Consider the following 72,089-nt stretch of genomic DNA (forward strand, 5'->3'; position numbering starts at 1 on the left):
AGGATTCAACATGCTTTCTAAGTTCTTTTGGTGATTGTTGTGCTGCTGTCAAAATAAATAATATTATTCGGCAATGTAATAAGTTAGAACCATTTTTGGTGGTGCCCTAACTGTGGGCCATAGTATTGTAATTTTAATGCCGCGAGGCGATTATGAATGTCGATTTCACGTTAGACAGATCTGAAAGTATTTTTTCATGCTTCTACTTATATATAAATTTTTATAACTTGTTTATTTGAAAGAATTTTTACATACAGGATATATGTAAGGCCTGAGGTAATTCCAAAATCACTGGTCAGTTACGATCCTACCATTTAGTTTTGGGTCGTGACAATGAAGCTTACACAACATCATCAATTAGATGAAAAAGTCAGTGATAGGTTGAGAAACTAAAGAAATTTTTATAAACTTTTGGAAGGAAAGTAATTTTTTAATTTCCAATTAACGCAAGTAATGGTGCACTTTAATATACAAAATCACCATGGGTCATGTTGAAGTTTCTAAACAAATAAGGAAAATTTTGTACCAAGTGCAAAAATCACAGGGGGTCAAGTGTAATTTGCACAATTGGTTCTGTTTTTTTTAAGGGCAAATTTTTTTTTTTATTAATCTCTGAATATGTTACAAAGATTAATAGGAACAAGGAATGAAGAAATCAAATCCTTAGCCCGAGACCCAAGGGATCTACAACACTAAGAAAGATCCTATGCTCATCTGAGACCCAATCCCTAAGTTTGGCAAAAAACCAAACACAAGAAACCCTTTGGGATAAAGCCCACACCCGTTGGCCTATAATCCCAGATAGAACAATAAGCACAATTACAATTGGAACACAACCCCAAACACCCTTAAGGCCTAAAGCCCAAATAAAACATTAAAGCCTAAACAAAACCTTAACCCCACCAAACGCCCTGGCAGCCACCGACCTCCAACCTGCCGCAAATCAGCAGCGGCAGCCAAGCAACCAGCCAAAGGACTCACCATCGCCATCTCGCTTTGCCGTTAGGCCAAGAGAACCAAACTAAACCCATAAGAGAAGTAGGTGGAGACGAATTAGCAACGTCAAGCCCCGAGAGCCAGACCTCGCTGTTAAGCATAAACCGGCACCCATGAACAAGCAGCCAACGGCCGACCACTGAGGCGAGGAGGACGAAGCCCAGAAATAGCGCTGACAAATGAAGAGAAGGAAAGCATTGTTAAGGAGATCGGAGGGGGATAGGAGGCATCGATCGGAATCATACGCCAGAGCCAATGCCGCCGCAAGCATCTAAATCGCCGTGAACCCACCGTGTGTCGCGAGTCCTAAAAACTGTTGGAGGAAGCGTCGGCAATGGGGAGCACTGCACTAGACATCATCCACGCACCTGCAAAAAAGAAAGAAAAATGAAGCACGGGGGGAGGAGGGTGGAGGCCGCCTTCACCCCAGGCGGTGGACCAAATATGGAAGATAAAAGGTTGGGGTGCAAGAGCGAGAGCAAATTCTTAGTCTCACATTTTCTGCAAGAGAGAGTGCAAAGGTTGGGCGGCCGACCACCGAGGTGAGGAGGACGAAGCCCAAAAAAGCATAGTCTTGGTCAATCTATTCTAGTTTTTATTTTTCCTGTGAAAATAAATTTTTAATTGGTTCTGTTAGTAGGAGGAAACATAAGTTATTTATTGTACTTAATTACCACAAAATTAAAAACGCATGATTAAAATCGAGCCAATTAAAATAAAAGAACTAAAGTGACACAAAAATCAAACTACATGGACCATTTGAGTAATTTATCCAAAAGATAAATGGCTTCTAGTAGGGCTGTCCACGGTTCGGATTGGATCGGATTCCTATGAATCCAATCCTAATCTGTATCTCCCGATTTTTAGAAAATGCAATCCAATCCTAATCCAAAAGTCTCACAGTTAGATTCCAATCCTAATCATGAGTCATGGTTCGGTCCTAGTTTTATCCACTGATTTCTTTCCATAAAAATAAAATAACGCTATTGCCAACTAAAATGCAAAGTGCAAACACTTATTAGTTACATGCCATAACATTACACTATTATAGCAAGTTAGTTTAAGTCCAAATACCAGCGTAGCAAGGCAGCACCCATGCCAAAAAAAGTTATAGGGCTTGTTCGGTTAGGGATTGAGATTTTGGCCAGGACTCAAAATTATTAGGGGGAATTGGCGTTCAGTGAGAAGAAGGGCATTTTATCCCCAAGTCATGGAATAGTTTATGTGGAATTCATCTAGACATGAAAGGGGGGAAAACAAATTCCAAATACATGGAAAGCAAAATCCACTTGACTATTACGCCCTCTCTTTTTCTCTCTAACTTTACTCTTTCTTCTCAACCCCAATCCAAAAAACCAACAAACAAAACCCTCAAACCCCCGACCCCCCCCCCCCCCCCCCCCCCCCTCTCTCTCATACACACACACGCGCGGTTAGAGGAGAGGAAAAAGAATAAGTTTGATTCAAAGCCACCGCCAACACCAATCAAGCAGCAGTAGTACCACCGTCCGACCTCGATTCTGTCATCTTAATTCTTATTCCTTAAAGTTTACTGTTGACTTATAAGAAATGCAAACACATGCAAATATAGAAGATCGAACTGGTCATTCTTCTCCACTTTTCTTTTTGTTTGTTTTCTTTCAAGTTTTCATTCAGGGATCTATTTTAGGGTTTTCAATTTGGGTTCTCGATTTGGGGGTTTTGTTTTGTTTTGGGATTTTGTTTTTGCTCTTTCAATGGAATTAATGTTGCACCTCCTATGAAATTCTATTGCACTTTATATGAAATGTATTGCCCCCAAATAGAACAAGTTGATTGCCATTTTTGTCAAGTGGATTTTGCTCTTTCATTGGAATAATGTTGCACCTCCTGTGAAATTCTATTGCACTTTATGTGAAACATATTGCTCCCATTAGAATAAGTTGAGTGGCAGTGGTGGGAGATGGGTTTTTTGAAAAACGTAAGTATTGCTCCATCAGTAACATAATGTTGCACCTTGTGAGAATTAGTTTGGCACCTTGAGTGAATTATTATGGATTGGATTGCCCTCATTCAAGGGAGGGGAGAGGAGTATGAAAATGAAAAGATTTTAGGATAGGGGTATTTTTGTTTTCAAAATCATATCTTAGCAATTAATTGTTTCCTTCCCATTACTTTTTTTTTTGACAAAAGGGAGAAGATTTTATTAATCTGAGAGGCGGAAAAACGCCTAAACATTAGAGAGAGAGGAATTCCATGGGGGCAAGGTAGTTGTCCACAGACTGGACAAACTACAAGAAAGGGCTTTCTTTGCACAAGCATGTGCAGCCCTATTACAATCACGTTTGACAAAAATAAATTCACACAACTGAAACGAATCTTTCAAAGCTAAACAATCTTGTACCAAAACTGCGATATCAGAGGGTGGATCTTTTGACATGGAATAGCTTCGGACAATCGACTCCGCATCCGATTCAATAAGAACACGTCCTACATTCAAAGCAACACCCAAATTCATACCATTTCTAATTGCCATAGCCTCCGCAAGCCGTGGAAAGGTGAGGCCTTCGTATGACTTAATAAAGATTCCCAAAATGGAGCCGTTCGCATCCCGAGCAATTCTCCTATTCCAATAGTGCTTGTTGCCTTTGATACCGCTGCATCAACATTAATTTTTATCATGCCTTCATTAGGTCTCCTCCAAACCAAAGTCTTGGGATTTGAAGAAGTCACTTGAGTAGGGGAAGGCTTGACATTAGCCTCAAGAAACTCAAAAAAAATCTGCTTGTGCCTTTCCATTAACTGCCTTCGCAGGCCAACTTGTACCATTAAACACCAAATTATTTCGAATTTTCCAGATCCACTAGCAATATGAAAGGCCAATACCCAATGTTGAACAGGGAGATGAGCTAATTCCCCCAACAGCCACTGTCTGCTAATTCCCTCAATGGCCATTGTCTGCTAATTCCCCCAATGTTTAAGAAGGGAGATGAGCCTTCCCATTACTTTATGATTTCCAAAAACGTGTCCATGACTTGATAATAAAAAGCTCCAATGGCCACTGTCTGCTAATTTCCCCAAATTATTACCCTACTTCAACATCCACTCATTACCCCTATCTCCAACCACTATTTTTATTTTTATCTCTATCTCTCTCCAATCATTACCCTATCTCTCTACCCTAATCATTACAAATTCAAATCCAAATCCAAAAATCTTCAATCGAACAAGCCCAGGTTTTTGGCTTCGGACTTCGGAGTACTGTGTGTGTATATATCTATGCCGTTTAAAATTTACGTTTTCTTTTTTACAAAATGCTAACATTTTACCTCTTAAGTTTTAGATATTGTCACATTAATGTAAAATTGTTAAAAAAAAATCATAACAATTAGTAAAGTTATAATTATTTATAAATATTACACACATTATATTTTTTATTTTTTAAAATTTTTCATTGTCCGGTTCGGTTAGTCCACGGTTTTGAAATGAAAAATCCAATCCTAATCTGTATCTCACAGTTTTTTTAATTTTCGAATCCGTGTCCGGACCATTATTAATCCACGGACAAAATCCAAAAGGCACGGATCAGTTCAGTCCGGACCGGTTTTACGGTTCTCGATTTTTCTAGGACAGCCCTAGCTTCTAGGGTGAGTTTGGCTTAAAAAGTCAAGTGACCTTTTTGTTTGTCTTTATTAAAAAAATTCGTGTTTCTTATTTTTGCATCAAAATTTTGTAACTTATGAAGAATCGAAAAAATACAAAATTATGATCGAAACTCATATTTTTTTAAATAAAGACAAAATAAATCAAAAAGATAGTTTTTTTTTACTTATTTTTGTCTTTTTTAAAAAATTTATGAGTTTTGATTATAATTTTTTACTTTTTTGATTTTTCTTGTCGAAACAAATTAATAAGTCACAAAAATTTGAAGCAAAACTAAAAAATACAAAAAAATTGAATAAAGTAAAAGAAAAGAAAAGAAGTAATATTGGCCTTGTTCGTTTTGATACTTTACTTTATTTTTCAATCATTACCCTATATCTTTCTTCAATCATTACCCTATTTCTCTAATTATTAATTTCATTTCTCTATTTATCTCTCTCCACTCATTACCCCACTCTCTAATCATTATCCTATTTCTCTCTGCTTCACCCACCCCACTCTCTAATCATTATCCTATTTCTCTCTGCTTCACCCACTACCAAAGGGATACCTAAAATTACCAAACGAACAAGGTCATTCATTTATTTTTTAAGCTTAGCCCAACCAGGACTTCAAATAGACTATTATACTAATAATATACTTCCTTCGTCTTAAATTGAAGGTCAATTTTGATATCCATGCCAATGTAAATTTCTTATAATTTTTAATATAGATCTCAGAAAATATATAATATAAATCTCGTTCTCGATTAATTCCATTATATAAAGTTTACAAATTTACAAAGTTTTCGAGTAGGATTCCACAACGTAACGTCACGGCTTTCCCTATTCCGCCACGAACCTTCCCCTTCTTCAACCCAATCTTCTGCGCCAAAATTAGGGCTCCAAACCCTAATTAAATCCACCTGAATTTAATTTACCCCCAAAATCCGGCGAAGAATTCACTCACCACACACATCCCGCATTTTAAATTGCAAATATTTAGGGAGAGAGAGAGGGGTTGGAATTGGATTGTTGAATTGGGTGGTGGTGGGGTTGGAGATGGTGATGTTATTGGAGGACATCGTTGAATCGGTGGAGCTATGGTTGAAACTCATCAGGAAGAAGCCACAGCCCTACGTGGACCCAGACCTCGACCCTGTCCTCTTGGTGCCCGGTATCGCCGGTTCCATTCTCAAAGCAGTCGACGACAAGGGAAGAGAAGAGCGCGTATGGGTTCGAATTCTCAGCGCCGATTACAAGTGCCGGACCAAGCTCTGGTCCCTCTTTGATCCTTCCACTGGTAGACATATCCTTTTAAAAAATCTGACTTCCTTATGCTCATCCTCTTTATAATTACTCTTTTAAAAACGTGGAATTTTTAGATTTTGGGTTGAATTTATGTGGCATTGCCATTACGTTTTCGTATTCTCTCAATTTCTTTGGTACTGAATCCACTGATACTATGATTTATATGAATTAACTTGTTATGACCTTAGTTACATGGTGGATGTGCTGGAGTGCGAGTGCGAGTGCGAAAGCATCTTTTGAAAACATCCTAAAATATTAAAATTCACGAGAGCGAGGATTGAGAGTATGAGTGAAGAGTCATAACGAAAGGAATATGTGACTAAGGTTATGCCCGATATGAAAGTCTGAGCAAGCGTATAGTTAGTTTAATTTGTTAGTCTTTTGTTTTGCTGAGTTTTCTCTGCTATGATACTACATGGTGCAGCTTTAATTCATAAATGCAAGGTAATTTCACTAGTTAGTGTGCATTCTTGTTATAATATGTCAGTTATTGTGTTTGTTGGATTCATTTTTGAAGCATGGAAACTTTTATTTCTCTATCAGGTTCACATATATTATCCCATACGCCACTGCATGGTTTCCCTGGTGGATATAGAGAAAAACTAAATCAGGAACTGCTTGATGATTTTGTTTTGTGGAAGATGAATGTGTGCTAATATATGCAGCAATTTAGCAGAACTTATTTTCTTTTTTGGAAAACATTTTGCAGATGTATACTGTACATTTTCTCCTATAAATCTTTTCATTAAAGTTGTTCACCAAATCTGGACACTTTAAATTGATGTGGCTGTTTTTGTGTGTGTGTGTGTGTGTGTGTGTGTGTGTGTAATGCGCTTGGATGTTCATGTTTTTCTTCCTATTTTGTTTATTTAGGTTGAAAAGACAAATGCTTTTGGTATATGCTGAAGCTCTTTTTTTCTGTGAGACAGGTAAAACGGTGTCTCTGGATCCAAAGTCAAACCTTTCGGTACCTGAAGACAGAGATGGGCTGTATGCAATTGATATCTTGGATCCTGACTTGGTATTTGTTGTCTCCTATATCTGTTTCAGTCATGTTGGGTGCTTTTACTTAAGAAGCTAGGGTTTTCATTTATGATGTCATTTGATTTGGTGAAAAGGCCTGCATATGCATATTCCAGTTTGGAACATTTAACTTCAATGGAAGTGCTGAAGACCATTCGATCGAGACTAAGTTATGCTGGTTCCTCATGTGCCTAAGAAGCCGAGCCGATGTCTATTAGTATTATAGGCATCTTAAGTTTTCGATGATTAAGTTGCCTTAACATACTACATTTGCAATGTGCACCCAAATTCCACATCTGGAGTGGTGAAGATAAATAATTGGGAAATTACCATTTCACTGCTATAGATATTAGTATTTCACTTTAGCCAATGTCTCCAATCCTCCCCCGCCCATACCCCCAATGATTGGGGACTACATGGGTTCTGTTGTTGTTATTGTAGAGAAAGAGCAATTCTGACCATAAAATGGGATTTCCCATGCGCGAGGCTCCTTTTCCATTTATCCTGTGTCAGAATGTATTTATGATTTTGTGTCTTGGAATTGTCGTTAACCATCAGACTGTGTCCTCTTTGCAGCTGATTCTTTGATTATTTTTGTGCATGTTAGCAGTTAGTCGGTTACCTTCTCTAAATTGCTTGAGGTGGTCATAGTGGATAGGTTTATTCTGATTTTAGATTATTCTCCTTTCCATTTGACTTGGCATTCTTGTTTGATGAACTCCGATTGCAATTTTTTCCCCAGGTCATTGGGCGTGACTGTGTATATTATTTCCATGACATGATAGTTGAAATGATCAAATGGGGCTTCCAAGAGGGGAAAACACTGTTTGGTTTCGGATATGATTTCCGTCAGAGTAACAGGTATCTGCTGGTCTGAGTTCAGTTGACCATATATTAGGAACTTGATTTATGTCTAATCTATTTTGTCTGCTGGTAGTTACAGCGTTGTTCATGTTGGGAACTGAGAATAAATTATCGTCCAGTGTCCAGGGAGGTGTTTTGTTACTGTGTGCTATAACTAATAGACAGGAGTTGTTTGATCAAATATACACCAAGTAGTTGGTCGTTCTGTTTTCTTTCTGATCCCATATCAGATCTGTTGTATTTGGCTTCCTTTGAAATCCAGTCTATCTGAACTGTCGTGCTGATTATACTGAATCTAGGTGCCAGGAAACATTGGAGCTCCTGGCTGCAAAAATGGAGACCGTATTTACTGCTTCAGGAGGGAAAAAGTTGACTATAATAACTCATTCTATGGGGGGCCTTCTTGTGAAATGTTTCATGTGCTTGCACAGTGATGTAAATTTCCACATTTTCCCCTTTTCGAGTTCCACTTTGACGTTCCTTCTTTCTTCCATTTCCAATCTAATTGTGTGATATTACTAGTCCTTTTAGATTTGTTAGTGGATGCCGAATAATCTCCTGATTGTAACATTGTTCTTCAGATCTTTGAGAAGTATGTGAAGAGTTGGATAGCAATTGCCGCACCATTCCAGGGTAAGCGATTTTATATAGAGACCAAAGGGGAAGATACGAATTTTAAGTTTGTACTCAAAGGTCCCGAGGCAGAATCAAATACATGGAGAAAGCCATAAAATAAGCTTCTATCATTATTAAGGATTAAAAGTCCTAATTACCAAAAAACGTGCTCAGAATGTGTTACTCTTGAATGCTCTCTTCTGCCGAAAATATTGCTAATTTGATGAGATTCCATGATTCATTGAATTTATGCTACTAGCTAGCAATGAGTAGAATACCTAATTTTAGATGGGGTAAGTTGCATCTCAATGGGTTCCAAGTTTTCTGACAGAGTTATTGTGCTTTGACAGGTGCGCCGGGATATGTTACCTCTACCTTTGTTAATGGTATGTCATTTGTGGAAGGATGGGAGCAAAACTTCTTCATATCAAAATGGAGCATGCATCAACTGGTATGACTCCCACCATTTTTTTTCCCATTGTTAAATCTTATGTTTATTGTATACATTCGAAATTAATTAAGTTGTCTGAATTCTCATCAACATGATAGGAAATATTAATCCTCCCTCTTGTTGGTATGCTATGCCTTTGCTATAAAGGAAGCAAGGAAATGCTTAGTCACCGTTTGCTAATTTATGAATCATCCGTAATAAGTTTTCGTTCCTATGTATGGATATATATCGGAATGGTTCAAGGGACAACCTAAAAAAACACCCATAATCTCAATCTCATAGTTCTCGATCAAATTTTTATAATCCGAACCGTTCAATGTGTGCAGAATGTGATTTTAAGGATGCTTGCGAGAAATTAGCAAAAAAAATGACCGGGAAAGGTTTGATTTGAGCAGTTTTTATTTGAATCGTTCAATAAAAAACTGTTCGAAACTGTTCGGATCAAGCTCTTCCTGGTCTTTTTTTTGGCTGATTTCTCGTGGGTACCCTTAAAATCACGTTCTGATCACATTGAGCGGCTCGGATCATCAAAATTTGATCGGGAACTATGAGGTATTTTTTTGGGTGTCCCCGGAACCGCCCCGTATATATATATATATATATACACACACTTAGGATCCAATAAGGGATCCCGCACGGCCTTACCGTGCGGGACTCCCCTTTCCCGATCAAATTGCGACGATCCGAGCCGCTCAAAGTGTGCATAACGTGATTTTAAGGGTACCCGTGAGAAATCAGCAAAAAAAATGATCGGGAAGGGCTTGATCCGAGCAGTTTTTTACTGAACCGTTCAATAAAAAACTGTTTGGATCAAGCCCTTCCCAATCATTTTTTTTGCTGATTTCTCGCGGGTACCCTTAAAATCACATTCTGATCATTTTGAGCGGCTCGGATCGTCGCAATTCGATCGGGGAAGGGGAGTCCCGCACGGTAAGGCCGTGCGGGATCCCTTAGGAGATCCGGACCATATATATATATATACAGGGCGGTTCCGGGGACACCTAAAAAAACCTCATAGTTCCCGATCAAATTTTGATGATCCGAGCCGCTCAATGTGATCAGAACGTGATTTTAAGGGTACCCACGAGAAATCAGCAAAAAAAAATGACCGGGAAGGGCTTGATCCGAACAGTTTCAAACAGTTTTTTATTGAACGGTTCAAATAAAACTGCTCAAATCAAGCTTTTCCCGATCATTTTTTTTGTTAATTTCTCGCGGGCACCCTTAAAATCACATTCTGCAAACATTGAACGGTTCGGATCATAAAAATTTGATCGGGAACTATGAGTTTGAGATTTGGGGTGTTTTTTTGGGTGTCCCTTGAACCGTCCCTATATATATATATATATATATATATATATATATTATTATATATATATATATATAATAATATATTTATATATATATATATATATATATATATATATATATATATATTTAAAGACATACAAAACTTAAGTTGTGGCAAAACTTAGAAGTGGCATTCGGATTTAACCCAAGCAGAGAATGACAATCGTAAGATATTTCCAGCTTTCTGATCAATCATGCTGACAATCACTGTCACATAGTTTTTCCTTTCTCCCTTCTCTTTCCAATATGGGATAGAGGGAGGACGAAATGCCAAATGAGCATGAGAGAAATAACTGCAAAACCAATCATTGATGAACTGCTATATGTCAAATCTCGAGATGCACGCAATCAAAGTGTATTTGAATAGATATCCTCCACTAACTCTTTTTCAGCTGTGTGCTACATTGCTTTTGTTGAAGGTTCCGGCTTAAAATTAATTGGCAATGAGGGGAGAGGCCACCTAGGTTCATACTAGTTTTGGATATTATAATTAACTAATATGGGACAAGCTCTAACAGTACCCCGCATGTAGAGAGGTAAAAAAGGATCTCCAACATTGGGATCATAATGAACAAGGTGCGTATGACAAACAATGGGGCAATCATTCAAGAGAATCTTGTCCAAAAGCCTCCGAAACTCTAGCTCGGACATGTTAAAGCTTCCAACTCAAAACCAATTAGCAACTAGTGGAGAGGATGTTCAAGCTCATATACTAATTTTTGGAGGTTATAATTAGTGAATGTGGGACAAGCTCTAATAGCTTTGACTGTACAAAACCAACTTTCGGTTGTGTTCGATATTTATCTTGATTTAATCTCATTTTCCAGGAGGATGGTAATGTGAAATGGGGAAAATTGATCAAATTAAAGGGTGCTTGCTTCAATGAAATAAAGCTTTCTTGTGTATTTCACTTTACAATATTCGATTTCACAATTCCAGTACTAGCAGGTTATGGTGTATCTGCCTAAAAGTTTATGCAATCAATTTGCCCTGTCTTGGTAGTTTGTCACTTCTCTTATTTTAAGTGTTTCCAAGCACTAGGTCATCATTGACCGGCAGAGTGTAATGTTTATCCTAGCTTGTACATTGACAGCTTACAATGACTATGTGCCATGTTATTTGTTTAATATATGCCTCTGGCGTGTGTGAAATAACAAATGGGTAAAGTGCAATTACCTCCCTTGAGATTTCTGACGATCGGGGCGCATACCTGGTTTGTTCTTCTTTGTGGCATTTTCAATATGTGTGGGGTCAAATGCATAAAATACCAAGAAAAATAATGGCTATTCTAAGATGTTTTTCCAATTCAGTGGGGTTGCTTGGCCCCGCATTCTACCATGTCCTTCTGCCCTTGCTGACAATAGCAGGGGCCTTCTCTCAGCTTGGTTGACACCATAATGGCATAATCCCTTCTACTTTGGTTGTCTGTTGTCCATGTACTGCTTATGGTGTCCAATTTTCTTTTTTTGAACGGCAAAACAAAATTTTTTCATTAATCTTTGAAATTGTTACGAAGACTAATAGGATAAGGAGAACGACATCAAATTCCTGAAGCTAAGAACAATCCTATGCCTAGTCCGAAACCCAATCCCTCGATTGGCAAGGAACCAACCAAAGACAACTGTTAAAACATTCAACTCAAACCAATTGGTAATGAGTGGAGAGACCGCCCAAGCTCATATACTAGTATTGGAGGAGATAATTAACCGATGTGGTACAATTTCCAACACTTCCCCTCACGTACTACTCCTGACTCACACTTGAAGAGATCAACAAAGGATCCGGATCACGCAGATCACAACGAAACAAAGTTCTACTATGGCATAAACAAAGAGGAAAAGCCTCCGAAAACCTAGCTCTGATACCATGCTAAAACATCCAACTCAAAACCAATGGGCAATGAGTGGAGAGGCCGCCCAGGCTCATATACTAGTTTTGGTGGAAATAATTAACCAATGTGGGGCAATTTCCAACACCACCCAATGGGACAAAGCCCACACCTAAAAGGCCGAAGCCCAAACACACCTAATGGGACAAGCCCAACCCAAAAAATAGAAACGAAAAACATAAAAAAGAAACCCTAGCGGCCTAGCCCTATCACAGCCGCTGCCGCCTCTACGAGCTCTACCGCCGCCCAAAAACCGCCGACACCAAACCGCCGTTAAGCATGGAGCAATTGTTCCCAAGAGAAACAACCTGTCTGGAATTAGGCTTGCAAATGAGCCAAGCTGCTCGTGAGCAGTGAGCAGCTCGGCTCGATAGTGGCTCGTTCAAGCTCGACTCTTAACATAAACAAACGAGCTCGAGCCTAATTTAGTGGCTCGTTTCCTTAACAAGCCGAGCACGAGCCAATTGATGCTCGGCTCGAGCCGGCTCGCGAGCCAAAATATATTTTATTATGTTAATTATTATTATTTTCTAAGCATATATATATAGCAAAACTCTATCATTTTCCTAGACTTTTGATATTAGCCAAGGAATTAGCCAAGGAAAATTGGCCAGCTGTGGAACTCAGTCACTGTGATCAATTTATATGGAGGGGGACGCCTCTTGAACTACAAAATTTCCGATGTGGGACGGAAGAAAATTTCCAGAAGGAAACACTAGCAAAACCCTCACTCTTCTCCTTAGTCCCACATCGCCTACTCAAACAAATGACCAAGCAAGTTCCATTATAAAAGGGGAGACTACCCCTTTCACTTACTTAGCTCTTTGAGCAGTTAACTTTTCGAGCTCAAGCGAGCCGAACAAAATGTTTTTGAGCCGAGCTCAAGCTGAAGGTTGGCAGCTCGTGACGAGCTCGAGCCAACGTAAATACTTGTGAGCCGAGCTTGAACATGGCGAAGCTCAACTCGGCTCGTTTGCAGCCCTATCTGGAATCCCACCATCACCTGCTGACGGGGCTCCGCGACACCATTAGACCAAACCGATAGTGCTCAACCGAAAGTAGAACCGCCACTGCATGAAACCACCCGAGATCCAACCCCTCATCTGAACCCATACAGCTCCCACGCCCACTCCAATCACCACCTCACCTCCCGCGAAAAGCACAGAGAGAGAGAGAGAGAGAGAGAGAGAGAGAGAGAGAGAGAGAGAGAGAGAGAGAGAGAGAGAGAGAGAGAGAGAGTGTTCTATACTGTATTGTGGTGGTTAATAAATAAAAGAGAAGAATTTACTTTTACGATGTTCGAGATTATTGTTAACTTTTTCTTGTTATCTCTTTTAGACTAATATCTACGAGCTGTGATATTCCAGCTGCTAGAGTGCCCGTCATTTTATGAATTGATGGCTTGTCCTGATTTCTGTTGGGAAAACAGTCCCCTTCTTCAAATTTGGAAACAAAACTGTGATAGTGATGGAAACTCAAATATTTTGCTGGAGTCTTATTCCCCGGAAGAAAGTATCTCAATTTTCACGGAAGCTCTTTCAACTAACACGGTACGCTATGATTTTCTTGTGTTAAAGGAGCCCGATAAAGTTATACCACTATTACTATTTTGTGCTTTTTTCCGATGTCATTCTTTTAGCATCCAGCTTCTCCCTGCACTGAATGACATTGTCCAGCCGCGGGGTCCACCATGGGTCCTGCTTCGACTATCCGAGTTGTTCGTTTTGTGACCCCCAATGTGTGGATTCTTCACACTAAAGATCAGCTTTAATCGGGCATTTGTATCCATCTTATGGAATCATGTTTGTCTTGAAAGAAAATGGACGGTTGTTCTGAAGCCCATTTTTTCCGAACGTGATTCCATCCAGCACTTAACAATATTTGACCAACTTGATTTTTGCATGGATGATCTACACATCGGGAGTTCAAAAGGTCACTGAGAATGTTGGAACATAGTGCTAGTTGGCTTTGTTGAAGTTTCAGTTTTAGCAAGACAGCATGGTTGGCCTAGTGGTTACTGGATAAGCAACCCCTTATCAAGTGTGAGGCCCTGGTTCAAGTGTTACTTCTACCAAATGTAGTTTCTTTATTTCCTTTTTCCTGTTGTATATATTTTCAAGAAAAAGTCAGTTTTAAATTCAGCCTGATAGGTATATTGAACCGAATGAAGATGTCTGATTTATTTTTTTACACAATCTCTGGGAATCAACATTATTGCATGTAAGTTTCCCACATTCTGGAATTTGAACCAGAATGTAGAACCATTTGTTGGATACCATACATGACGTAAAATTCTTAGTTGTTTTTTGTATGAATTTTCATGACCAGTATTTTGCTGGCTCTTGTTACGGATTGAGTTTTGGGATCAGTACTTGGAGTGTTCAATACCTGTATTGGTCTGATCTTGTCTTTTTTCCATCCAGGTGAAGTATGATGGGGTGGATATCCCATTACCATTCAACTTAGAGATCTTGAAATGGGCTAATGAGACACGAAAGGTCTTATCCTCTGCCAAGCTTCCACCTCAAGTCAAATTCTACAATGTATATGGGACAAATCTTGAGACACCTCATAGCGTGTGGTAATATTGTCTTGGAAGCATTTTGAAATAAGTTTTCTCTTAACCGTGCAACTTAGTGGTAAAATTATGATGGCTTCTGTACTTAGGAGAACAAGAAAAAAAGAAGAAGGGTTGATGCTTAAGATACTGAGTGCTAATACCGCCTAAACAGAAAGATCTGAATCAAATGATTAGTTTCTGATATCGGTTTATTGCCCTGCAGTTATGGAAGTGAGGGGGCACCTGTGACAGATTTACAACAATTACCATCTTTAATGGTAAATTATGTTTCATTCTGTATTGAGATAATATAATATCATCACTGCTCTAAATGCATTATGCACGTGCGTGAGATGCATGTCTGCATTTGAATGAATTCTAGTATTATATGAAACACAGTGATGTATGTGTTATATCCATGTTTTGATTGATCAGTTAATACAATTGCTTTTTGCAATGCAGGCTAACTACGTATGCGTCGATGGTGATGGGACAGTTCCTGTAGAATCTGCAAAGGTACGGTGATCTAGTTATGCTCTCAGCGTATTGTCTTTTCTTGTGTATTTAAGTAACTTATGTAGTTTTAAAAGCTACTTTGGTTTGTGGCTTTAACAATCCAACAATCTCTCTGAAATTGCTCTTCGAAATTGGTTAACATCAATTATCAACTTGTCATAGAATGATATTCAGATATCAGTTTACTTCTATCCCTATGATTCTTCGGGTTGTAAAATAACTTGAGATATCCTGTGAATCTGCTGAAAGTGCTGAACTTTGCAATGGATGAAGTTGTTTGGACATCAGTGCTATCTAAGAGCAAAAATTCAGATGCCTAAGTACATGTCTTCTACCTTTATAAAAGAGACTAGGACTGTATAAATATGTGAGTTAACCATTGTCAAATATTAAGGGAATTCAAGATGAGCTACGAGTTAATTGTGCTTCTTAGTTGCGATACATAAAAATTTGTAACCCTTGTGTCAAATGCAGCAGTTAACATGGATTACAGTAAATGCTTGGAAAATTTTGTTCCGTTTCCTGCAGAACAGCCAAAGCATTTCGGTTTCGTTGGAGACAAAAAGGAACACATTAGTGGAATTATGAAATTCCAATGTTTCCACCAACATGTATCGATACGCACTAAAGCATGTTGAAGTTCTAGGATATATACCGAAACGTTGAGTAGTTTAGACGAAGGGCGGCCTAGTGCAACAGTAAGGTTGCCCCAATTTGAGCTGGTGGTTGTGCGTTCAAGTCATGGAAACAACCTTTCCACTTGCAGGCGTAGGCGTAAGGCATCCAACTCTATGCCAGACCCTGCAGGAGCGGGAATCTCGTGCTCTGGGCATCCAACTCTACACAAAATCTTGCAGGAGTGGGAATCTCGTGCACTGGCCACTGGGTAGCCCTTTTATTGAGTTGTTTAGACACCTATTAAAAAAATCCAACAATGATGTTTTCATATTCTCATCTTCTCATCTTCTCATTGTTTCCGGCTACATTTTTTATGTGTTTCTGAAATGTTTCTTTTCCTAGGTAATCAAAACAACATACCTGAATAGAGATTACGACCTCTCTCTCTCTCTCTCTCTCTCTCTCTCAAAAAGGGAACACAAATGCTCTTCAACCTAGTTCAAACTTGATGCTTCTTTTTCTGGTACAATTGAACTTTGAAATAGCATGCATCTTGTCTACTTTAATCTTCCACTCTAGTTTCACAAGCCACCTGTAGCTAAACTTCTTAGATTTTTGTAAAACTTGAACATAGAATCCCCTCATTTGAAATCCATATCCTTCCAAACGGAGCCTTAGTTGCTATTCCATGTCTTTCCTACAGGTTGATGGGCTTAATGCAGAAGCAAGGGTTGGAATCCCTGGTGAGCACAGAGGAATCCTGTGCGATCGTCACCTCTTTCGGATCCTTAAACACTGGCTGGATGCAGGGGACCCAGATCCTTTTTACAACCCTCTGAACGATTATGTGATCCTACCCACTTTATTCGAGATTGAAAGGCACCAAGAGAAAGGCTTTCAGGTGACTTCACTAAAGGAGGAATGGGAAATCATAGGGAAAGATCAAGATGACCAAGTAACTGGGGCTGCTGACCGGAAGCCTTTGGTCAGTTCAATCTCTGTTTCTAACGTTGGAGATGAGAAGTCTATGCGGGAAGAGGCGCGGGCCACCGTTATAGTTCACCCTCGGGGTGAGGGTAGGCAGCATGTTGAATTGAATGCTGTGAGTGTGACCGCGAATGTGTAAAAGTCTATATAGGGTTAAAATTGTTGTACAATAATGTGGAAGAGGGGAATACATGCTTGTGTGTGTGTGTTTATTAGTGTACTTGTTTGTATATAGCTGTGTATGAGCCTTCTTGACATATCTTCTTTCCTGTGAGTGTGATGTGAACATATAATTGTACAGAGCATTGTCTATAAAAAGAAGCTACTGAAGTAAACAGTATGTTTGGTCTTTCAGCATTTTATACTTGCAATGGGATTACCGACAAAGATAATCCAGCCTTGGAGGTGAAAACTGTTCCTGATTCTTTATGTAAATCACCAGGTGCGGCCAGGATCTCCAAACAATTCTTTTGTGGTTGCCAAGCAAAAAACATGATTCTTTTGTGGTTGAAGCCGCTCACATTGAAGTTAAAATACAGGTTTGCAGATATCCATGTTATTTGGCCAAAGAAATAGTGTAAAAAAAAATTTAAAAAGCTTTTATTCTGGTGCCTTCCTTAAGTATAACTTTTGGGTAATCCAGCTTCCTGTTACTGGTTACATCGAACCTACCCTGACATGGTAAACATAGGACTTGTGAATCAGGTGACATAAGACAGTGAAACGTCTAAATTTACTATTTGATGATACTTACAACGACCTTAGTTCGTTGGGGTATAAATGGCTGACCCAGGAGAGACGACTACATTCATATGATACTCAATAGACGCTACCAAAATCAAAAGCAGTGAACCAAGGTTTGCACCCATATTGCTAAATGATAAAAGATTCATTGATTTAGAAACACCATCATTGTTGCAAACATAAAAAGCAGCCCAATGCACGATGCTTTCCCACACTGGGGAGTATGGGACAAGATAAACAGGTTATTACAAAAGTCATTTTATTCAACAACAATTTGCTCAAGTAACATTTGAACAAAGAGGGTAATAGTATTACTTTGGCAACACTTTCACCAAGCAATTTCCAGTAATAGTAGCCAGCCGAAAATAATATTTTTGTTCCCTAAATTCCGAAAGTTGCGGTACCACCCACACTTGAGGACCGTTTATGTTAACAAAACTCTTACGAAATGATACAAATCAAAAATGATAATATACAGTTACTTCTCTACAACGATTTGTCCCTCAAAGACTGTAGCACACATATATCATCTATAACCGTAGCCTTGACCATAATATACTGAAAATATAAGGGAGAAATCCAATAATTTTATATAGCTGGAGGCATGTCCTGGGTTCCTTTCTGCAATCTGAAATTTCAGATACAATTTAAAATTTTGGACCTCAGGGAACTCAAACTCCAAAAGAATTACGGACCTTTCACTTCATTTTGAGTTATCAATACGTAGTGGAAAATCCGATTGTTTTCTTCTCTTTGGTTCTGGCTCACCCAATTGCAAGGACATGGAAATCTCTACTTCATCAGACCCATTTCTGAACACTGCAAGATTTTTCAATTCTGCGTTTCCTTCTTGTTTTTTCTCATGTACTGGAGATCTCCCAATAAAGCATGGAATAAACTGGTGTTCCACATTTGGAACTGCTTCAGTACCACCTTCAATTTGAAACTCATCATGGATGAACAGTGGGGTCAACCGATTGTGGGGCTCAGTGTCTATGGGAACTTTCATGATGTTTAGCCCAAGAGGCTCGTGATTATTCTCCTCGATTTTATCTTTCAGCACTTGATCAGGTAGAGAAGACTCTCCCACTGTAGAATCCATGCCTGCTACAGAAGCATTTCTTTGCTCTTGCAGTGCAGCTAAGTCAAACAAGAAGACAGAGAAAGCAGTACTTGTCAAACATAATATATAAACGGATAATTAGTAGCAAGGACAAGTAATACAAGATTTATTTGCCAATAAGAGTCCCAACTATGCTGCCTCAAAGTCTACTTCCCTACATCCTTTCTTTACTTGGGTTACTTTTTTGGAGGAAAAAAAATTACAATTGGCCTCTATTGACAAAAGAGGGAGGAGAAAGAACAAAAAGATATATATAGAAAAAAAATAAAAAAGAGGAAGGAAAAGCACGTAATGCAGAGTGATACACAATAGGTATTCTGGCGCTCAACATCCACCATTGCAGCAATATTAATTTGTCAATTTCGTAGAAGAAACAACTTTGGTTGAAAAAGATAACATAGCAGGTGGAACCATTCATGTTTCAATTACCCTTCAATTGTGCTTTTATGCTATTTTTAGTTGGATTTATTTAAGTCAGTAGCAGTACATCACCATCTTGCCAGCTTCTGAATGCACCTTTATATATACTAAAAACATGCTCTAAATGAATTACGTACAATGCTGCATTGAAATAGCTAAAATAAACTCAATATCAAAGGTAATAAAAACTATCGCCTCAACACAAAATAACTAGAATTTTCTGAAGGACAAACCTTGAAGCTCTTCCTTAGTTGTAATCAGATCAAGTTCAAGGAGGTCAAGAAGGCGCCCTAGATCAACTCCACTAGTCCAATTCTCCGGAGGTTGCCCCACTTTGAGTTTCAGCCGGCCTCGATTAGCGGTCCCACCCCAAATAATCCCAACAGGTCGTGGTTTCTCCCCATTCTGATGACCTGTTAGGAGAATGAGGCTTCCACTGTCACCTTCAAGGTCAAAAGTCTGCTGATTCTCACCGACAACAAGAAAATCGGTAAAGAAACAAATGCCTTTCTCATCGTTGTACTCTAGGGCGTAAGCCATTATGGTCCCAGTAGTTAATCCAGAGCTTCTTCCTACTTTTATCACTTGTCTTCCAATTAGACTGTTGATTGGAGACTGCAAATCGAGGATATTGACATTACCTATCTCTCCTATTCCTTTAACGGAGGTCGATACATAGGAGATGTCTAAATCATCAGCAAAAGGAACAAAGGCCCCATCAGCTCGAACGAATGTTTCTGCCAGAATGTGTGGGGTTCAAGACACAATGAGAAGCAAATTAGCACAAATGTAATATCAGAGCAATTCCAGCATCTTACTAAATTTCCAAATGTAACTCAATCCAAGTGGTAGGCAACGCAGCAACAACTACAACTATGGTTACAACCACAGTACTAAAGAAGAAGAAAATCTGGAATCAAGATGACAGGTGATAAAGGATTGGAAGAACCCAAAGACCCTTGTCAAAAAAGATGTCACCTGTAGCTAAATGTTCACTTTCGGCTGATTGAAAAGGCTTCAAACAAATTCTAGAATGCAGATTTAGCTCAATATGATTGTTTGACCTGGTTCTTTTGACACCGGCTCCGTTCAAAAATACCAAATTTCAAACAAATTCAATTTCTTAATCATGAGTCCAAAAGGCTACCATTAGAAACCAATCAGCCTGATTGTTGATGTCAGGAATTTATGATCCTTATATGCTTGGTGAACAACACAACAACAACAACAACAACAGAACCCATGCAGTCCCCAATCACCTTGTATGCTTGGTGAACAACACAACAACAACAACAGAACCCATGTAGTCCCCAATCATTGGGTGGGGGGGGGGGGGGGGGGGGGGGGGGGGGGTTGGGTGGTGGTGTGGGTAGGGAGCTGCTCTCAAAATACCACTGAAACAGTGGCCCCCAAATCAAAGCCGAATGGCATCAGGGCAGGCCTAGAGACCCAATTCAGCACTGTTTGCTTGGTGAACCAAAAAAAACAAAAAAAAAGACTTTTTGCTAGCTAGGGATCCCTCCAGATTTTGATTTGTGTAATCGAGTGGAATCTTGGTTAAAACCCCAAACATATATATCAAGCACTGTTTTGATGGCCTGTAACTTGTTCTTAACTCGCTCACAATACATCAGGGGCAAACTGATTAAATCTTGACCAAAAGATTCCATAACTACAACCCAATACAAAAATGTCTAAATTGAAGGTGCAACTAGCGTCTTTTGCTATGTTTCATGATCTCTTACAAAAATATGAACAAAGCACTAATGTTAGAGGCCGAGCATGTCTCGAAGAAGTCTCGGGGAATTCGCTAAATAATACCTTACTTTTATGACAAGGTTGTTCAGAGTAAGCAAAGTGTGACCTTCGTAATGTACGATGCACTTTAAACACCATGTACCATAAGAATAACAAAAAAAATATGACAAATTGACCATGTCCTGCTTGGACTTGTACAAAGGTACATATTTTAAGATCATTCTGGAGAATGCCTTTTTCTCTTTACTTCTCTTTTCCAAACCTGGAAGAATGCCAAGGCATCTCAGGCAACCTGTAAGTCATTTATGTGAGTTTCAGAATAAAAAGTACTATTCAGTACATAAACTAAATGAACGGTTTAAATTCTACTTTGTTGTTGTGTGCACACTTGTAAGTTCTAATGCATCTGATCTTAGTTGCACGAAGCGGGGGAGGGTGCGGGAGCGGAAGCGGGGGCGGGAGGGAATATAGAAGCTCCCAAGGTTGGGAGCGTGTACATATATTATGAAAATAATGTAGCATAGAGTATTCCACTGTAAAAGTACAATAATTTAGGAAGTAAAAATATGGGTCAAGTCTTCCATAAGTGTAAGAAATGGGCTAGTGGAACAACATATGATTTTCTTTTCAAGATATCATGACTTAGGCTAGATATATGAGTTCATCAAAGACCAATTAATAAAGCCAAGTGATAAATCCCTGGTTTTCTATAGGGTTAAATATCTACTTCCCCCTCAAACTATTCCGATTTTAGTTACTCCCCCCTCCAACTACCAATTGAAGTTACTTCCCCCTCCAACTTCCAAAAGGTTAGCCACTACATCCAATCCCCCATTTCCATCCAAGAATTGGACGGAAAACTCAACACCTAACATGAAATGTGGTTTTGGCACCAATAAAAGGGTAATCTGAACATTCCAGCTCAAACCCTAAAACGTGTATTCACAAAACCCATTGAAACCCCTTATAATCTCAAAACCTACTACCTGGATCATCAAATACAGAGGGGAGAGAGAGAGAGAGAGAGATCTACAATGGCTTGGATCGTGAGAGATCCAAATGGAAGAACACCAAAATGTAAGGCTTTTTTAAACAAGCTAATGAGTTTTGCATGTTGTTATATTGCAAAGTATTCTTTTTTATATTATAATCCTACCTCTTTAGAACTTTTTGAATTAGTATATGGGTATGAACTGATAATGCTAGTTTTTTATATGTTTGTTGTGGAATTTGTGCATCTATGGTCTCACAACCGAAACGTATCGGAATACCAAAATCAACTTGTTGGTCACTAATATTGACTGTCAAGCTGTTAAATTGGGAGCTGTTGCTGCTTCTATTGAAAAAAAATCTGCCATTTGGTCTCATGGTCTGTTATTGCTGTCAAATTCCTAGATCAATCAGTCTTTAGACATTCAATATGGCTTTGCAACTCTGCTGATCTACTTGGGGGAATTCCAGTCATGTTTCCTCTCTAATTCAACTCCAAACTGAGGATAGGTGTTGCTTCTTGGTTCTGTGTGGACAATTTGTTGTGCGAAGAGGATAGGCAAACCAAACGCACACGCGAATTGAATCAAACACAGAGAAAGAGAGACACATTTTACGTGGTTTCCCAAAATGGGGTCCATCCACGGGGGCAGCGGCGGATTCACTATATGTAGGAGGATTACAATCACTCATTCACATACACTCAAACAAATTGCTCTCTCAACCTCATTGTTTGCTACCACGCCACTACAAGAGATGAGTACATCATATTATATAGCCCAAATAGGAGAATATTTGCAATGGCTGAATAGGGGATAAGGCACAACAAATAAGGCCTTTCAATGCTCTGCTCCTGTTGTTGCAGCTGAACCTCTGAAAGTTGCAGCTAGACCACCGAACTTCTAGAAGCCATATTTGAGAGCCAGCTGAACTGCTCATTGTCTCGTAGGGGAGAGAGAGAGAGAGAGAGAGAGACGAACAGAGTTGAGAGTGAGAGACGATCTAGACTGTGAGTTACAGGGAAAGCAGAAGAAAGGGTATACATACAAATACATATATTGGTAGGTCAAAGACATAAATAGCCTTCAATGATACCAGTTGAGGTTAGGTGTTGAGTTTTCCGTCCAATTCTTGGATGGAAATGGGAGATTGGATGCAGTTGCTAATGCTTCGGAAGTTGGAGGGGGAAGCAACTTCAATTGGTAGTTGGAGGGGGAAATAACTAAAATCGGAATAGTTTGAGGGGTAAGTACATATTTAACCCTTTTCTATACAAATATCAACAAAAGATCCCACCTTTGTAAGGAGAGAGCTCCCATCTCGATGGGAGTGGGCTCCCGTCAAGCTCCTTAGTTAGGAGCGCAAAAGCAGGCTCCCAAGGTGGGAGCGGCACCATTTTAGGAGCTCCCTGCAACTTAGCATCTGATACACATCTTTACTTCTGGATATTTTGTTGGATAACACTTATTAGGTCTGTAACTTTGAATTTCCAATATCCAAAGCATTTTCTAAACATTTTTTATTTTTTTAACTACTTGTGAACATCTTGATCGGATGTCAAAGGAGATAAACATGCTGGTCAATTTACAGAAATAATCATTCACGAGAACTCATAAAAACACACGCAAATATAGAACCAATCATATGGTTGAAACTGCTGAAGTGTTTTCTTAACTAAAGAAAATCCAAACAACATATAAAACTTAAAGAGGATTTCAAAATCCTTTAAAAAATTCACAAATTCATCACACGTGAAACTGTAGATTACTAAATATTCAACAGAGAAACCTTTATAGATGGAGACTTCACATATTCCCAACTCAAAACGCAGAGAAAGTAAATGAACCAGATTCTTAGGTGCGTATCGACACCCAACAACTGTTCCCAAGACCCAACGTCACCATAACATACACGTCTTGAATGTCACAAGACTTGACTTACAAGAATAATATGAAATCCATGGCACCTAGTTTTTCTCAACATGAGCATTATGTTATCAATACTGACATAATATCACCATGACACCAGAGATGATTAGAACAAACCCCTCATGGAAATGTGTGATGATAAATGCGTGATGTGATCAAATTTGGAGTTATATTACCTGGGTTTGTTCCTGCAAAGATGCCATACCAAAGATCATCTGTTATGAAAGATGTTGCTCTTTCCACAGCACCCAGATACACCCCAGGTCCAAGGCTAGGGGGCAGCGGATGAAACATTTTCTGGTTTGGGTAATCCAAATCAACAGCCACATGGCGATTTGTGAGGAAACCGACCTGGCAATTACCTGTTCGACTCTTGACAATAGCCCCCAAGGTTCCGTATGTTTCTTGGCTTGCAACCTAAACAACAATAAGCAAAGAGCAATAACAGTGAATGTGTAAAGTTACTACCCTTAACATTAACAAATCAAGCTTGCAATGAATCTCTAAAGATTCTGGACCAGTCAAACCAGTTTATACATTGTGAGGTCCAGGCTCTGAATGATGATCAAGTTTTTCTAGCCACTTTTGTTTATGCCCCATACCTTGGGTTGTCCTTGAGGATTTTAATGCTATTAGAACTCCTAATGAAAAGGCTGGGGGGGGGGGGTGTCAGGCATTGGCCTCCTTACATGGATGATTTCAATAATTGCTTATACACTACTAAGCTTGATGATCTTAGCTATTGAGGCTGCTACTACAAGAGTTTAAGAGTCTCAACACTAAGGAGCATAGTGCAATATCTAATAGAGTTCAAAGTTCCAAACTCCTGTTGGAAGTTCTTCAAAAGGAGTTAGGAGTCAAAGGAGAAGGAGGTGTACAAGCAGTTCATTGGATTGGCAAGAGCTGAAGAAAGCTTAGCTAGACAAAAGTCCCGTATTCAATGGCTCAAACTTGGAGACCAGTGCACATCTTTCTTCTTTAAATCTGTTAGTAATAACAGAAATAGAAGTAAAATGACTAGTCTAGTATTGAGTGATGGCTCCACTACCCAGGATGTGGCTGTGTCATCAAGGACACCTTTTTCAATTTCTACACCAACCTACTTGGTACAACTCACTCCACTCCTTATCAGGGCTCATCCAGAGTGGAGCAGATTATTAATAAGAAACTAACAGGTGATCAAAGTCTAGCTATGATCCATGAGGTCACTGGTCTTGAAATTAAAGAAACCATTTTGTCACATAACCCAACCAAAGCTCCTGGCCCTGATGGGTATAATGTTGGGTTCTTTCAAAAGGCCCGGTCTGTAGTTGGTCATGAAATAACTGCAGGTATTAAAACCTTCTTTAAGTCTGGCCAACTTCTAAAGAAAGCAAATTCCACACTGGTAGCTCTTTTCCCAAAAATTCCCAACCCTTCTAAAGCTGGGGCTTTCAGACCAATTTCCTGTTGTAACACCATCTACAAATGCACAGCTAGGATATTGGCTAAAAGAATCCAAGCAGCCCTTCCTAGTCTCATAAAATCCTATTCAGTCAGGATTTGTTAAGGGTAGAAGAATAGCTGATAATATCTTCCTCACACCGGAACTGATGAAAGGGTACCACAAGTCTTCACCCTCCCTAAAATGTGCTATGAAGGTTGATATCATGAAAGCCTGTCTGGTGGGATTTCTCTGGGATGTACTTGCATCCATGAATTTCCACCCCAAAATGATTAGGTGGCTTCAAGCTTGTGTTACCTCACCCAACTTCTCTTTGAGCATAAATGGTGAGGTAGGGTAAGAAAGGCCTGAGGCAGGGCGATCCTCTATCATCCTACCTCTTTGTGATAATCATGGAAGTCCTTACCTGTCTCCTCACGGAGAAGTCATTGCTCCCTAATTTCTACTTCCATTGGAAATGTGGACAAACTAAGTTAATCAATCTCTGCTTTGCTGAAGATCTCGTGATCTTCTGCAAAGGAGAAATTGATTCCATCAAGCACATACAGTCCTCTCTTTGGGAATTTGAAGCCTTATCTGATTTGTCACCAACTCCGGCAAGAGTAACATTTTCTTCTCTGGTGTGCACCCAGGTGCTAAAGAAGCTATACTTGAGTTGCTTGGATTCCAAGAAGGTACCTTACCAATGAGGTACCATGGTGTTCCTCTTTTTTCCACCAAACTAAAGCATTCGGACTGTAAACCCATGGTCGATAAAATTACGGCTAGAACCAAGTCTTGGGCAAATAGAGATCTCACATACGCAGGTAGAGTTCAACTTATCAAGTCTGTCCTCTTTTCCATGCAATCATATTGGTCCTCTCTGTTTATACTGCCCAAGAAAGTGATCAAAGAAGTGGAAGCTCTACTTAGAGCTTTTCTTTGGTCTGGACCTGATCTTAGAAAATCAGGTGCTAAAGTCTCGTGGGAGCATTTATGCTCACCCAAACATGAAGGTGGCCTTGGATTCAAATCCATGCACATTTGGAACAAGGCCGCCATTGAAAAACACATTTGGTTTCTTATATCTGGTGGGGAACAATCTATTCGGTGCCACTTACTCAAAGGCAGGAGTTTTTGGGATTGGAAAGTACCCAGCAGTCCCTCCTGGGTCTGGAGGAAATTACTAAATCTTAGGCCTCTTGTCCATCCTCACATCATATCCATTGTTGGAGATGGTCACCACATTTCTTTATGGTATGATAACTAGCATCCCCTGAGCCCATTGGTTGAGGATTTGGTCCAAGAATCATGTATGATTCAGAACTTCCACAAAACTCTACTGTCTCTCAAGTGATCAAGGACTCTCAATGGGCTTTTCCCATCACTCAAACTTGGGAGCTCAATGAAATAAGGAGCAAATTGCCTCCTCTTCTTACTCCTAATACAGTCCTTGATGATCATGTTAAATGGTCTCTTACCCCGTCTGGTCAGTTCTCTATGTCCTCATTGTGGGATAACCTTAGGACTCACTATCCCAAGATTCCATGGAGCCATATTGTTTGGTTCTCCGCTCAAATTCCCAAGTGTAGTATTATTTCTTGGCTTGCAATCCTTAATAGGCTTTACTCTGAGGATAGACTGGTACTGTTTGGTACTAAGACCTCCTCTCACTATAGCTTATGCCCAGGAAGCGAAAGTCCCAACCATTTTTTTTCAACTGCCCTTTCACTCCCAAGTCTGGGCATTGATTACTGCTAAGATTAATATTAATTGGTCCCCTAGGCCATGGGCTGATTGGATAGAACTTCTTTCATCTAGCAAAGGCAAATCACTTCGGTCCATCATAATTAAGTTGGCTTTCACAACCTCTGTTTATCATATATGGATTGAGAGAAATTCTCGGAAATTCCAAAATGTAGCATGTCTGGTGTCTGTTGTCGTGCACAAAATCTGTTCGGTTATAAGGTTTAGATTGTTGTCCTTGGATAAACTACCCCAAGGTCCACAAGCTAGCTGGTTTACAACCGAAAGGAAATTTCAACAAAATTAATCTTTACATCCCTTACTTGTGTGGGAACAGTGCTAATTTATTTCATTTTGCAGGCTGCACAAAAGATTGGAACTGGATTGGATTGGGTCTTCTTGAATTCACATCAAAATAGCTGTGGGTCTTTTCAGCTATCTCTTGAACACCATTGGGGAAATGGCTGGCATAGCGTTGTGGAACATGTAAGCGAAGCTTCTAGTAACTACTACTTTATACGGTATATAACTTAAACATTCTGGGGTACTTTGTGCATAATCTGTGGGTGTGTTTTTTATGGTCGACTGTTATCAAGTGAGTGCACCCCCACATAATGTGTCATTCTGTGAGTAGTGTGATTGTTCCCCAGATTTTCTTTTGGAGTGGATATAATATTTAGTGGGGGATGGGGGAGTCATGTGAGATAAAGCGGAGGGAGTTGAGGAACCAAGCTCTTTTGCTTCTGTGTGAAAAGTTGAGTGGGAGATGTGAGGGAGTTGTAATGTGAGCACTAAAATATAAAAGGGTTTCACAATTCTCCTGGCGAGCCCTGAATTGGTCAAGAGAATCTTTTCCCCTCTCGTTTCAGTTGAAAAGTTGGTCTTGTTGCGTGTGTAACCCGTGAGCTGTGTCTACACTAGTCATTACTTGATTGTCTTACCTTCATGTTGGGCTATATATGAGCAAGGTACTTTCTGGTTGAGTAATATGGAGCAGGTTTTGTAATCTGGATTTCACCAGGACCTACATTTCTTACTTCTCTTTTGTATGACTATTGCTTCATCTCTCTACTGCGCTACAGTATTCAAACGGGGGCTGTCCTTTGAACGCTTTTGTCTCTTCTTTTGTATCTATTTTGTAATATGGCTTGTTTCCAGGCTATTGACTGTTATGGGTACGTTAACTTTTGTATAAGTTGTGCCGCCTGCGGCCAAATGACCATATGGGGTTGTCGACTGTATCTCATCACTTGCTCCAGATTTGTATGGCAAAATCCACTATCTTGTGTGATAGCTGTCCTCATGTCCCTATCCAAATTGGGGTAACCATTCAGTTCCTGCACCATGTTCTCTTTGGGATCCATCCACTCAGATCATCAATCCATAGGGACATCAGATTGGCCTCTTCCATTGACAATTGGGCAACAGGTTTTATAATCAGGCCTCTTCCATTGGGCCTATCATCAACAGGTTAGGGACATCAGGTTTTGCATTCGGGTCTCATCCATTGGGCCTAATTCTCGAGATGCCCTAGCTTCTATCAGTTCATATTCGCATTTCAGGATATTGGGTCCCTACTTACTTTGATGTTTGAAGTCTGATTATTGGGCATTCCAAGCCCTTGATCACAAGTTTTCACCGCCGTAGCAGCCTAATCAGATGAAGCATTTGAATAGTGGCTCCTTATGTCCTTGTGTTTCTATTCCTTCTTTGGTAGATGGTTTGGAAACATTCGGTTTAGTCATTTCCATTAATTGTAGCCACTTGGCCTAATCGTACGATTTTCTTTTCCTTTCTTTTTCTTTTCATTCCTCCTGGGGTATGCCCATTGTAGGCTGTATATTCGGTTAGCCCCTTTTAATTTCAAGCTGATTTACCCACACAAAAAAAAGCTTGCAATGAAGGAAGAACATAACAAACAACGAAAAAAGTGCATTAATCCCAGTGGAAGCAACATTGGTAACGAGTCTAATGACTGTTGTATCATCGTCACAAACATAAAATCTAGAGACTACTTCTTAGGTGGTATAGTTTTGAAAATTGAGAGACCAAGCAAAATCTTGTATCCCCCTGCAAGAAGTGTAAATCATGCTTTTGGGCCCGTCTTGGGTCCAACAAAGATAATCAAAACCGTTCATTTTGTTCAAAATATTTTGTTTAGGGTCCCCGGAAAAAATCAGCTCCATCCGATATCGTGAAGGGCGTTTATGAGATGTCCATTTGCTAGCCTAAATTCTGATGCAAAATCTAAATTCTGATGCAAAATTGGGCATTTCGTAAATGCCCTTAACAATATCGGATGGAGTTGATTTTTTATGGGGACCGTAAACAAAATGAGCGGCTCCGATTATCTTTGTTGGACACGAGACGGGCCCAAAAGCACACTGTACGCGCTGTTTGTAGCATTTCATATTTTAGCTTCTGTTGGTAAAAGGATACTGAGCAAATAAGACACGTTTATGACATATAAAATGGAAAACGTGCAACCTCTATCCAAATCACAAGTTTTTAACATTAGAAAAGAAAAAAAAAAACAGAAAACAAAGGTCTTTAGTTACTTTTGTTACCACTGCAAGCTCAAAATCATAATCCCTTCTAATACAATCGTCACGTTTATTGTTCATATTACAAAACCCTTCTCATTCAGAAACAACCCCAATAAAAATATCGCCAACCCTACAAGATATATTCAATCTTATGTACCCAATTAAGACAAATACTTTACTAATTAAGGGACTCTGTCCAACATGCTTAGTTGGACACTGACCTAGCAGATAGAGGTATTCATACATGTACTAATTAAGGGACTGTGTTCAACAAGCTTAGTTGGACACTGACCTAGCAAACAGAGGTATTCATACTATGGAGCTGAGTTTATCTTACAGCTATGCATAAAATTCCACTTTTTAGAAAAGTGAATTGAAGTTGTGTCCTAGTGTCCTTGGACATGAGAAGATGGATCTGACAAAAAAACACATGCACGCACCCAACACCCGCATCTGAGTCTATGAGTCATATACTACAACACCCAGATGTATATACTCCCTCCGTCCCATATTATTTGGACTTTTTCGATATTTGTGTCAGTTTTCAATCGTTTGTATCTTCCAATATGAATCTCCAACAATATGCAATATGGATCTTGTTTGATAGTTCTCGATTAGATCTATAATAAAGTTTTCAAAATTATAAAAAATATAATAAATTGGGAGATATAAGAGTTTAAAGAACGGCGCGAATATCGAAAAATACCAAATATTTTGGGACAGAGGGAGTATATTATTAGCAAACGCCACAACACATTGAGAATATAGCAAAAAATAGGAAAGGAATATGTATGAGTTTGGGTATTTTAGTTTTGGTAGTGAGTGGAGAGAGAAATAGGGTAATGATTGGAGAGAAGGATAATGAGTGGAGAGAGATAGAAAGAGAAATGAGAATAATAATTGAAGAAATAGGGAAATGATTAGAAAGAAAAATAGGGTAATGATTACAAAACAAAACTAAAACTTTTCTAAACTTAGAAACGAACAAGGCCTTTATCTTTCCCTTTTTCCTAATTGATGGTGTGTGTGTGTGTGTCTATGTATGTGTGCGGTTGTTGGTGTGCGTGGCTGTGTTTGGATAAATGTGGATTTTTCAAATGAAGGCATTAATGTTTAATTTCAACAAGAATACAAGAGGTTTAGCCACGGGTAGCTTGTGAAACTAGAGTGGGAGAAGGACTGCATTACAGCATACATATGATGGCGATCAGGGGAAAAAAAAAAAACCCATACATATTGTATAAGGATCCTTGTACAGGTGTGTCACCCTTAAAATGATAGATTTCAATCTCTCCAATCAAATAGCCAACTCAGATCCATAATGATGAAGCCCTTAAACTCAATGTCAAATCCATATATAAGCCAGTTATTCTCCTCAACCACAAACCAAAATCTATGAGTCACTGCTCTCCCAAAGTGATGCAGCTTGGACGGCAGATGTTTTTTTTTGTGTGTGAGGTAAAAGTCATTTTATTAAAACCAAACACACAAAACCCCTGCACTCCATGAATGAGCAACTATACAAACACCAGACCAGAAAATAAAAGCTAACAAAACAAAGAAAACTGCTGCCCAGAAATAACAGTCAGACCCCCTGTCGGCTGCACACTACCAAGAAGTCTAATGGAATGGCCCCAATCCCTACATAAACCTTGGTTAATAATTGAACAAGGAAAGTGCTTCCAAGATCCAACTCAAGTCCTCACATTGGTTATGATTGCACAAGTTGTCCCCTTCACACCCTAGCATTCCTTTCCAGCCAGATGTAGTACAGAGAAGCTGGCAAAGATAACTTGCAAAGTTCAGCTTGGAAAGACTTGTGCTTACAGAAATGTGTATAACCCAGTTTAGTTCAGAGTTCCACCCTCCGGGCCTTCTGCATACCAGACACCATTCCAAGTTTAGAAAAACCACACTCAAGAAACAGGTGTTGATGGGATTCTGGACATTGTGAGCACAAAACACATTGAGGGCAGACACTCACGCCCCAACTTCTCAACCTATCCCTAGTTGCAAGCCTTTTCCAACCAACAAAACCAGCAAACAAGTGCCCATTTAGGAATCTTACCTGGAAACCATACAGTTAAAAACTTGAAGCACATGGCACCTGCCCACCACTGCCTCAAAGACTTCCATGCAGATCTAAGGGAGGGGTCCCAAACCACCACATATTCTCTCCCAGAGTTTGGAAGAAAATTACTAGGAGTCTAGGAGTGTTAGCATTGATCTGTTGAGTAATCCTATTTCTAGGTCTGGGCCACCTCCAGCCATTATTCACAATAGTAGAGCTAACTTTTGCATTTTGAGACTGTCCCAAGGGAGATACCTATCCAAGGGTCTTACAAAGAAGCCCCATTAGGGTGCCAATTATCCAACCAAACCACGTACAATTCCGATTGCCAATTACATTTTCACCATACAGCATTATGGCCTCTCAACTTCATCAGCTTCTCTATTGTCCATGAGGAATCTGCAGGGGGTTCATGTACCAGAAATTATGATTCCTTAAAACAAAGGTATGGATCTACTTGACCCGCGCAGTATCAGCTTTTTTCCCTATAGCCCACAAGTGCCTAAGCATAGAGGCTTTATTCCACACTTTCAAAGGCTTGAGACCTAATCCTCCTTCACTTCTTGGAGTACAAACCTGATTCCAACACACCTTTCGCATGGCAGCAGATGTGGAACTACAATAGAAATAATAACTCCAACAAATATTGAAACCTTAATTCAGCATCTAAGTATCGATGAGCACAACCACAACTGTACTTAGAAATCCAATTTTAAGAGATTCAATGAGCCAAGACTTGAAGAAGATAACCTAGCTATGAAGTTAACTCAAACTCAGAATGTGAACAGCTAGTTTGTAGTCATACATCTTACCTGAAATCAAAATTAAAAAAAATGCACAACGAACTTTGGGCAACTTGCTTAAACAAAAATCCACACACTGAGGAGCAACATATGTCCATCGGTTCGTGATTTACAGATTCAAGTTTACTAGTCAATCCCAACTCACCTCTACGAGAACTTTTCAAAAAAAAAAAAAAAGGGGGGGGGGGGGGGGGGGGGGGAGGAAAAAAAAGCACACTGGACTTTTTTGACGCCCTTATACTCCTTTGTACACTAATTACCATACATTAGAGTCTAAACCTCAGGTAAACCTATGTGAAAAGATTCCGTCTACGTCAAAAAAATATTCAAGAACAAAATGAGTGATAACTGATAAGGAATAAGAAGGAAGCATACCTGCGAACCAGAACCAATGTATGGGTCACTTCCCCGCAAACCATCTACAAGCTCGTTATACAATTGCTCTTTTGGAGTTGGTGCAGGTGCACCAAAGTAAGAGAACTCCACAACATCGACATCACACCATACACCTCCAGGTCCCTGCTCAACAAATAGCAAACACGTTTGACTTCCAAGGTTTCAAAGGAACACTGTAAGTAAGCTTCCAAATTTGCAAATCTACATATTTGATCCCAAGTTCAAGTTTCAACAAACCACCAAATCCACCAGTTCAAGAACTTGAAAAAAATGCAAAAGCAGCAAAACCTAGCTGCATATATTTCTCCCTCCTTCCCAATATTTTTCCATTTTGAGGAATCTCGCTTATTAAAGAAACACTTTTATTGCACCGAAAAAGCCTTAAACATTCCAAAATTACCATTCAAGTTTTTCTCAAATGGTCCCTTTAACTCAAAGCACAAAGGGAAAAAGGTCAGTTTACAGAATTTGGGTCCTTGACTTTGTAATGGACAAATATTTTGGACATCCAACAATGAGAAAGTGGACAGGAGGTATATACAACTTTGACGAGATTTCAGCGGCTTGTCAGCTGCTGCAAATTTTTTTTTTTTGTCAGGCGATATACATCAGCTGCTGCAATTTAAAAAGACAAAAATTGATTCCAAACTGAAATTTAGAACCTAACATGAAGGATTTTTCAAGAGTTGAATGAAAGGCTAAAAGAAGTTTCTAAAATTCTCAATTTGAAGTTTCAAAAAGATTTCAAAATAGCTACAAGTTCATTACATTGACCAAATTTTAAAAATTGCCACATTAATATTGTACTTTGACAAGATTTTATTTATTTTGACCAAAACAAAGATCGATGCAAATTCAACATTGGAAATGTTAAACTGAACATGATTTGAAAACAATACACTGGTAAGGCACAATTTCCGGAATTCCCAACCTCAAGATAAGCTGGTAGACACTGTATATGTCTCAGCCATTGTCTATGAACTTTACGAGCAACAAAAACTAGAATAGCTGGTATTTCGGTTAACAACCCGCGACGAATCCGGAATCCAATTGCTGTCCCAAGACTGAACCTCCGCAGTATCTTGCTATGAAATGCCCTAATGGTCATCAGTTCAAGCAATGTGGTAGCTTGCTGCCCAGTGGGCAGTCGCCCTAGAGTTTCAGGCAAAACCCCTTTCTGAAGGTTTCCAAAGTAATTTGCCCTATCTTCGGCTGCATCAGTTAACCTGCTGGAAGTGGGCCATGAGAAGTAAGCCGCATTGCTCTCTGAATGCTGATTACCTGATGTGAAAGCCTGGTGAGATGGTGAGCTAGGTGACGGCAGATTTGTGTGGTCACAGTAGGCCTTTTCCAAGTCCAAAGCTGATTCCTCAGACAGGGTGGAACCGGCGTGATGAAATCTTAAATCCAATCTGCCCCTATCCATTTTCACTCCTACAAGAAATAACAGGTATTGTTGAAAGATCCAGAGCTTGAAATAAAAGATTGTCATCTTAGAAGCATTCAATCGCCAAGGCTAAATTTTTACTCACAGTATTTTATATTCATATCCACCATTGAAAATTTAACTTCTTGAGAATTTATTGTCAGTACAGAATCAGAAATTTTAATGTACCTCGTAATCCCTCTATTTTTCAGGCTGTTGGATACATTGACCCTTCTAAAATATAAAACCAAATGATTAACCATTTATTTTATTTTTATTTTTTGAAATGATTAACCATCTTAACCACTCAAAATGGAAAACCATTTGGGCACCAATATAACATGTTGGACAACATAAAGTCGTGGAAGGAGCAGTTTGCACACAGTTTAATTATTTGTTGACCTAATTGTGGAGAAAAAAGAACGGACAATCAAGCCCACTAGCAACCGTTGTGATTTACGAATTCATCGACATTACTCAAACTATGATAAAGATGGAATATCAAATATGGTACCTAAATAAGACAGATTTATTAAACCAAAACAAGCGAAGAGTAAGATCAAATGTGGACATACTTCAGCTGAGGAACTGTACGTACCTAGCTTTATTTGAGGGAGAGAGGAGCAAGTAGATGAGATGAGAGTCATACCAAATTGGCGTCTGAATACTCCATTAAAAGCAACCAAAACTGGACCACTCTAGAGTGTGCTTCTGCAAAATTGGTACAATGAGAATCAACATCAACCACCAAATGAGTGGAACAGTAGAGGGCTATAACAAGTCAATCAGAATGCTATCCAAGTCAACAAGAAACCATATCTAGAAAAATGGAGCATAGAAATACCATAATGGCTAGAAAGCAATAGGGAAACCACAAATATAAGCCATTGATATATTTAATTCCCGGACCTTGCTAGAAAGCAATAGGGAAACCACAAAAAAATCAGATTTTCTGAAAAATAAAGCAAACCCGTCGGGCCGTCGTAGAAAAGAAGGAAAAATACAAGTTTCAAAGAAAAGGGACAAAACCGGGCACCTGAAGAGATTGACCTGATTTGCTGAGGAGACAGAAGGGGAGGTGAAGCAAGAGGTAAATGTAAAACCCAGATACAGTCCGAAATCAGCTTCTTTAATTTTCTTTCTTTCTAATTTGCCAACAAGTGAGAGAAAACGTACTAATACAACACACAGTAGTGGTAACTAACAGTACGGAAATGGGTATCTCGAAAAGTGTTCAAAACAGCAGTCAAGAATGGGGAGAAGAATTAAAATAAAATTTATTTAAAAAAACTCAGAAAGCAAAAAAAAGAAAAATACTGCAAGTAGGGATTTTTTACGCCAATTGAGTGACAATTGACTGACCTATAAAAATGGAGGGGAGATGAGGATGGGAGATTTAGAATAAGGGAACCCCCTTGTAGATTTTCATGCCCTAATACAACTACATAACAGAATTTCCAACGCACCTCCCATCTTCCTCCAGATCAGATGATACGAATGGAATCTAGGAGCCCATTTTGCCAGAACTGATGATGACAAGAAATTGGAGATTGTTTGTCTGTTGGAGAGAAAGAAACCCATCCATAAATAAAACCCATATACATATGCCGTTTCCCGTAAGGGAATGCGGACCTCCCTATTTCTTCAATTTCTAGATTGAATTTTGATAATCGGAGCCGCTTAATATGATCAAAACGTAATTTTAAGAAGTATTGAGAGAAATGAGCAAAAAAAAATGACCGAAAGGGCTTCATCTGAATAGTTTTTTATTGAACGGTTCAATAAAAAACTGCTTAAATCAAGTCCTTTCCGGTCATTTTTTATGCCGATTTCTCGCGAGTACCCTTAAAATCACGTTTTAAACACATTGAGTGGCTCGAATCATCGAAATTCGATCGAAAAATGGGGGTCCGCATTTAAAGAGGTCATCATTTGAAACTTTCCGAAACTTCCTATAAGGATGTCCTTAACTTGCTAGAATGCGGACCTCCCATTTTTCGATCTAATTTTGATGATCTAAGCCTTTCAATATGTTCAGAATGTGATTTTAAGAGTTCTCCCTAGAAATCAACAAAAAATATGACCGGAAAGGGTTTCATTCGAACAATTTTTTATTAAACCGTTCAATAAAAATTGATTCGATGAAGCAATTTTCGGTCATTTTTTTGTTGATTTCTTGTGGGCATATTTAAAATCACGTTCTGATCACATTGAGGGTGTACTCATTTTAGTTAAAATGCGGATCCCCATTTTCTGATTGAATTTCGATAATCCAAGCCGCTCAACGTGTGCAAAAAAAAAAAACACCGGAAAGGGCCTCATCTGAACAGTTCTGAACAATTTTTTATTGAACGGTTCAAATAAAAACTCCTCAAATTAAGCCATTCCCGATCATTTTGTTGCTAATTTTTTGATGATACCCTTAAAATCACGTTCTAATCATATTGAGCGGCTCGGATCATCGAAATTCGATCGAAAAATAGAAGAAATAAGGAGATCCGTATTTTAACTAAAATGAAGACCCCCTCACGAGAGATGGACTATATTTCCTATCAAATTTCGATGATCCGAGCAGCTTAATGTGATCAAAACGTGATTTTAAGGGTACACGTAAGAAATCAGCAAAAAAAAAAAGACTAGGAATGACTTAATTTGAATAGTTTTTATTTGAACCGTTTAATAAAAATTCTTTCGTAATTGTTCGGATGAAGCCTTTTTTCGGTCATTTTTTTTTGCTAATTTTTCAGTGTTACTTTTAAAATCACGTTCTGAATATATAAATATATATAAATATATATACGGGGCGGTTCCAGAGACACTTAAAAAACCCCTTAAAAAAACACTCCAAATCTTAATCTCATAGTTTCCCATCAAATTTTGATGATCTGAGCCGTTTAATGTGTTCAGAACGTGATTTTAAAGAGGCCCACAAGAAACTGGCAAAAAAACTAACCGGAAAGGGCTTGATTTGAGCAGTTTTTTATTGGACCGTTCAATAAAGTTCAATAAAAAACTGTTCGGATAAAGCCCTTCCCGGTCTTTTTTTTTGCTGATTTCTCACGGGCACCCTTAAAATCACGTTCTAATCACATTGAGCGGCTCGGATCATCAAAATTCGATCGGGAACTATGAAGTGTTTTTTTAAGGGTTTTTTTAAAGTGTCCCCGGAACCGCCCCGATATATATATATATATATATATATATATATATATATATATATATATATATATATATATATATATATATATATATATATATATACACACACACACCATATCTTTTGAGGGATCCCTTATTTTGTTAAAATATGAACCTCCCATTTTTTGATCAAATTTTAATAATTCGAACCATTCAATGTGTTCAGAATATGATTTTAAGAGTCTTCGCGATAAATCAGCAAAAAAAGACCGAAAAGTGCTTTATTAGAGTAGTTTTTTATTGAACCGTTCAATGAAAACTGCTCAGATGAAACACTTCCTGGTCTATTTTTTTCTAATTTCTTGCGGAGACTCTTAAAAATTCAAAATCACAATCTGAACAAATTGAACGGTTCGAATCATCAAAATTTAATCGAAAAATGAGAGGTCCGTATTTTAACAAAATAAGATATCTATTACTGAATCTGTGGGGTGTGTGTGTACATGTATGTATATCGGGGACGGTTCCAAAGATACCTAAAAAAACATACCAAAGTCGGAACCGCCCTATATACAGAAATTTTCAGGTAAGGACCTTAAAATGAGGACCTTATATGCGGATCTTATATGCGGACCTCTCATTTCTTGTCTTTTCCGATAGATTTCGATGATCCGAGCCGCTCAATGTGTTCAGAACGTGATTATAAGAGTACTAGAGGAAAATCGGCAAAAAAAATGACAAGGGAGGGCTTGATTTGAGCAGTTGTTATTTGAACCGTTAGATAAAAAAAACAAAAACTGCTCGGATGAAGCCCTTCTCGGTCTTTTTTTTTTTGCTGATTTCTCGCGGGTACCCTTAAAATCACGTTTTGAACACATTGAGCGGCTTGGATCATCGAAATTCGATCTGAAAATGGAGGTCCGCATTTTATTAAAATAAGGTAGTTCTTAAAAGAAGGGGACTCTATGTATGTGTGTATGTATATATATATACAGTCAGTCTCAAACGAGGGAATTCGCATTTTAGTTAAAATACGGACTTCCTCATTTCTCTCATTTTCCGATTGAATTTCGATGATCCAAGCCGCTCAATGTGTTCAGAACGTGATTTAAAGGATACTCGCGAGAAATCGGAAAAAAAATATAACCGAGAAAGGCTTCATCCGAGCAGTTTTTGTTTGAACCATTCAATAAAAAATAAACAAAAACATCTCGGATGAAGACCTTTCTGGTCATTTTTTTTGCTAATTTTTTGAGGGTATCCTTAAAATCACATTCTGAACACATTGAACAGCTCGGATCATCGAAATTCGATCGAAAAAAAAAGATTCGCATTTTATTAAAATGCGGTGGTCCTCGTAAAAAAGAGATATATATATATATATATATATATATATATATATATATATATATATATATATATATATATATATATATAGTATCTGGCTATCTGCCAGCATTAAATAGTGATTTCTCCCTACCCTTTTCCTTTCTTCCTTTTTGCCGTCTCCATCGATGTTTTCTTTTTCTTTTTTCCTTTTACTACCACTCCAATTTGAACTCCACAAAGTCTGAGGCCACCGCACCAAACAACAGTATATAGTGCAATTTTATTTATCCTTGTTAAAAGAGGATGACTGTTATCATCTCTGTTTTATTGGTTCAAAAGATGTAGGTCTCATTATTGCAATACATTTTTTAGTAAGCATGACATTACTTTGTGGTGGGATGCATATTATTTCAACCAATAAAAAGAAGGGTAAGGAGAGTGAACAAAACTAAATTCCACCACATAAGATGTTGGGAAAAACTTTTAAAAACTTCTTTAAAATAATTTATTATGTTAATTACCTTCTGAAATTAAGTTGTCGGTTATGGTCAATATCATTTGTAACTCTCAATCATTTTTATTAGGACTTTAAGGGCATATTATATGGAATGATTAATGTCATTCTTGATTACTTTTACGAGTATAATAAAAAGGTGGCTAGGCGTGGAGGTGGAATATACGGAAAAATTGCCCTGACCATATATACGAAGATTATATGATACACGATATTTTGTGAATTTATTACCTACAATGTTAGTATTTTGAGGCGGTTCTTAGTTCATGGAGAAAGCTCTAGCTACACACAAAGCTTCTCAGCAAAAATCATTTTATCTATTTTGGGAGTGGAAAGCGGGGACGTATCTTCTCTTCGGACAACACTTTACGCGTGACTCGATCCACATAAGTTTTTTCTATTCTCCTATATTTCTATCTAAAATATTATTTCAACATCTTATTGTTTTTGTGATTGTCTCCGTTTATTTATGTTTACAGAAATTCTAACTATATTTCCAAGAAAGTTTCGGATCTGGACAATCTAGATTAGCCGACTTGTTTTGTTTGATCTAATTCTTGCTACCCTTTCATCTTGCTGACCTTTTTACCTATGGGTTAAATAATCATAATTGAATTTGGAATTTTGCAAAGGATTATTGAAAGTGGGATATGAGGCTTAGGCTATTTTTATGTGAAGGAAAAGAAAAGAACACTTTGCCAAAATCAGATCCACACAATGATCAAAATAAATAAATGCAGATCCACACTAATTAAGAATTTAGCATTCGAGATATAACATTAGCAGATAAAAAATAAAAAATAAACAATTCATATCGAGTGAGTTCTACGCTGAGGTAATTTCCCTTGGCCACCGTAATTCGGAAAGGGAAAATTCTGCTGACAAGATTTGGAATTTGAAATATCCATCACCGCCACCGGTACGGCACCCTGCTTATACCAGAGGTGAAATTTGTTTGTTGGTATTTTGTTTTAACATTTACTCCGTATTACAGTAGTTCCATGCTACTATGTTGTGATATTTAGTTGTGAATGGAAGGGAAACAAATCCTCTGAAAACGTTTCTTTTTGGATGAAACCACTTGAATCCAATTTTTGTGTTGACTATTACAAATGATCTTACATTGTTGCTTGGTTTGACAGTTTGGAACAGTTTTACATTGTTGCCACTTGCCAGCGTCAAAAGAAAAATGTCAGAACCTTTCTCGGTTTTGAAATAGTTCCGGAATCAGACATACTTGGAAAGGATTAAAAATAATTTTTGCAAGAGCAGTGTTTCAAACATATGGGAAAAATAATTCTTGTTGAGTTTTATTTCTTTCATACCCAGGTGTATGTGAAATTTTCTTTTCCCAGCAATAAACTATGTCTAGCAAAGATTGATATACGTAACCTTCGTTTGGTCACCTATGTTACTGTTTTCCGGAACTATATTCTATCATCATTATCTTTTGTAGTATTTGAGAATGAGTTTATTGGTAATTATAAATTGATAATTGAGTATTGAATACGGACAAGAGCCCTATATTAATGGACCATTACTGATGAATTACATTTTTCAAACTGTTTTCACTGACAGATCATTATATAGCTAAATGTTATTGTGTCATTGCCAGAGGCTGAACTGATTTGAGATAGAGGTTTTCCAGTATTTCTTTTTAATATTAAAAAAAAAATGCTTTTCATGTTATGGGGAAAATGCTGGTTGATTATCATAGAAGGAAATATATCTATTCTAATATCTATTCTAATATAAGGGAGAGCATCTTTGGTGTCTCCTCCCTTTGTCATCTATTTTCCTTTCCATAAGTGCCCTTTTAAACACAAAATAAAACAGTTAATTGTGAGGATATTTTAGACATTTTAACCCAAAAAACAGTTACCACCCCACTGTCCAAATGTCCTCAATACACCCCTTTTCCCTCCAACTGCTATATCCAACATCATCTACACCCACGTTGTACAAAACTTTTAGCAGTTTCCCTCATGAAATTTCAGAACTCTTTCCGTTGTTCCAATGCAAAAGCACTGTTTCAATTTAAGGTACTCTCTCTCTCTCTCTCTCTCTCTCTCTCTCTCTCTCTCTCGCAAAAGTAGTAGTCAAATGTTACTATTACAGAAGACAAACCTGCTTCAATTCAGTAAAAAGAATTCATCAAAGATGACTGTTTTTGCATGACAACCGGTTAATCGACTTGAACGGATGTAATGGAGCGGCAAAGATTTATTTGTGGGCATGATGTGGAAGAGGAAACTGACATTGAATTACACTTTCCGTCAGTTTTTGAATACCTCTTGCTAGAATCAGAATTTGGGTTTGGATCTTCTATTTTAAATTTCCTGTTTTTCCCTTTAGTGTAGCCTCTACAATTTGCTTAAAAATAGAGGAACTGTGTTTTTACTCAGCATTTAAGAACATGCATTTTCAATGCAAGTGGGTTACTGTTAGAAAGACAAAATAATAACTCTCATAATCTATTCTAAAAACAAAAACTTAAGTTTTTGTTTAAAATAAAAACATCTCCAAATAAACACCAGGTTCGTCAGCCATGGTTGAATTTTGAATGTGTCTTTCACTCCTTTGTTGTTACTTTTCATTACTTTTCATCAAGTTTTGGGTTTGCATTTTCTATTTTATGGCACTTCATATTTTTTGTTAATGACACTCCCACCAAAAACAATTACATATAGGGAATGATTTTGGCACTCCCCATTTTATTAATGACACTCATTTTAGAGAGTGCCATTAACAAAACTAGGGGCCGGGACACACGCAAATTTTGACAAAATTCGACTTGCACACGCATCGCGTGTGTCGCGGCCCCTAGTATTTTTGAAACAAGGAAGGTTTCTCGTCTGTTAGATATGAACTGTACGTGCGCTACACTTTTTCTCGTAATGTTAGGTTTTCTCTTCTGTTAGAAAGGATATTAATTTGGTAAAAGTACATAAACACCCCATCAATTATCACTTTTTCTCGTAAACACCCATTACATTTAAAAGTGCCCATGGAGGCCCCCTCAACTACTCCCGTTACCCAAGTGACCCCCTTCCGTCTTAAAACCGTTTGCTAAGAGGTCACACGTCAGTAGTTTGGGCCTTTTTTGGACAAAAATGCCCTTTGACAGCTAAATACATCTTACTCTTAGAAAACTACACTCCCACCACTGACTTCACCACCTCCATTACTGTTACCACCACAGTCTCAAACCACCACACAACCACCCAATCACCATCACTGAACCCCCCCTCCCCCCTCGCACACTCGGTCACCACAAATCACCAATTTTAGAAACCCCAACATCAAGCCCTAACCCCAATTTTGCATTACCAAGCCCGAATCAACAAACCCAAATTCAAATTCCTAGCCCTCAAATTGAAATGGAAAACGATGCCAGACGCTCTCGTACGCATGGGTGGGGAACTCGGCCAGGCTGTGCCCGAGCATGTGTGCGTACCCCTTCGCCTTGCTGAACTACATCCCCGGGATGAAGCCGCTGAGGTCGCCAAACGGCGACGTCGGGGTGGATGGGTTTTTTGTTTTGCAACTGCCACGTAAGAGCATGGAGGGCTGAGGGCGCGACGATGCGCAGGATGGACGCGAGCTCACTCGCAGCGGCCTACAGGAGAAGCTGCCATCCCTCGGCGGCGTTGGGGTGGACGCCGTAGCCGTCTTGGAGGCAGTGACCTAGCTCTCGTATCGCGTCTACGTGGCCGAGGTAGGCGGCGCGGCCGCAGAGGGCGATGCCGGTGTGGAGGTTCTTTGACCCGCCGCTGTCGTTGAACTGAATCACGGCGAGGGAGTAGAATGACTGCGCGTGAGATCTAATCGCCGCCTTTGCCATTAGAGACGCCCCGCTTCCTTGGTTTTGTAGACAGTAAAATTGGATCTGCGCATATTAATTGAAGTAATGTAAGAACTCTAAACCAAATACATACGCAAGTGTGTGTATATGAATTTACTGAAAATGAAAAGCTTACAATAGCTGTTCTTATTCTGTCGAGTGTATCTGAATTTTTTCATTCTTTATTCGTTGATTTACACTTTTTAAATTCCTACGAGAGAGAGAGAGAGAGAGAGAGAATTGTCAATTCATCCATTCCGTTAATAGAGTTTGTCTTTTTTTCGTTTCCAGTAGTTGAGGGGTTGTCCATGAGTGCTTTTAAATGTGAGGGGGTGTTTACAAGAAAAAGTGATAGTTGAGGGGATATTTATGTACTTTCACCTATTAATTTTTCAAAATTCTGAGAATATGTTAGAAAGTTTAAGTGGCACAATAACGCCCACTGGAGGAAAATTTTCAAGTGTGGGGGTTCGGGAGAAGGCTCCGATGTTTTGAATGCATGCCTAAAAGTAGGAGTATCAAGGCTCCTTGTGGAGAGGAAAAAAAGAGAGGCTCGAGTTGGAAACAAAAGAAGTGGAATGACCAATGTTTTAAAAGTTGCTAGCTGCTGGTCGGGCAGAAAAGGGCCGCTTAGTGCCTATGCGCCGACTAGTCGGCCACCTTAGCGCTCAGGCGGGGACTAGGCATTGGACCACCGCTTAGCACTTAGGCGGGGAGTAGTCAGCCCAAGCCCCGTCCAACTTTTAGAACACTGGGCATGACCACTAACCACATGAGAAAAATACATGATGGTTAGTAGGTATTTAGATTACTAGTCAAGTGAAAGAAAAATAGTGATTCCTAGTAGGTCTAAAGATCACTTGAGAGATAAGAACTTTGAAAGCATGCATTTCAAGTTCAAGAGATTGGGAAAAAAAAATAGTGGTTCCCAGTGGGGGTTTAGACCACTGGCCTCATAACTACATAAGGCGAGACAACAATTTATAAAGACCCTAACTGAAAGCGGGAAGTTTGATGTTGGTAAACAAAGGAAGTGGTTCCTAGTATGTTAGTGAGACTATTGGCCACTAAATGTAGCTCCTAGTAGAAGACTACTGGTCACTGAAAAATTGATTCCTAGTAGAGGGTTACTGGCTACGGAAAACATCAATATTAGACCAAGTTTATATGATGGGTTTAAAACATTTGTTGCTCCAATTCTGTAGAAACGATGGGTCTAAAGTATTTGTTGCTCCGGTTCAAAAGAAAGGCCCAAACTCATCTTGTGAGTTTAGTAATCAGGAATATTTGTTGCCTCGATTGACTTTATACTATTGGCCACTAAATGTAGCTCCTAGTAGAAGACTACTGGTCACTGAAAAATTGATTCCTAGTAGAGGGTTACTGGCTACGGAAAACATCAATATTAGACCAAGTTTATATGATGGGTTTAAAACATTTGTTGCTCCAATTCTATAGAAACGATGGGTCTAAAATATTTGTTGCTCCGGTTCAAAAGAAAGGCCCAAACTCATCTTGTGAGTTTAGTAATCAGGAATATTTGTTGCCTCGATTGACTTTATAACATGTGGGTTCGATGTTCCCTCAGTTTAATATGGATCATAGTATACGTACTAGATCCGAAACATATATATTGCCTCGAATTGATGTTGCTCACGGTGAAAAATCTGGATCGTATGTCAGTTTTCTATATTGCCTCAAATCGATGTTACTTTCTCTGAAAGAATTGGATAAATTCTATAGATCCGTATTTACATATTGCCTCGATCGAAAATATAGGGACAATGTTTGCTTGATGAGTCCTTAACATTAATTTTTTGATGAGTCCCTCGGAAAATTCGCATTCTAGAAAGGAAAGTAAAATGCTATATGCATACAAGAGATTAGTGCGTAGGCTAATCGCAAAATCATCGAGGGGCCGGGTTGGGACTAAAGCCTAATAATTAGTCACCACAGTGGACACCCAACCTTTGTGATTGGAGATCCCATGAAGAAGGTTTAATGGGTAACAACGAAACTGTAGGTTGACTAAAAAGATCACAAAATTTTTATTGAGGGGTATTCCCTAGTCCTAATCCTATGGTGATAGTGATCTTTAATGTGACACTTGAGGAAGAACTTAGCTTTGAATAAGTCCAAGGCAAGTATTCTGCAGGGGTATTGGTAACAGATAACTCTGAAGGTCTTACCTAATTGGGTGCGGTAGCGGGGTCGCTATTGTGGAAATATAGACTACTCCTTAAAGACACTCATGATTCAAGATATGTGCGCATGACCGTAACGCGCAGACCAGACTAGAAAATGAATTGCCCGTGTTGTGTGTGGAGTAGTAGACGTTTGGCTTTAAGGACCCAATTCAAAATTTAGTTCACTGTGGTGCCTTCAAACGGAACTTATTTTCACTAACTGTGGTTCAAACCCGAAAGGTACCTACACTCATTGCGCAGTAAAAATGCTTATGATTAATATGTGTACTATTTTGAGTTTCAAAAAGTTTTTAAATTTTTTTTATAGGGGATTGTTGGAAAAAAAAAACTTTTAAAAACTTCTTTAAAATGATTTATTATGTTAATTACCTTTTGAAATTAAGTTGTCCGTTATGGTCAATATCATTTGTAAGTACTCCCAATCATTTTTACTACGACATTAAGGGCATATTATATGTAATGATTAATGTCATTCTTGATTAGTTTTACTATAAAAAGGTGACTATGTATGGGAGTGGAATATGCGAAAAAAATGCCCTGATAATATATACGAAGATTATATGATACACGATATTTTGTGAATGTATTACGTACCTACAACTTTAGTATTTTGAGTATATGTACGGGCGGTTATTGGTTCATGGGGAAAGCTCTAACTGCATACCAAGCTTCCCAGGAATCGTTTTATTTTGGGAGTGGAACGTCACACAACTCGGTGCAAACGGAGACGTCTCTTCTCTTAGGACAACGCTTTACGGGTGACTCGATCCACATAAGTTTTTTCTATACTCCTATATCTCTATCTAAAATATTATTTCAACATCTTATTATTTTTGTGGTTGTCTCCGTTTATTTATGTTTACAGAAATTCCAACGTATACTTTCAACATAAGGCCATCGTACGCCATGTGGGACTTATTCCGGGCCCCCCAAAAATACTTATAAATTTAAAATATTTATTTATAGGGTCCTACGAATTAAGTAAACATATCTACAGATATCCGTTGGAGCTAATTTTTTACAGGGCCCATAAATAAATACAATATTTTAAAATTTATGGATGGGTATTTTCTTATATTTTGTGAGGCCCAGAATAAGTCCCACATGGTGTGCGGTGGCCTTATGCAATGGTTTGGTGTGGCGGACGATTGCACGTTTGTTTGAACTACGGCTTTGTTCTGTCCAACTTGGACTCTCTCTCTCTCTCTCTCTCTCTCTCTCTCTCTCTCTCTCTCTCTTAAAGAATTTACTCTATCCTAAGGGATTTGGGAAGGGGATGAGTGCTTACGAGAATTTTGTTCAACCTTCTTAGAATGTGGAGGCACTTTGGGGTATCCCAATTAGAAACGATGTTTATTCACTTTCCCTGTCCATGTACATGAGAGTATAAGGGAGACATCAACTGCACTCCACTCCACTTCACTTGCCTGTCTTGGATTCTTTTTTGTGCCTTGTCCCGAGCTAAAAAAAATAAGCCGTGCTAGTTGCACCGACCAAACCCATACCGATGCACTATCGACGGGCACGAGGGGCTCACTCTGGGTTCCGTAAGAATGATCTGATATGTTCAATAATTTTTTTAAGAAAACTGAGTAGGCTTGTGGAAAATCAGCCAAATCCAATATATGTAGGTAGTCGATCCAATTTTTCATTTAGATTACAGGATCTTAAAATCTGATTGAAAAAATAGAAGATTCATCGAACATCTACACATATCGGATTGAGTTAGTTTTTCTATAGGGCTACTCGGGTTTTTTTTTTAAAATTATTTAATGGCTCAGATCATCCGTGCGGGACCCGAGTAGGCTTTGCGTGCCCTTCGGTAGCCCATTGGTATGAACTTCATCTGTCCCCTTAGGATTACGCAAAAAAAATATAATTCGAACCGTACTCTATTTACAGCTAAAAGCTAACAATGATCCTGCAAACAGTAAAGTTGATCGAGTTTTGATAGCTTATTGATTGAATCAAATAATCTTCTTGTATATTTTTAAATTGTATTTACTTTTATTTTACTGAAGAAAATGTGATTTGTTTACTAGGTTAACAATGTTTGATTAACTTGATTTTTTTACAGAAACTGTTATTTGCGTCTATTGCTAAACAATGAACGGCTCAGATTATGTTTTCGAGTTTAGGGCAAGGTGGTTTTAAATGAAAGTGTGGTTCCCAGTCTGTATGGAAGCTGCATCCCCAACATGTTAATTGGCCTTCAGTCATCATCAGATTACTGCCAACACTTCTCATGTAGCATATCATATTTTGTTCTTTCTTCAGTTGTTTTCTGTAATCCAATAGTATGTCAAGTGTAACTCATTTTGCTGTTTGTTTCCGATCCCTCTTTCAAGATGGGTTCGAAACATTTAGTTCCCATTAGCTCTTTGTAAGCAGTTGGCTAGGCCCCTTTCCACAAACTAAAATAAGTACTTATTTTTGAATTAAAGGTATTGTGACAGAATGACCTATCGTAAAACGAGAAATAAGTACTTAAAAAATAAGAACCTTAACAAAATGGGGTCTAACGTCTCAATTTTCTTTTGTTTTCCTCCTGGAGTATGTCCATTTTAGGCTATATATTTGGTTAGTCTTTTTTCTATTTCAAGTTGAATTACGCAAAAATAAAAAATAAAATGCTTAGGACAAGGCCCGAATTGAGGGCGAGCCCCTGAATTCCTCATATATGTCACCCAAATGGGATCATCTGAGGACAAATGTTAGTACAACACAATTCAAATCTCTTCTTGACATGTGATAAGTCACGTAATCTACCCCCTGTTTCTGTGGGCACGCCACCCGGAAATTTTGCTTGGAAAATTGGGTGCAGCCCTTTTGTGTTTAGAAAAGTGCGGCGAAACGCCTCGATCCAGAGTCGCCACTCGGGTTTTAGCGATGAAAAGCACCCAAGGAACCGAACTCGAAAACGTTTGCCACGTTTGTTTGATTTTGGAAAAGGCTTGTAGACTGGTCCGTCGTCACCTTCGATATCTGAGGTTCGGAAGCCAGGTTACGAGAAGGGAAAGGTTTTATGGCACCCCCTCTCGCCCAATCCGGAGATCGGTCTCTACTCGGGCATTTTATAAAACGTTTGCATTTTTCTCTCATTTGATCATTTTTTAGCCAGTTAGGGCGGGGGAACAGTTAACGGAGGTTAAAACTATAACAAGTTGTGATTTATGTGGCAAAATGTTTATGGATGACTTGATTGCAATGCTAAATATAGATTGAGAACAAGCACTGAGCAAACTGGACAAATTGCAGTACGCTGTCCCGCAAGGGCATGAGCAAGTTCTACCAGCATGCACTGGTCGAACCACTGCATGTTGGTTAGACTTGCGCACGCCACAGCAAGACTGGCGTACTCCACCTATCTGGTTTCACAGTCTTTGTTTGCAACCCTCTGGGCTCTGGAAAAGGACCAGCGCACACTCAGGACAAACCATGCAGTTTAAACAAGCAGGATATATATATTTACAGACAGATGAAATGGCTTGAAGCCATAAAAAAAAAAGGAAAAAGACAGAAAATTCCCTAAACAGAGTGGGGACATGCAGCAGGCCAAGATCACACTAAGATGCAAGGGCCAGCCACTGGGTCGTGGGACAACTGCCGTACGCCAGTCATACGATGCCGTACGCAGGTGTGACCATCATCCAGTGCATGGCTTTGCATTCATCTGGGCTCTGGAACATGACCAGAAGGATCCCAGAGGCCCTCTAAACAGATAAAGAATAAGAAATAACCACTATATCTAAACAGTTCTAAACATACAGAAAGCAGTAAACTGGTTATTTAGCATGCAAAGGTGATTGACAGAAAGGTAAAATGACGGGAATGGTGATCCATGATCCCCACGCCAGTAGTGCTCGTTCTACCATTACTGGCGTACGGCATAGAAGTACTGGCGTGCGCCATATTCCATCTGATACGATCGTTATATTTTACCATTTTAAGGCCAGGACTAGTATTGTTTACCAGCCCGGGCCTTACTGGTTCCCCTCAGGGGTCGAAAACAGAAAAGAACGTAAAAGTGGTATACCTTTTGGTATTGAGGTTTGAAGGTTGTGTTGAGCTTTAGAGGTTGAAGATGGAGGTTGTATGGTGACTGAACATCAGTGGGTGTATGGAAGTGGACTTCTTTCCTTTCTCTTTCAATAGAAGAAGAAGAAGAGCAAGAAGAGAGGAAAAGGGAGCTTTATGCTTCTTAATGAGGCTTTTTTTTGAACTTGGTAACCCTTTGCAAGAGTATGAGGGGGGAGTATATATAGAGGAGAGAGGGGTGTATTGGAGGGAAAGCTTAAGAGAGAAAGAAAGGTGATGGGGTAAATGTAGGAGAGTGGGGGAACGCCTCTGCCGAGAGTAATCATCAGGGACACTGTGGCCGACGTCAGGGTGGCACAAAAGTCTCGTCCATGTGGCTGAATAAAGTTGATTTGACGGGACTTGACTGGCGTGCGCCACATATGGACCGGCGTGCGCCACTGGTGACTGGGTCAACGGTCGATGACTGACACGTGGCAGTTAACTGGCGTACGCCTCCAAGACACTGGCGTAGGCCAGTTGGGTTTTGCTGGGGCTGTTTGGCTCTGGTTTGAAGGGTTTGAAATGGGTTTGAGAGAGGATAGGGACGCTCAAAGCTCAAACACACCATCGTCCTCAGACTGTTCTCGACTATAATCATCATTGGGGAGAAAGATCGACAAATAACATTATCTGGACAGTCCAGAATGGAATGTCTACGGTTTCTCTTCTCAATTCTCACTCTGTGTTTGAGCTCGTAATATTTATATTTCTACTTTTTAGCAATTTTGAATGTTTTTGAAGGACAATTTAACACTCTCACTCGCACCCCGCTTATGCAGTTGTTTCGCTACATAGAAGTGTTGATTGGCTCTATCTACCCTGAAAGTTCAGAGTCCAATAAGGTCATGAATAAAAGATAGGAAAGAGAAGGCAATGAACTTGTTGAGGACGAGTAGGTAAAGAAAGCAAAGGTAATGCGGAAAGAGGTTGAGTAGCCAGACAAGAGCTTCCTATCGACGAGAGTGGAAGCAAGAGCTGACCATCGATAACAGACGAATCACCATAGGGTAGGGGCTATCCAAAACTCCTGATTCCATCTTGGAGACTAGGGGATTGAATTCATAAGAACTACGTAAAAACTTGATTCACTAATTCGATACATAGGACACCGAGCTCTAGAAAGTCAAAGAATGGCCCGGTTCAATTACTAGTTCAGTTTGATTCAGGTTAGCCTAAAGCCTTTCTTAGGGCTCAGGAATGCCGCTAAATCCCTTCTCTTCATCGTTCATAACAAGGTAGCCGTAGGGGGATTGGATTGAATCCTTCCCTATTGTTGATGCTGGATAAGCCGGTGTGTTATGTGACTTTACGGTTGCAGAGGAGACGATGGGCATGACAACAATTGAATGGAGGAGAGAGGGACAGCGAAGCATGAGAGAGAAAATTTTGATTTTTTCTTTGGATTCATCTCATCTCATTCCCACCTTAAGGTTGGTTTTGTGGGGGAGGATTTAGGGGGCCATCTGTATTTGCTCCCCTAAAGTTTTTTTTTTTTGATAAATCAGCTTGAAATTGAAAAAAGGTTAACCAAATGTACAGTCTACAAAGGGCATACCCTAGGAGGAAAATAAAAAGAAAAAAATAAAAATGGAAAAAGCGCGTTATCCATGCACAACCCGCAAGGAGAGTAAAGTAAATTAATTTAGAATTACTAGGATGTGTTATGATCCATGTTCATATCCCCGTTACGCGATCCATCTACGAGGAAAGATAGCACAGTGGAGATTTGACACGGGAAGATAGGAATTTTAACATATGATAGAAAGTTATCTATTGCCTGGCACATCCCGCTAGGCTAGGAAGTGTGATAAGAAGTCACAGTCAAAAAATCAACCGATTAACGAACCATCTCTGAGGAAATAACAGCAACACAGCAACTCGGCTTCGAGGGGGAAACAACTAGCGGACTAGACCGAAAGCCCTATCCATCGGACGCCCACACGCCCTCAACCAATTACCAATGACGCCATTTACTCAAGAGATGGGCTAAGAAGAACCAAGATCCATATACTCCAACTTAACCCAGAAATACCCAACGAGGCACTCACTTCTAAAGGAATAGCTACTACAGAGGACCTCGACCCCAAGGAGGCAATAAGGAGATAAAAGCATCCAATACACGGGAACCCCCTAAAGAACCCTACACGAAAGCCTAATCCACACGGACTACGTAACCTCATTCGATCACCAAAGGCTTGCTATAATCTAAAAGTGAGGCAGAAAATGAGCCTCTAATCTGCCACCCGTAACAGTGCATTATCACCGAATCTGGCACAAAACGACACAAAAAACTGCAGGAGGAACTATAAACTGCTCTACTCAACCAGCGCATTACCACCTATCTAATAAAGACAGTCACAGTCACACTCATGCCGCACTTAGAACAATCAGGCCCAGAGTAGCATATTTAGCATGGGTTTTGGAAATGCACAGCGAAGCTGCATAAGCAATGAGCCCTAGCTTTGGGCAAACAGGCCATCATCTCCACGGCTTGAATAAAACACGATAAAGTGTTTTTACAAAAGTCCCAATTGAAATAACTAAGTTCAGGTGGTGACCCACTATTTGCAAACATGGCCCTTAGGATAATGGAAGCACGTGGTCTTCCTTGCACAATACAAGAGACCCCATGGTTTTCTATACCCACAAACCAGGTTGCGAAACCACTAACCGCCAAAAACTCCATTGCAGACCAGTGGCTTAACTCGCACCGAGTGTAAAACTTCAAAACAAATCTAATCACAAGAACAAGAGCCTTTTGTAAAGATAAATACAAAGACTTTTACCTTTTCTGCCGATGTCCACACGTGAAGATCTACAGCCATTGATTCTGCATTAGATTTCCGTTGTAGAACGCAAAAATAGATTCCACACCAGATTTCATTAATACTCTTAGCTCCGAATGGACCCAACTTCATTGACAGCCCAGCCCGTGAGCTTGAACATCGCAAAACACTCGCTAATTCAGAACCCACACTCAAGAGATACGATTCGGAAAATAGCTGAGCTTGGGTTGCCATTAGGATTAATAGATCCAAAACCAAATGAGAAAAGAATCTGGTTATGAGGGGGTGGCCAGCATCCTAGCCCGTAGCCGCACCAGTACTTCCCCCTTTCTCTACATCACCATCTATTCCCAACCCATCCGGCTAGGTGTGGATGCTCAGATAGATCAGGTAGTGATGGGTAAATGTAGTCTGATCAGAGCGTAATTACCTCTGTATCCAATTTTTGAGAAGGGGAGTGCATTCTCTCTCTAGTATGGAGAGAGAAGTTCTCAACCCTTTACTTATGTGAAAAATTATCTTAATTTTTTTTTTTTTTGGGTAAATTAGCTTGAAGTTGAAAAGAGTTAACCGAATATACAGCCTACAAAGGGCATAACCCAGGAGGGAAAAAAAAAGAAAAAGAAGAAAATTGAAAAAAATTGATATAACCCATGCACAACCCTCATGGAGAGTATGGTAGAGTAAGCGAAATAACAAAAATGCCATGAGTTTTGTTATCTTACCCCCGCTGCACTATCCATCCATGAGGAAAGATAGTACAACGGGTATGAAACCTATGAAGTGATACGAGTATTAATTATTACATGAAACCTAACTATTACCTGACACAACCTGTCAGGCTAGGAAATAAAATAAATAGTCACGATAAAAAACGACCATGTGATAAACCATCACTAAGGACTAGCAGCAACATAGCAAATCGGCATAGGGGAGGCTGATCAGCTACTACAGAGGAACAAGGCATCAAGAAGAGGCTCAATCCAGAGATGTCGGCATCTGATAGGGGGACCCAACCCTACACACCACGCCCATTCCAACTAGTCTACTACTTCCTCATCCGAATTTCCAAGGCTCACCAGAAAACAGCCCCCCCTCAGCCCAAAACCAGACACCACTAAACTCCATAGATGGGATAAGCAGACCAAGAATCAAATACTCCAACTTCACCCGGAAAAGACCTCAACGTGGCACTCACTTCCAAAGAAATAGCTACTACAGAGGACCTCGAACCTGAGGAGGCAATAAGGAGATAAATGCATCCAAAGACGAGTACCCCCAACCCCGCACGAATGCCTAATACACATGAACTACGCAACCTCATCCAATTACCAAAGGCTCGCCGCAAACTAAAAGTGAGACAAAAAAGGATTCTATATTCTGCCACCAGTAACAGTGCCTTACCACTGAATCAACTGGCACATTTCGAGGCCACACAAAACTGCAGGGGACTATAAACTGCTGCACTCAACTAGTGCATTACCACTTGTCTAATAAGAACAGACACAGCCACACACATGCCACGCTATGAAACAAATGGGCTCATAGAAGCAAAAGCTCTTGGGTTGTGAAGATGCAACGCGACAAGGTGCACAACAATCAATCCTCAATGGCTTGAGTGCTCAGTAACTAAACTGGGCATGGAAACAGTATCGGCGACACACCGGAAAATCTAGCTAAAACAAGGATAAATGAAATAGATCCAAGAGATTAACCCAATCTCAGTCCAAATAGGTGACTGCCCTTTCGAGTTTTTCAAAACGAATCTACAGGTTTGTAATAGTTTTTGTAGCCAACTGAAACTGCCCAATACACAGATCCATACCGAAATATCATACCTTCGATTTGTCCCTACTGCCGTGCCACTGCCCGAGCACATATGAAGTAATAGAAGAGCATCATCTCCGGCGAGGCCCGGAAGAGCAGAAGAGAACTTAAAGCTCCGACCCATGCCGTGCCACCAGAGAATGGAGAGATCTGATGGTGAAGAGCTTCACAGCCCTGACGACACCCTTGCCGAAAACCATGACAAAAGGGCTCTAGCCCACTTGAATGCAGATCTGATGCGTGCATGATGCCTCTTGTTCTTCCAAACCAAAAGCTGAGTGGATGACATGAGGTCATTTGACCAGAGCGTGAAACCCCATATCTGGATTAGAACAGCTCTTCATCGAGAGAACAGGGAACCCATTCATGTAGAAATAGGTACCAGGTCCCTCGAAAAGGATTGTAGATGATGAAAATATCAACAAAATCCATAGATATGTGATGTATATACGTGGGCTAGAGCCCTTTTGGTGTGAACCGAGTAGATTTGCAAGGGGGAGTGCATTCTCTCTCTAGAATGTAGAGAGAGAAGCTCTAAACCGCTATTTCAAGTTCATCGTGATCTCGTTTAGAGATGTTACTTATTTTTCTCAAATTAAGTACTCTCTCTGTCTCGTTTGAGTTTTCTTGGAATTCCAACTATTTAAGTAACATCATAATTACAAACTATAAATAATTCAATTTTCTAAAATAATTCTGATTTGTCATCTTATATAAAGCCATAAGAATGTTTTAAAATTTGGCGGTAAGAAATTCAAGTTTTATGCTAAAAATTCAACAGCAAGCTCTTGAATGTTCTGGAAAATCCATATGTAACTCATTTTGTACCTGCCACATGTACTTGTAGTTTGAATGCTTTGTTTTTAAATGTTGATTGTGTCTTGAAGAGATAGGGCAAAATAGGAAATCAATTCATTGACACCCATTGAAAAGTCCAAATGGACAAATATTTTGGGACAACAAAAAATAGAATCATGGGCCAAGAAAATGGGGCGGAAGAAGTACTTATTTTTTGAATTAAAAATTAATATATTATGAGAGAATAATATGTCTCGTAAAACGAAAAATAAATACTTAAAAATAAGAACTTTAGCGCGATGGGGCTATTCAATAAACCCACCAATCCGTATACAGAGGACGGGGAGGATATGGGTTTTGTTGATGGTGGTGTCCGGTGGGACTCATGGGCGGGAGAGATATTGGCTGTGATACTTTATGGGAACTCATGGTGGTTGTTGCAATATATGGGAGTTCCCTCTTCCCTATATATACACACACACACAACTTTTTGTAAGGGCGTCTTTACCGTATTACGGTTAGGACATCCCTTTCTCGACCAATTTGCGATGATCCGAGCCGCTCAATGTGTTCAGAACGTGATTTTAAGAGTACCCGCGAGAAATCAGAAAAAAAAAGATCGGAAAGGGCTTGATCCGAGCAGTTTTTGTTTGTATTTTATCGAACGGTTCAAATAAAAACTGCTCAAATCAAGCCTTTCCAGGTCTTTTTTTTGCTGATTTCTCACGGGTACCCTTAAAAATCACATTCTGAACACATTGAGCGGCTCGGATCATCGAAATTTGGTCAGGAAATGGGAGAAAAAGGGAAGCCCTTACCGTAATACGGTAAGGGCACCCTTATAAGAAGTGGACTGTGTGTGTATATATATATTTGTATATATTATGATTTTTAGTGAGAATAGGATAAGTTAGTACTCCCTCCGTCTTAATTTAACAATTCTTTTTTAGAGTAATTACTGTTGGTTTTATGCTCTCAGAACCAATATTTGTTTATTTACATTATCAATAAGAGTTTTGTTTTATTATTCTGAAATGCTTTGTTTCATACATTGTATATAATTCATGAGATGAATGTTCATGAGATGAATATAAAAGTCCCAAATTACATTGAATATGATTTATACATGTAAATGTGATTTACTTACGGGAGATATAAATCACCAATGTTTGTAATTTGAACTATTCACAATTGCTGATAAGAATGGAATATCTATCAGGTCAACATGATTAACTTCTATTAGATAGAATGATCCATCTCAATTATTGAAGTGAAAGACTTCAAGTTAATATGTTGGTGTATTTGGTATACACTGAAGGACCGTCATAAGACTCACACTATTTTAATCACTATCCACTTAAGTGTGAATCTTATAATGCTAATTATAATTCACTCTTAATCCTGAGAAAGTTAATGAACTTAAGTTTCTAGCCAATGTCATTTTGAGTCACCAATGACTGAAGTCTCACTCGATCAACACCTCGGTGGGTTGGGTGATTTATGTTAGGACTGTGAGAACATTATTTTTAAGATGGAATTCACTCTCTATTTAATTATAGTATAATGTCCCATTTAGTTAGTTCACTGGATTAGTCTTTGAAACCTAGTACTAGTCATTTTAATGAAGCGTTCATTAAAATATTTTTCTAGACTAAAAGTGAGTGAACTAGTATTCAATGGAATTAAAATATAAGTATGCTTTGGTGTGACAGTTGTTTATTATGACCAATTGCTACTTATGGACATTACATTACATAGTGAAGGGGTTTGATAGTATTGGCATTTATCGGGAACAATATATTAATATTCTTGGGGCCTAGATTTCAGCCATAATTATATATTGGAATTAATTTTGGTTTAATTGGGCTACCACTCATGGAGATGAGAGAGTGTGAGTCCAATTTTAGCTAAGCCTCAAGAAGCCCATAGGTTCCAACCCTAGCCCATCAATAGATTGACTTATTGGCCAAGTAAATTTATCCCTATAAATATATCTCTAATTCTCTCATGCAGGACACGACAATTTTTCCTCCTACAAGATATTGAGAGAGCATTGAGAGATTTAAGAAGGGAGAAATATTCTAGGGTTCCCACAAACCCTATTGGCTATTTTTCTCTTGGGTCATAGGGTTGAAGATTTTTGGGGTGCAAGGAGCAAGAAGGAATCAATCTTTTCATAACCAGAAGTAGGGTTTTGTTTTTGAACTCCGAAAAGGTAAAACCCTAACCCTTCCTCATGAAACTTTACGCACACGTAAGAAGTAGATCCGAAACAATTTTTGAAACTATATATTTTCCGCAATGGTTTTTAAGAAAAACCCTACAAGTGGTATCAAAGCAATCTTACGTATGCGTATTGTTTCGTGTTTTGAAGATGAAGCCTAATAGTTTTTTTTTGTTCCTGAATTTATCCATGTGTTCGGCCAGTTTCGAAACATGTTAATTGTTTAATTATGATTCATGTGTGATGAATTTGAACAATATATATGTTGATGCATGTTCTTGTCTTGACACATAATCGATTTACGGTGCTAAATCGTGGTGTTTTCTAGATGTCTATTTTTTGTATTCACGTATGATGATTGTTTTATTGAGCCTTGATCCGATCGATCAAATTATTGTCGTGTGTCCGAGTTGGACTAAAAGTCAATTTTTGAAAAAAGTTTCAAAGACACGTCAATCCGCTGTGATCTAATGGCAATGGGAATTTGGTGGATAAGGACAAGAATTATTTACTTCGTTGTCTTCTAGTTGTTTTTACAACCACTATTGTGTTGCTTTTTGGCATGGAAGATATTATATACTCCGCTAATTAGTTTCTAATAGTAAATTATGTTGCGGCAATCTGTGTTCTGGATTCATAAGTTTTATCAAATTGATTCGTGCACTTGATTAAATGAATAATGGTTTTCAGTTTTCACAATGTTGGCTTAAACACATATTCTGCCATAGATCGAGTTTATAATATATCAGTGTTCTATGGATCTTGTTTTATAGCAACAGTTTTTTAAGTCATACTTTTATTTTAAAAAAAACAGTTTTATGATTAAAGAGTTTAATCATGTTTTGAAAGGCTTAATCGTCTAGGATGATCAAAAAATTGGAATGATCAAAGTGTTTGATCAGTAACTGGAAACTTGAAGCATGTGATTTATTTTACTCTATTGTATTAATCTAAAGTGTTTAGATAATTTCAAGTACATATATCAAGAGTTGATAAGTGTTGCAAGTTACATGTTTAGGGCCATCACTAATGGATAAATTTGGGTCGTATTAGGTTCATCATTTTGTGGAGAAACTTGTATATAGGAGAGTCCTATTAGTTTTCCTATTGCTCCTGTTTAATTTGATTAAATCACATGTTGCTCATTCTATTTTTCGTATGGCATTTATTTGTTGTTCTTTCTTAAATTGATATGATCAGATTGTAAGGACATAAATGACCATGGATAGCAACGTTTGATATGTTAAAATTCTTTTATTAAAGTTGGAGAATTTCAACAGTTGCATGCATTCATTGAGAATATGAGATATTTGGTTAATGTATGTATGTTCTAAAAATAATCCTCTAATTCTAAAAATCAAGTGGGAGAGGGGTTTTGAGAAAAACCCGCGGTCTTTCCATTGTTAGATCCATAGTAAGGTGAAAGTGAGCATCTTGAACCGTCTACGTGCGGTCATTCCTTCGGAGGGTGCTCATCTAACTGGCTACAAGATTGGATTTCTCATGGATAGGATTGGGTGAGACGTAATGTGAGTCATCTCCCCTCGAAGAGACTGCTTATTACGGTTGTCACTTAGCCCTAGACGATGGTATACACTTGCTAAATGAGTAATAAGAGATTCCCCTAGGAATTTTATTGATTTATTTTAGAGACCTAAAATCGGGAGTCATATTTTATTTGCCATGAGATGTCTAGATAATGAGTATGATCTGCTAATCATTAATAACATCATTTCCCTTAGGAGAGATGTTATTATGGGATTAGGATTCTGAGGTTGTCACTAAATAGTAGTGGGAGGATTACACTATTTAGCATAAGTGAATGCAAATTTTTTTTTTATATCCATTATTTATGTATGAATGTTTTTATTTCAGCTGTCAAGCTCTTTTAATCCACTTAGCGTCATTTTGAGCCAGAACAAATTGGTTGGACCAAACTATGTTGACTAGAAATGGAATTTGAATATAGTGTTAACTGCAGAGGGGTACAATTATGTACTTATTGAAAATTGCCCCCCACATTCCACTGATGACAGCACAGATGATGAGAAGAAAAAGTATAAAGATTAGAAGAAGGCTGATGAGATGGCCAAATGTTATATTTTGGCATCTATGTCTAATGTGCTGCAACATCAGCACCAATCTTTTGGTAGTGCTTCAGACATTATGCTTAATCTCAGGGAGATGTTTGGTGAGCAAGGTAGGGCTGCCAGGCAGCACGCCATGAGACAACTCATGAACACTAAGATGAGTGAGGGGACTCCTGTAAGGGACCATGTTTTAAAAATGATTGATTTTTTAAATGTACTTGAGGTCCTTGGAGCCGAGATTGATGGTCAATCTCAAGTTGATATTATCCTCGAGTCGTTGCATGGGTCATTCAAAGAGTTCAAATTGAATTATAATATGAATAAAATGGATTTATCACTTTCGGAGTTAATGAACTCTCTACCAGGCAGCTAAGGGTATTATCAAGCCTAATCATAGTGTGTTGATTCATGAGATGGCTAATAAGCCTAAGGGTAAATGGCAAAAGAAAAATAAACAGCTTGCCAATGCTCCGAACAATAATGGGAATAAGCTTGGCCCTAATAAAGGGATCAAGAAAGGCAAAAATAAAGGGGCAAATGCAAAACCCAAAGGAAAATGTTTCCATTGTGGTGTAGTTGGTCACTGGAAGAGGAACTACCCAGATTTTTTGGCAAGTAAGAAAAGTGTAGGTATGATTGAATCTCTTGTCATGGAAGTTTACTATAGTGGTAGTACTTCTAATACTTGGTGTGTTGACTCCGGAGCAACTGATCACGTTTGTAATTCGTTGCAGGGGTTTCAAGTAACCAGGAGGCTAAGTGATGGAGAGATCAAGCTATGCATGGGATCGGATGCAAGTGTTGCAGCCGTAGCAGTTGGAGTAATAAAACTTTCTTTTGAGAATGGTAGAGAGTTAGTTTTATCAGAGTGTCTTTATGTTCCTTCTGTTAGACGAAATTTGATTTCTGTTTCTTCTTTAGTAAGACATGGTTATTCTATGAATTTTAATTCAGAAGTTATTATTAAAAAGAATGGTTCTTTTATATGCTCTCGTAAAATGGTTAATGGTCTTTACCTTGTTACTCCTCACATGTATGAGATACATGATACAGAAGCTACTAGCTCACAATCTTTACCATTGAAAAGAAAAGTCCCCATGTCTAACACCACACTCTTATGGCATCTGAGGTTGGGTCATATTAATCTAAACAGGATAAATAGGTTGGAAAAAGATGGTATTTTATCTTCTTTGGTTGTTGAACCGATACCAACTTGTGAATCTTGCTTGGAAGGGAAAATGACTAAGAGGTCCTTTTCAGCAAAGGGCAATAGAGTTGAAGAGCCATTGGAACTTGTACATACAAATGTATGTGGGCCGTTGAATGTCAAGGCTCGAGATGGATATGAGTATTTCATTACCTTCACAGATGATTACTCGAGATATGGTCAACCTATTTGTTGCATCATAAGTCTGAAGCTTTTAAAAAGTTCAAAGTGTTTTAAGCAAAAGTTGAGAAACAACTGGGTAAGAACCTCAAAACCCTTCGATCAGATCGAGGTGGTGAGTATCTCTCTGGTGACTTCTTAGGTCACTTAGTTAAGCATGGAATTATTTCTCAGTTAATTGCACCTGGAACTCCTCAACAAAATGGTGTAGCTGAGAGAAGGAACAGGACTTTGCTTGACATAGTTCGATCTATGATGAGCTATTCGGACTAGCCTATTTCTTTTTGGGGCTATGCTTTAGATATTGCCTTGTACATATTAAATAATGTTCCTACTAAATTTGTTCCTAAGACACCTCGGGAGTTGTGGTCCAAGCGAAAGCCTAGTCTGCAACATTTTCATATTTGGGGGTGCCCTGCATACGTGTTAAAAGGAAAGATGAGTAAACTGGAATCTAGATCAGAAAAATGTTACTTTGTGGGGTATCCTAAAGGGACTAAGGGTTGGCTTTTCTATAATCCTACAAAACAGAAAGTATTTGTAAGTACAAATGCAGTTTTTCTAGAGGATGATTACATGATGAACCAAAAACCCAAAGAAAAATTTGTTTTTCAAGAACTAACAAATGAAGTTGTAGTTCCTCAATAAATTCCTACCACTATAGAAGAATCACCAAATATTTCTGATGATACTTTGCCTAATAGCATATCGCCACCTTATCGTAGTGGGAGGATGACTAGGATGCCTAGTAGATTCTTACTTATTGAAGAAGGTTCTGAACCTTCTCCACATGAGTCTGATCCTTCCAACTACGATGAAGCTATATGTGATATAGATTTGGGACTTTGGCAACAAGCTATGAAAAGTAAAATGGAGTCTATGTACTCCAATCATGTCTGGGAGCTAGTGGATCCTCCACCCAATATTAAACCAATTGGGTGCAAGTGGATTTACAAGAGAAAAAGAGGAGCCAATGGAAAAGTTGAGACTTATAAAGCAAGGTTAGTGGCGAAAGGGTTTACTCAAAAAGAGGGTATCAATTATGAGGAAACCTTCTCGCCTGTTGCTATGCTTAAATCCATTCGAATTCTCTTGTCCATTGCTGCGTTTTATGATTATGAAATTTGGCAGATGGATTCAAGACGGCATTTTTGAATGGCCATCTTGAAGAGGACATTTACATGGTCCAGCTTGACGGTTTGTAGCTAATGGTCAAGAGTAAAAGGTTTGCAAGTTGCATAGGTCTATTTATGGACTTAAGCAAACGTCCCGGAGTTAGAATATCTGATTTGATCAAGCAATTAAATCTCTTGGTTTTGATAAAAATTCGGATGAGCCTTGTGTGTATAAAAAGGGTGAAAGTAGAATAGCAGTGTTTTTGGTACTATATGTGGATGACATACTACTCATTAGGAATGATGTAGGAGCATTATCTTCAGTCAAAGTTTGGTTGGGAAATACATTTGATATGAAGGACTTGGGAGAAGCAAGTTACATCCTTGGGATTAAACTTTTACGAGATCATAAAAATAGGATGATAGGTTTGTCTCAAGCGGCATATATAGATAAGATTTTGATAAGGTTTAGCATGCATAATTCCAAGAAAGGTCTCCTACCTTTCAGACATGGAATCACTCTTTCTAAGGATCAATGTCCCAATACATTGGACGAGAAAGAGAAAATGAAGACAGTACCTTATGCTTCTGCTGTGGGTAGTCTTATGTATGCTATGTTATGTACTAGATCAGACATCTGTTATGCAGTAGGTCTAGTCAACATATATCAATCAAATCCTGGACCTGAACATTGGATAGCTGTAAAGCATATTCTCAAGTACTTGAGAAGAACTCGAGATTATGTGTTGATCTATGGTGGAGAGAATTTGGTTCTAATTGGATATACAGACTCTGACTTCATGTCAGATAAAGATTCACGCAAATCAACTTTTGGTTATGTGTTCACACTTGGAGGAGGAGCCATAAGTTGGAGGAGTATAAAACAGCAATGTGTTTCGGACTCCACCACTGAAGCTGAATATGTTGCCACTTCTGAAGCAGCTAAGGAGGGTGTATGGCTCAAAAAGTTTCTATTGGAGCTTGGAGTGGTACCATTGGCAAAACAACCCATGATTCTTTATTGTGATAATAGTGGGGCTGTTGCGCAATCCAAGGAGCCTAGAAATCACAAAAGTGGGAAACACATTGAGAGAAAATATCACCTCATCAGAGACATTGTTCAACGAGGAGATATCATAGTAAACAAGATTGCATTTGCAGAAAACTTGGCTGATCCTTTTACAAAGGCTTTACCTTCTAATCCGTTTGACAGTCATGTTGATAACATGGGAGTCAAAAGTAGACCGGATTGGTTATGAGTGCAAGTGGGAGATTGTTGGTTTTATGCCCTCAGAACCAATATTTGTTTATTTACATTATCAATAAGAGTTTTGTTTTATTATTCTGAAATGCTTTGTTTCATACATTAGATATAATTCATGAGATGAATGTTCATGAGATGAATATAAAAGTCCCAAATTACATTGAATATGATTTATGCATGTAAATGTGATTTACTTACGGGAGATATAAATCACCAATGTTTGTAATTTGAACTATTCACAATTGCTGATAAGAATGAACTATCTATCAGGTCGATTGCAACATGATTAACTTCTATTAGATAGAATGATCCATCTCAATTATTGAAGTGAAAGACTTCAAGTTAATATGTTGGTGTATTTGGTATACACTGAAGGACCATCATAAGACTCACACTATTTTAACCACTGTACACTTAAGTGTGAATCTTATAATGCTAATTGTAATTCACTCTTAATCCTGAGAAAGTTAATGAACTTAAGTTTCTAGCCTATGTCACTTTGAGTCACCAATGAGTGAAGTCTAACTCGATCAACACCTCGGTGGGTTGGGTGATTTATGTTAGGACTGTGAGAACATTATTTTTAAGATGGAATTCACTCTCTATTTAATTATAGAGTATAATGTCCCCTTGAGTTAGTTCACTGGATTAGTCTTTGAAACCTAATACTAGTCATTTTATTGAAGCGTTCATTAAAATGTTTTTCTAGACTAAAAGTGAGTGAACTAGTATTTAATGGAATTAAAATATAAGTATGCTTTGGTGTGACAGTTGTTTATTATGACAAATTGCTACTTATGGACATTACATTACATAGTGAAGGGGTTTGACATTACGGTATTGGCATTTATCAGGAACAATATATTAATATTCTTGGGGCCTAAAGTTCAGCCATAATTATATAGTGGAATTAATTTTGGTTTAATTGGGCCACCACTCATGGAGATGAGAGAGTGTGAGTCCAATTTTAGCTAAGCCTCAAGAAGCCTAATAGGTCCCAACCCTAGCCCATCAAGAGATTGACTTATTGGCCAAGTAAATTTATCCCTATAAATATATCTCTAATTCTCTCATGTAGGACAACAATTTTTCCTCCTACAAGATATTGAGAGAGAATTGAGAGATTAAAGAAGGGAGAAATATTCTAGGGTTCCCACAAACCCTATTGGCTATTTTTCTCTTAGGTCATAGGGAAGATTTTTGGGGTGCAAGGAGCAAGAAGGAATCAATCTTTTCATAACCAGAAGTAGGGTTTTGTTTTTGAACTCCGAAAAGGTAAAACCCTAACCCTTCCTCATGAAACTTTATCCATACGTAAGAAGTATATCCAAAACAAATTTTGAAACTATATATTTTCCGCAATGGTTTTTAAGAAAAATTCTACAATTACCACTTTTTAATTGATTAGATCTTGTAATTTATAATAATTTAAATGATTTTGAAAACATTGTATTATAGAACTAATCGAGATCTCTCAGATAAGATCTATATTGGAGATAAAATTCATTTCAATTTAAAGATATAATAGTTTTTTATCTAGTTAAAATAGAATGAAAGGACTATTAAATTCGGACGGAGGGAGTAGTTGGTAAGTTACAACAGGTGGCCAAACCCTTAAATTTAGGGGCCAAGAGCATCCCCATTGTAAAAAGAAAATGGGTGTGGATAAGTAAATTTAACAACAATCCTAAAAAAAATCTCTCATTGTAATAAGCAAAGTTAAAAGTCTTATAGCAAATAACCAAATTCCACCCATTCCATAACCAAATTTAACAACTTTTACTAATAACCAAACTCAAAACTCAATAAAAACACCCACATTGGAATCGTCTCATGGAAACGAATAATTTGGTGTGGTCTGGTGCGTAATTGAAACTCATTTGCGATTAGACAAATGTGCGTTGTGTATTGTGGGGGTTTTTTTTGGTTAGGGATGCAAAAATAACAAATGTAGAGGTAGGTTCTGTTAAGTTTGATTATGGACTAAATAGATAATCAAATGCTGATGTGACACATTTTGGTTATTGATTTGATTATTACCATTGCAGATGCTCTAAGAGAGATGATCGTGTTGATGTTTGGAGTTTCCTTTCGCAATATGTTTGGCACATCTTTGCTTGCATTTTATTTTATATTTCTTAAGAAAACAAAGAATCATAGAAATATAAATTATGAAAAACAAACACACATAAGCCACATTTTGCTCTCTAAGGTAAAAAAAAATCTCAAGTATTCGTGATTACTATTTAAGCAAGTTAGGTCCAAATTAACTTGTATTTAGTTGAAACGAACAAATTACGTAGAGAAAGAATGTTTTTAGATACAGTAATGCTAGTGAAGTTGGTAACTAAACCCCTCCTCCACTGGTGACCAAGGTTCAAGTTCCACGAGGGGTGGGGGTTTTGGGGGCCAGGGTTTTCGATAGCCTCTGAACTTTCCTGTGCTAACCCTAATACCCCACTAATCCCCATTAATGTATATCGCCTGACAAAAAAAAAAAATGTTACACACACAGCAAAAATGCACAGATTTTGTGCATTGATTTGTTTTGGAGACTACTACGAGTCCCACACAAACTATCTAAGCCGTTCATTAAATGTAAAACATTTTTTCAATGGCCCCCATAAAAAGTCAGCTTAGTCTGATACTTATAGGGGCTAGATTTAATCATCTAACTTTTTATTTTGTGTGAGACCCAAAGTGGGCCCCACACATCGATCTGCGCGTGACCTATGCGGGAGAAGTCTGTGTGAACATACTTACTGTTTTAGACATGATGTCTATTCCAATTACACAGAGTAGAGAACTAATGTGCATAGGAGTTGAACTCGTAAGTAGGGGTGCTTGGCAACGGTGCCAAGCAGCCGATCTGGTCATTTATTTCGGCAATCGACAACTCGGATCTTAATCCGAGCAACAGACAATTCAAATTTTTATGCGCTCGGATTAGTTCCGAGCATTCAGTGCCGAGATGAATAGCCGGCTCGGCCCGCTCGGCCAGTTACTTCATGTACATAAAGTGCAACCACACAATTGCTAAGCTAGTTGTCCCAATTCCGTATAAGAAGAGTTTCTTTCCTAATCATATAATACCGGCAAAATTTGTAATCAAAATGTCCTGTCTACGATAATTGAACTCTAATCTTGAAATTTGAGAGCATGCAAAGATGTCAAACTATACTTTTTAATTGCAAGAGATTTACGTTTAAGTGCTCGTTTCGTTAGCTAGCTTATTTGCTTCTTTTTTTTAAAAATAAAAAATGTACTTTAGTAAAGCATAAAGATGACAAGTTCTTTTTGTTACTAATTGTTTATTTACTTTTATTCTTGTGGGTAAGTGATTTAAGATAAATAAAGTAATCTAATTTGTTCATCTATTTGCTTAAAAATAAGAAACGAGACGTAGATGTAAGTGTCAAATAAGCAACTAGAGTCAGAATTTTTACATTTTATTAGGAGGTTAGGAGTTGAAATCTTCCCACATGTATGTAAGAGCCCGTTCCAGAAAACAAATAAGAACTTATTTTTTGTCCAATAATAAGGGTTGTTCCAAAAAAATAAGGAGGTGGTACTTATTTTTTCAAAATTTACATAGGTACCAATTGGCGTCGGGGAGGGAAATCGTAGCGACGGCCTCTCCAGGCCGTATCCGGCCACCAGACGGCCAATCCGAGCCGTCCAAAAATTCTAAAAAAAAAATCGAGAGGGCCGACGCGGGAATCAACGGCATCCGAGGTGTGTAGGGTGTTTGATCCGAGCACCCCTTTTCCGTGTAGGGTGCTTGATCATATATACAAGGAAAAGGGGTGCTCGGATCAAACACCTTACACACCTCGGATGCCATTGATTCCCGCGATGGCCCCCCGCGTTTTTTTTTTTAGAATTTTTGGACGGCTCGGATCGGCCGTCTGGCGGCCGAAAACGGCCCAGCGCGGCCGCCGGTACGATTTTCCTCCGCCGGCACCCATTATCATAGCAACAGTCTTATTTTTTGTATAAAGCAACTTCAAGCTCAAAAATCATGTGTTTACATAAATAATTTTCCTACCACTATGGATCTTGTTTGATAGATCTCATTGAGATCTTTAATACGGTGCAAAAAAATTGAATTTTTTTTTTCATTTTCATTATTTTTGAGTTTGAAAATGTGAAATGAATTTTTTATTTGAGTTTTGTGGAATGACCCTTCTTATTTTTGAATGAGAAGTGGCAAAATAAGTACTTATTTTTTAAGAAGGTTTCCGGAACGGAGCCTTTCTTCTCTATGTTATTTGTTTGGGAAATTCCAAGTCGGTTCCATTTTTTGCTTGGGGTTCTGTGCGGACCTTTTTTTTTTTTTGGTGCTATCCCGTGCAACCCTTTTTTAATGATGCTTTTACTATTTTGCCCTTTTGCAAAATTTTTGGGGGTTGAATTTGACCTCAGTACACCTCTTTGCAGAATTCACACACAATCTGCAAAATTCACCCCCCCCCCCCCCCCACCCAAATTACACAATTCGCACCCTGCCTCCCCATCCATAAGGTTGAACCAGAACATTAGATCCACTAGGACTTCTAACATGAGATTGCTTGCGACCTTAATGTGTTCCATAATAAGAATACCCCAAGTGTAAGGTTAGGTCAGTTGAAAGCATAATGCCCGGAAGTCCAGGGTCGAATCCACAGAGAGTGCGGTCATAGCTTGACTGAAAGTTTGCTTTGCGTAGGATTTTTAGTGTTAGGACTGCCAACCTTAGAGTTTGGCGTTAAGACGACCAACTTTTGAGTGGTTGAAAATTCTCTCTACCTCCTAACTTAATTGAAAACGAAGTTTGACTAGAATTTAAACGGTGGTAAGGTCTAGGGGTTCAAACCACCCATGACTTGGCCGTTTAATGGTTCTCTTTGATAACTCGAGTGAGAGTCGAAGTTAATCACTCTCACTTGGAGGATACAGCTATTAAAATCAGATTTTCCCTTAAAAAGGGTTTGGAAAAGGATAAAACTCATTTAGGCATTTAATTGAACACAAAGAGAGCCATGGTTCCAAGTATTGGGTGTGCCAAGAGACTTTTCTACACCCAATCAAAGAAGTTACGCATTTCTAGGTTTAGACCAAAGATAAGGGATTCTATTCACAAACCTAGATTAAGCATATAATATAGAGAATACATTAAACTGCCCAAGTCATAGGGTAGAAATTACCCCATGACCAAGCCTTGATCACTACTCACCCATAGTGGGTGTACACATGAAGGGAAATAAAGAGATATATGAAAACATTCACAAAAACTAAAATAAAAGCTAGATTAATAAAGATCCCAAGAGCACTTACAATATTAATGAAGCACAACAACCCCAAAACCCAACAATCAATGCTCTATTAAAGAGAGATTGATAGTTAATTGGAGAAGAGAGGGAGGTAGAGAGAGAAAAAGCTAGTTCTTAAAAGATAAGATAACCTAAAAAACGTGCAAAGGGGAGTATATATACTACCCCTTTTTAGTTACAAAAGAAGAAGAAATAGAAAAGAAAAATCTGCAGAAATTGGGGGCTCCTACCAGTAGGAACCGACCTTCTACCGGTAGGACGTCTTCGATACAAAAGAGTGACATGTCTGATATGGATTTGTACAGTAGGGTTATCACTCCTACCTAGCGATGAAAATTTTAACTGAAAAACCGAATGGACCAACCGAACAATTTTTGCTTAATTCTGTTGGTTTTAGATTTGAGTCGGTTTTGTTTTTTTGAAAACTGAACGGTTTGGTTTGATTTCATAGAAAAATCAATGGATTCAAACCCAACCGAACCGATTATATTAAAAAACTTTCAATCCTAGCCGTTGGAGAACGAAGACCACATCGCAAGATCGCCATGGATAAGAAAGAACACATCACAAAATTGCCATGGAGAACGAAGAATAGACGGCAAGAACAGATTGCTTCGATGGACTCCAAAAGCACAGATCCACACCTATCTTCCTCTCATCTCACTCTAAGATGATCTCAAAAGGTTTAAAATCTCGACATTCGACATTCAACAGGTTCGAACAACACTTTTTCTGAAAAAATTAGGGCTTTTTGAAAAGAACCTTTTTTTCTAGTTAGTTTACATGATTTTGTATGATTTGTGTTGTTTATGGAGAGATTTGGACGTGATTTTGTATGATTTGTGTTTGTTTATGGATGGATTTGGACGTGATTTTGTATGATTTTGTGTTGTTTATGGATGGATTTGGAAGTCCAGCTGCCATTTTCTTTTACAACAGTCAATGGAACTGATCAAACCAAACCGACAAAACTGCCAACCGAACCGACAGTTACTTCTAGGAATGGGTCTGTGTCGGTTTGGAAAATACAAAAAACTCCCCTGGGCTTAGACATCGCTCTATTTAGACTCCTTGAGACTTTGGTCAATTTTGGAGCAAGTCCATCGCGTCAAATCAAATATGCCTTATTCTTACGAAAAACCTATAAACACCAAAAACACATCATTCGCGCAATATCATTCAAAACCATAGAGTTATGCACTTGTGCGTGGCAAAAATGAGAGAGATAAGCCCCGTTATTTACACTATTGCGGGCTTATCAGAGATTGACCAGGACTTATCTCGTGGGGCAAAAGTTGTGGCCTGTGATTGTGTGCGTGATGACGACGGTGACGGTATGGCACTAAATTAGGAGCTGGGGGCAGTGGGCCAAGGCAATGATGATACTCGAGGAGCTGGAAACTGAAGCATGTCACCGACGCCATGGTCGTCGAGATGCACGCCAGTACTAAAGGTGGGGTTATTTTGGGTACATCACTTGAAACAGAGCTTCGAGGAAAAGGTGTGACGTGGGGTGGGGCTGGACGGGCATGCGGAGACAAAAGGGGACCGGCTTAGAAGAACCCTTATTTTGTTGGGATTATTTCTCCATAATGGGGCTTAACGTTGCGTTCATTGTGATTTTGTGAAATTGTTTAGAATTGTTTCTCCTCCTAATGGGCCTAGTAATTGAATTGGGCTTATTGTGATTGTGGAGTTTTTGCAATTTTATGTATAGAAAATTAGAGGCCGGTCCTCCTTTTTAGGCTTGGTTTGTTCCCAACCTTGAAATATTTTCCCGAAGCTGGATGGCTCGAGTATGTTGGGTGATGGACGCTTTTGCCCTTTTTTGGGTTTACTATATATAGGCTTGTTTTCAAAAGAATATTGGCAGAGAGAGAGAGAGAGAGAGAGAGAGAGAGAGAGCAATCGCGATCGTGAGAGCGATCTCGAGAGAGAGATATCGAGATCTCGAGAGGGATCGCGATCGCGATCGCGATAGAGAGCGATTGACGTCTAGCTTGAGCGCTTGATGTTCGATTGAGAGGAGGAATTGCGTTGGATTGAGATTCAATCGATCTGTTGAGGTATTTTTTTAAATTTTAATATGGTTTATGTTGTTAGATTTGATTAGTTATTCAATTGATGTTCTTTTCATTTAACAGTGATGTATGTTGCTTTGTGATTTATTGTAACTTTGTGGTTCCTGAGGAAATGCAGGTTGATGGAGTCGAGCAGATGAGGTATTTTATTGTCGTTTATGTTGCTATGAGAGCTGGTTTCTGAACTATAGTTCTCATATGATTTTGACGTGAACTGCTTTTTCGTGTATTTTGTATGAGAACTGTTTATTTCCTATGAAAACTGTATGAGAACTGTATTTTTTTATATGAGAAATTGTTTATTTTTATTATTTAAATGTCCTTTATGTTGTTAGATTTTGATTATTCTACTGTTTATGTGATTATTTTCATATTTTTATTATTGAAATGTCGTTTATGTTGTTAGATTGAGACCTAGCTTGAATTATCATTGTGTTTGTTGTTAGATTTTGATGTGAACTGTCTTTTCGTGTATTTTGCATGAGAACTGTTTATTTCCTATGAAAACTGTATGAGAACTGTGATTTTTTTATATGAGAACTGTGTTTTTTTTATATGAGAACTGTGTTTTTTTTATATGAGAACTGTGTCGGTTTTCTTTGTGTTTTTTTTAGGGAAATGGAGAAATCGTTGGTCTTGTTTTGTAAATACAATGGATTGTGTGCTGGAATAAAGTTGTCTCGGTCTTCGAGATTCAGAGATTTTGTGAAGATATTGTGTGGCAAGTTTAGTGAGTTGAGAAGACATTCATTGCAACCATTTTATGCTATACGTGATCATCCTAGCACCATGTTATATAATGATGAAGATTTGGAGGTGATGTTTGTTGTAGCTAATAGTATTGGATTGAATTGCATTGAAGTTACTGTTGTAGATAGTCATGGTTTTTATAGTGGTTTAGTGGGTGTGGTGGTGATGTTGGTGCTAATAGTAGTGGGTTTTTTGATAGTGGTGGTGATGTTGGTGCTAGCACTAGTATGGGCATTTCTTTCAGTAGGCAAGGTTTAGTTGGACGTCGGTTAGAATCAATGGGAGATGTAGGTAAAGAAGATGATTTGGGAGCTATGTTTTGCTTGCATGAGCAGCGGCCAAGGTTGTCTGATGGGTGGAAAGAGCTTATTAAAAGTGTTGGTCAGTTGTTTGTCGCGGGTTCGGAAGGTTTTCGTTATGCATTGTGGAAATATTCAATTGTTCGTTCTTTTGAGTTTGACTTTGTAAAGAATGAAACAGAGAGAGAGAGTGACTGCAGTTTGTAGGGTAAAATCTTGCAAGTGGAATATCCATGCTAGACTTGACAAGGTCAGTGGTTGTTTTTACATCATGAGGTATTATAATGTTCATTCTTGTGGTGTTGCTGGGCGTACGACAAAGAACTGTCATGCTAATTCAACTCTGATTAGTCAATTGATAAAGGATGATGTTCGGATAAGTCAAAGAAACGTCATGTTGATGTTGTTGATGATATGAAGAAGTATTATGGGGTGGATGTGTCATATAATCGTGTTTGGTTAGTCTTCTAGAAAGCTTGTCAAGTGCATTTGGAGATTATTCAGATTTTTTTAATCAACTCCAATGGTATCGTAATGTTGTTCTGAATTCGGATTCTATAAGTGTTTTTGATGTTGAGTGGGATCAAACCACAAATCATTTTTTGAGGTTGTTTGTAGCGTTTGATGCCTGTGTACAAGGATTTAAGTACTGCAGGTCTATTTTATCCGTTGATGCAACGTTCTTGAAGGCAAGGCATATGGGATGTTTGATGTCTGCTTCAGCTAAAGATGGTAATGCAGGTATGAAATAGATCACATATACAATTCTTATATGACTATAAGACACATTCACATAGGCTATAATGCACTATGAGAAATATGAGAACTTTTTTCAAAACTATGAGAACTGTTTTCAGAACTATGAGAACTG

At 38.6% G+C, this 72,089-nt stretch overlaps 2 protein-coding genes across 12 annotated transcripts; one reads left to right on the plus strand and one right to left on the minus strand.

The window, feature by feature from the left end:
* The first annotated feature begins 5,416 nt into the window (after window positions 1-5,416).
* Window positions 5,417-17,139, plus strand: LOC131314486 (lecithin-cholesterol acyltransferase-like 4). 2 transcript variants are annotated; one of them, XM_058343130.1, is made up of 11 exons: window positions 5,417-5,919; window positions 6,857-6,948; window positions 7,693-7,811; window positions 8,114-8,249; window positions 8,396-8,447; window positions 8,780-8,880; window positions 13,486-13,668; window positions 14,542-14,699; window positions 14,902-14,956; window positions 15,141-15,194; window positions 16,516-17,139. In XM_058343130.1, exons 1-11 carry the CDS (start codon window positions 5,679-5,681, stop codon window positions 16,936-16,938), a joined length of 1,614 nt encoding a protein of 537 aa, XP_058199113.1. In that variant the 5' UTR covers window positions 5,417-5,678; the 3' UTR covers window positions 16,939-17,139. The 2 variants fall into 2 exon arrangements, with proteins under 2 accessions (XP_058199113.1, XP_058199114.1); XM_058343131.1 differs by lacking the exon at window positions 13,486-13,668 and having other exon boundaries at window positions 5,428-5,919.
* A 646-nt stretch (window positions 17,140-17,785) lies between these two features.
* LOC131314487 (protein NARROW LEAF 1-like) lies at window positions 17,786-35,749 on the minus strand. 10 transcript variants are annotated; one of them, XM_058343139.1, is made up of 8 exons: window positions 35,210-35,324; window positions 35,018-35,082; window positions 34,823-34,884; window positions 33,679-34,181; window positions 32,727-32,870; window positions 23,939-24,179; window positions 19,320-19,823; window positions 17,786-18,683 (listed from the first exon to the last, which is right to left on the minus strand). In XM_058343139.1, the coding sequence occupies exons 4-8, from the start codon at window positions 34,171-34,173 to the stop codon at window positions 18,247-18,249; spliced, it is 1,821 nt and encodes a 606-aa protein (XP_058199122.1). In that variant the 5' UTR covers window positions 34,174-34,181; window positions 34,823-34,884; window positions 35,018-35,082; window positions 35,210-35,324; the 3' UTR covers window positions 17,786-18,246. The 10 variants fall into 10 exon arrangements, with proteins under 10 accessions (XP_058199122.1, XP_058199117.1, XP_058199116.1 ...); XM_058343134.1 differs by having other exon boundaries at window positions 34,772-34,884; window positions 35,210-35,318; XM_058343133.1 differs by lacking the exons at window positions 35,018-35,082; window positions 35,210-35,324 and adding an exon at window positions 35,640-35,749 and having other exon boundaries at window positions 34,772-34,884.
* Window positions 35,750-72,089: the final 36,340 nt, after the last annotated feature.

This window comes from Rhododendron vialii, chromosome 13a, assembly GCF_030253575.1.
Source record: "Rhododendron vialii isolate Sample 1 chromosome 13a, ASM3025357v1".
NCBI lineage: Eukaryota > Viridiplantae > Streptophyta > Magnoliopsida > Ericales > Ericaceae > Rhododendron > Rhododendron vialii.

Bases quoted from the DNA above. Each gene is read 5' to 3' on its own strand.
- LOC131314486 (XM_058343130.1), top strand. From the start codon at position 5,679: ATGGTGATGTTATTGGAGGACATCGTTGAATCGGTGGAGCTATGGTTG. The intron at 5,920-6,856 runs GTAGACATATCC...TCTGTGAGACAG, and splicing joins CCTCTTTGATCCTTCCACTG to GTAAAACGGTGTCTCTGGAT. The intron at 8,881-13,485 runs GTATGACTCCCA...GTGATATTCCAG, and splicing joins AATGGAGCATGCATCAACTG to CTGCTAGAGTGCCCGTCATT.
- LOC131314487 (XM_058343133.1), bottom strand. From the start codon at position 34,820: ATGACTCTCATCTCATCTACTTGCTCCTCTCTCCCTCAAATAAAGCTA. The intron at 32,871-33,678 runs GTTGGGAATTCC...TTTGTTGAGCAG, and splicing joins GTCTACCAGCTTATCTTGAG to GGACCTGGAGGTGTATGGTG. The intron at 18,684-19,319 runs GTTTGTCCTTCA...TGTTTGACTTAG, and splicing joins AACTAAGGAAGAGCTTCAAG to CTGCACTGCAAGAGCAAAGA.